This window comes from Lactuca virosa, chromosome 8 (genome assembly GCF_052849685.1).
Source record: "Lactuca virosa cultivar CGN04683 chromosome 8, Lactuca_virosa_CGN04683_v6, whole genome shotgun sequence".
Lineage (NCBI taxonomy): Eukaryota > Viridiplantae > Streptophyta > Magnoliopsida > Asterales > Asteraceae > Lactuca > Lactuca virosa.
The window spans coordinates 256,919,807-256,991,895 of NC_136433.1; the positions used below are offsets into that span (position 1 = coordinate 256,919,807).

Below are 72,089 nucleotides of genomic sequence, written 5' to 3' on the forward strand. Positions count from 1 at the left end.
GGTGAAGTGTGCAGTTTTTGTCCCACCTGCAACTGCCTCTTTCTGTTTTCTACCATTACCCATTGAATAAAGTCAATACTCTTTGTGTAAAAGCCATCAGGAGTTTGAGAGGAAATTATGCCGGAGCTTTGGGCTATCATATTCTAAATATAAAGGTTTATTGGAGAATCAAATGTACAATAAGTGAGAAAAAGGAAATTATATGACAGATGGGGACATTGCAGCAGGAAGGCAAGATCATGTGCTGTGTCTTCTAACTTGTATAAAAGTATGATCTTGAATAGCACAACCACAAAGTCACAAGCAATAATATGGCTTAAATTATGTACTTGTGTATAGAAAAGAACTAACAAAGCAGATAACTTGTATCACCAGTATTCTAAATTAAGGTGGGAATGAAAAACGGTAGAAGCATCATGGTCCCATGTAACATTAAGAGGAATGTGGTAATGGCCCCTAACAAGCACGAAATTGTGGCTCAGGTCTCTGGGGTTTTCTTGAAACATATCTGGCCCTATCATTAATAGGTGAATTAGACATTGGATCTGTCTTACAGGTTGGAAGACAAAGCCATGTGAGGTTGCCTTTTCTTCCACCAGATGTCACCATCCTCTATCATGATCTCCTTGTATCTCTGTATATAAAAACCATTCGATATGAATCACACAACCACAACTTCCTCTGAAATCCTTCACAACTTGTCACCAAGAAGATGTGCATGCTCTGAGAGTTTTCATCCGCAATCAGGCCTTTGAAGTGAACAGACACCACCCTCCTTAAAAATGGCCATCCTTTTTCCTCGGATCATTCAAGCAAAACAAATTCTCAGAAGATCATTATCCAATGGAAGCAGCACAACCAAATCTATGGACATTCCGAAAGGCTATTTAGCAATTTATGTTGGTGAGCAAGAGAAGAAGCGATTTGTGGTTCCTGTATGGTTGTTAAGACAACCTGCATTACAAGAATTACTAGATCAGGCAGAGCAAGAATTTGGGTATGTTCATCAAATGGGCGGCCTCACAATTCCATGTAGTGAATATACATTCAGTGATATTGCTTCTCAGTTGGGCGCATTATGACTTCCTTACATAATGTTTACAACCAACTAACCAGTAGGTTCTTTTTAGCATTTGTAATTAAATCGATATATTTTTCCCAGTTGTATGAAATCGGATCAAGGAACAGTTTTGAGTTCATTATAAATTTTTCATTGTATGAATGAGAAACTAATTTTACCATCGACTATATTGGAAATGTGAATTTTTGGTTCGGAGTGAAACGGAGAGTATTGTATTTAATGTTATATCTTCGCTTGTCTTATAAAACTGCATAAAGCAAACAGAGCTAACAAAGATGGTTTCTCTTTATGGTAAACCGAACTAATATGCTATCTAATCTTTCTTCTAGTTGACTTTTAAAGTGATTTAAAACAAATGATGTTAACCGGGGGATCAAATATTTGGTAATATCAATTGTTAATGTTAGGAGTTATGGTATTTTAACTCAATAAACAGTGTGGTTCTTATCAAGTTGTACAAACTTATTCAAAATGAGTGGTGAACAAGGCGTAGCAGTTGGGTCCAAGACCTTGTGATAATGATTTATCAAACATTAACTCTCACATGCTTTTGTTCCCTTACCCAAATTAAAATATAAGTTGGCAAAATATTGATACATTGTAAGACCCAATTGTGTTATACGTGAAAACAATTCTGTCCTTTGAAAAACCAACCTATTCATTTGATATACGAATAGATTTATAACAATGTTTAACTACTCTTTTCATTACCTACACACCCAAAGATCATTAAATTTATAGCGACTGAGTACTCAGATAAAGCTTTGCAATTTTCTTACCACGACCAATTTGAGAGTAATCTCAAAGTGAAAGATGTACAGGGGTGGTTGAGAGTAAAATATGCTGGTGTTTTGCCTATCTGATGTTATATATAAAGGTTTATTGGACAATCAAAGGTACCATAAGTGATAAAATAGAAATTAAATGAGAGATGGGGACATTGCGACAGGAAGGCAAGATCATGTGTTGTGTCTTTTAACTTGTATAATAGTGTGATCTTTAATAGCACAACCACCAAGTCACAAGCAATAATATGGCTTAACCATGTACTTGTGTATAGAAAAGAATTTAACAAAGAAGATAACTTGTATCGCCAGTATTCGAAACTAAGGTGGATATATAGAAGCACCATGGTCCCATGTAATATTAAGAGGAATGTGGCAATGCCTCCTAACAAGTTGGAAGACAATGCCATGTGAGGTTGCCTTTTCGTCCACTGTATGTCACCATCCTCTATCAAGATCTCCTTGTATCTCTGTATATAAAAACTAATCGATATGAATCACACAACCACAACTTCCTCTGAAATCTAACAAGACGTGCTTTGAGAGTTTCCATCTGCAATCAGTCCTTTGAAGTGAACAGACACCACCCTCCTTAAAAATGGCCATCTTTTTTCCTCGGATCATTCAAGCAAAACAAATTCTCAGAAGATCATTATCCAATGGAAGCAGCACAACCAAATGTATGGACATTCCGAAAGGCTATTTAGCAATTTATGTTGGTGAGCAAGAGAAGAAGCGATTTGTGGTTCCTGTATGGTTGTTAAGCCAACCTGCATTTCAAGAATTACTAGATCAGGCAGAGCAAGAATTTGGGTATGTTCATCAAATGGGCGGCCTCACAATTCCATGCAGTGAATATACATTCAGTGATATTGCTTCTCAGTTGGGCGCATTATGACTTCTATGCAGCATTCTTACAACCAATTAACCACTAGCTAGGTGTTTAATTTTGTCATTTGTATTTAAACCGAGACAATTTTCCCACTTGTATGAAATCAGATCAAGGAACAGTTTTGAGTTCACTATAATTTGTTTAGTGTATGAATGAGAAACTAATTTCACATTTGATTATTTAGGTAATGTGAATATTGGGAGTGGAATGGAATTAACAAAGATAGTTGCTTTTGTTCATGACCTATCATCAAAAATATAATTGCTAAACAATATGTACCACTTGGGTCCATGACCTTGTGATGGTGATATATCAACCATTAAGTCTCACATGCTTTTGTTCTTTAACCAAAGTAACGTACAAGTTGGCTAAACATTGATGAGTTACAAGACAAATTGGGTCCCACTTGAAAACAATTCCATGGTATGAAAAAAGGACCTTGTGATTAGATATAAGAAGAGAGTTATAGCAATGTTTAACTATTCTTTTGATTACTTGTACACCCAAAGATCATGTAAATTAAAGCCAATAAGTCATGTTGTTAAAGCTATGCAATTTCCTAGCAATCACATCTAAGTAATATGTTAAATTTTTGCGTACGACACTAACTGAGAATCGCAGAAAATCCGTAGAAGTATTATGTTCAATCATGATTATCCACTATGAGCGTTACTTACACGACAATGAATTAAACATTGATATTTGTTTTTGGTTCCTCATATCAGGTGTAAGCATATGTTGTTATTAGCTTAGCCAACAACCCAACAAAAAAAGTATAATATGCCTATATTCACACTTCTTTTTTGAAAGAAAAAAAATATTGACAATGAATTTTGTTTCTCATTCAAGTATAAGCTTATATCGTCAAATAATTTACAGGGTACTCCAAACAAGTGAAAATTCATGTTTTATACAACAGGGACAAGTGACTCAGTACTCAGTCTCGAATGCCTGTTGCAAAAAGGTCTGTGTGATCATTGCTTAACAAAAATGTGTAAGCAAATAGACTGATATAACTTGACTTCAAAATGCTCCCACGCGACTTTCAACTTGTTAAGGTTTCGTCCCTTCTTTGTAAATTACTTAGAATTGTCCCATTTGTATCGATACACCTGTAGATTTGTTTCCACAAATCTTGTGATATTTACATACCAATTCCATGCTATCATCAAAGTTTTCCCTAGCCCATTCCTTTTTCCATCAAGTGTTGGACACTACAAGAATACCGACCTTTAGCGGCGACACTATTACCGGCGACATCGACTTTTAGCGGCGACATTTGCTAGAGTCGCCGCTAAAAGTCCCTGTCGCCCGGCAATAGTGTCGGCGCTAAAGGGTTAGCATCCGGATCCGCATTTTCCCCCTCAGTTAGACCTCAGCCGTTCGATAAAATATCTAATCCAACGGATGGGGTATCTTATCCGCACAAACCTAATACCGGCGACATATTTGTCGCCGCTAAAAGTGTAAAATTGTCGCCGCTAATAGTGACCAAAAAATGACGCGGTACCCTTCCCTCCAGATTGTCCCCGCTATTGCTATTTGTCGCCGGTAAAGCCCGAGTTGTCGCCGGTAAAAGCGTCGCCGCTAAAGGGTCTCCCAGATAAAAAAAAACGGACGCAAATTCCTCATTTCTTCATTCTGTTTGCTGTTTTTGCTGCGTTTGCTGTTGTTCGCATCTTCCAATTTCCACCGATTTTGTGTTCAACTAGCCGATTCCAACAACATATCTTCCCAACATTGTGTGAGATTAGGGGTCAAGGGTGGTTAGGGCTTCTTGGGACCGATTTCTAGCTCCATCTATTGAAGAAAGGTAACTTGAATTTCTTGTATCTCTTTGTATTTGTATGTTAATTTCGATTTCTAGCTGCATTTGATGATTAAATTGCAAGAAATTGTTCAATTTCAGTGTTTTTGGTGTTGTTGTCTTTGGGTTTACGGGTGAGGGTATTTTCGGGTGAAGACCAATTTTTCCCGCTGCATATCCGTTGATTTCCGCCACTACAGGTTCTATTATTTCAATTTTTTGTGAATTTTGTATTTGTATGTGAAAATTATGTGAAAATTGCCATATGTGAAAATTTTGTGTATATTTGATATTTGTATGAATATATGTGAATTTGGTGAAAATTGCCAATGTATGTGTGTTTGATGTATATGTGGTATATGAGTATTTGGTAGAAGTATATGAATGATGTTATTATCTATATATATGTGAAATTATATGTGTTTGATATAAGTAGGATGTTATTGTGTGTGTATGTGAATGTATGTATGTTTGTTGTAAATGTGGTATATGAATGTGAAATTTGTGTATTTGGTATAAATAGGATGTTATTATCTATATATGTGAAATTATGTGTATTTGATTTAAGTAGGATGTTATTTTGTGTGTATGTGAATGTATTTGTATTTGGTGTATATGTGGTATATGTATGTGAAAGTATGTGAATTTCATGCTCTTATGTATTATGTAAAAGTATGTGGTTTTGGTATAAGTAGGATGATACAATTGAAAAAAAAAATTATTGTATTAAAAGAAACAATTTTTGGTATAAAATTCTTTATTTAATATTTTATTCATTAAAAACTAATTGTTAAACATATTAAAAGAAACAAACAAATTTTTTTTCATGCTCTTATGTATTATGTAAAAGTATGTGGTTTTGGTATAAGTAGGATGCTATAATTGAAAAAAAAATAATAATAAATTATTGTTATAATTGGAAAAAAAACACAAAAAAAATCTTATAAAATTTTTTAAAAACTTATATACAAATACTAGAAACTTTCTTATAATGTTAACCAATAAGTTATATAGTTAACTTATAATCTTCAAATTAACTTATAATGTTATATTTCTATAGTTTCATATTTATATTTTCATGTCTTTTTTAGTTTTTAAATTTTTTATTTGCAACATATTTATATAATGTTATAAATAAAAAATATATTTTTTTTTAATCTCAACGGTAAAAAAGAACAACACGACAACATAATATGTATGTAAAAGTATATGAATTTCATGCTCTTATGTATTATGTAAAAGTATGTGGTTTTGGTATAAGTAGGATGCTATAATTGAAAAAAAAAATTATTGTTATAATTGAAAAAAAAACACAAAAAAAATGTTATAAAATTGTTTAATGTTATAAATAAAAAATATATATATTTTTTAATATCGACGGTAAAAAAGAACAACACAACAACATAATATAATTGTTGTTATAAAATTTTTTATTTTTTTAATTGTAAAAAAAATGTGGATTGGAAAAAAAAACAATGCTAATTCTATATACTAAACTCTAAACCCAAAATTATGTTTCAGCAACATCATGTCTATTGATAAAAGTTGGACTACTAATCCATATCGAAACCGTCCCGAGTTCCAAGCAGGACTTAAAGCTTTTATCGAGAAGTCCAAGTCACACCTTGATAGTAATGGTAAAATCAGATGTGCGTGTGAAAAATGTGATAACCGTTACTTCAAGTACCCGACTGCAGTTGAACGCCATATATTTATAAATGGTTTCAGTAAGTCGTACAAAATTTGGATCTATCATGGTGAATCTTTTATTCCTCCAGTCGTCTTGCCAAGTAACGAAATGGCCGATTTAATCGACGATGTGATGTGGGAGTCGAGAGAAAATGATACCAACCTTGATGAAGGAACCTCGAATACAAGGGGTAGCAGTGTGGATGATGATTTTGCACAGTTGTTGGAAGAAGTGGAAACTAAATTGTATCATGGTTGCATCTTTTCTTCCCTTGAGTTTCTAGCAAAGTTAATGCATATCAAGGTGAACAACAAATGGACTGATAGTTCATTTGATCAACTCCTTGAGTTGTTGCAATTAGCGTTTCCCAAAGGCAACAAGGTTCCCCTTTCACATTATCTAGCCAAAAAGAAACTGAAGTCTATTGGTCTGGGGTATGAGTCGATACATGTGTGCAAAAACGATTGTTGTCTCTTTTGGAAAGAACACGATTCATTGCAAGTTTGTCCTGTTTGTAAAGAGAGCCGATGGATCGATAAAAACACCAAGGGTAAGAAAGTACCTCATAAGGTGTTACGGTACTTTCCTGTGACCCCTAGACTACGACGTTTATATTGTTCGAGGCACACTGCCAAGAATATGATTTGGAATAGTACCGGACGTTCAGAAGATGGTGTGATGCTTCATCCTGTTGATGGGGAACATTGGCAAGATTTTGATAAAAAATACCCCGACTTCTCGAGTGAACCCCGTAACGTACGCCTAGGTCTTTCAGCTGACGGTTTCAATCCATTTGGAAACATGTGTAATCCACATAGCACATGGCCGGTCATACTCACCACATACAATCTGTCACCCTGGCTTTGTATGAAAGAGTTATCATTCATGTTGACTTTGTTGATTCCCGGCCCGAAAGCTCCTGGTAAGGATATGGATGTTTTCCTTAGGCCGTTCGTGGAAGACCTTAAAGATTTGTGGCACTCAGGCGTACGTATTAAAGATGCGGCGAAAAACACATTCTTCACGATGAGAGCTATGTTGTTGTGGACAATAAATGACTGGCCAGCTCGTAGTAGTCTATCAGGTTGGAGTGAGCAAGGGTATAGAGCATGTGCTACTTGCAATGAAGACACTCCTTCGTACCGTGCAACAAACAAAGTTGTATATATCGGTCATCGTCGTTTCATAGATGCTAATGATCTGTTAAGAAAGAGGTTGGACTTTAACGGGATGGAAGAGACAAGACCCGCTCCGAGACACTTTAGTAATGACTACATACAAGAGCAACTAGGTCGTCTACTAACTTGTAAACCGGGTAAACATCCTGAGCATGGAGGCGAGGAGCCAAAACGGCAAGATTACGAGTTGAACCGGTCGAAACGAAGCATTTTCTTCGAACTCGAGTATTGGTCTTCTCTACAGTTGAAACACAACATAGATTTCATGCATGTCGAGAAAAATGTGGACGAGAGTTTGTTAGGTACTCTTCTAATGAACGATAAAAGCAAAGACACATCAAATGCACGAGAGGACTTGAGAATTCTAAACATTCGGAGAAATGAATGGTTGCAAAAAAATGGTGACAAGTTTCATAGACCCCATGCAAGATACTCTTTCACGAAATCTAGTCGACAACTCTTTTGTCAATTTATAAAAGATGTTAAACTGCCGGATGGGTATGGTTCTAACATCAGTAAGAAAGTGAACGATACCAATACTAACATTATTGGGTTGAAATTGTATGACCACCACATTCTTATGCAACGTCTGATACCGATTGGAGTAAGAGGGTTGTTAGACAAACACACTTATACACCTATTGTAGACCTTTATAAGTTTTTCAAGCAACTTTGTTCCAGAACATTGAAGGTGGAGGATATGAGGAAAGCAAAAGTAGACATTATTGCAATCTTGTGCAAGTTAGAATTGATTTATCCTCCAGCGTTTTTTGACATTATGGTTCATTTACTTTTGCATTTACCTGATGAAGCGATTGCCGGAGGCCCGGTATGTATGAGATGGATGTATCCCTTCGAAAGGTATATGAAAAAGCTAAAAAACTATGTCAGAAACAAGGCGAGGCCGGAAGGTTCTATAGCTGAGGGTTATGTTGCTGAAGAAGCTTTATCATTTTGTTCGATGTACCTTCGAGATGTAAAGAATCGTCCGGAAAGAAATGAAGATGTTGTCATTGAAAAAACAAAGTTTTGGATGTTTGAGTCTAAATGTCGACCGACCAGCACAACTCAAATCAAAACTCTTAATTTAACGGAAATGCGTAACATGGAATGGTTTGTATTGAATAGCTGTGAAGAAGTCACACATTATATCAAGTAACTAATCTTATCTCTAACTTTCATCCTTAATTTTTTTTAATCTTTTTAAATCTATATCCTTTGGTCATCAACATAAGAAATTCAAATCTGAATATCCCCAAAGTGATGAAAAGAGAGAATTTCATAATTGGTTTCGTGAAAAGGTAATATAAATTAATAAACAAATTTGTTTCATTGATCTAACGAATACATAATACATATTACTTTATAATTGCTAGGTTCATCAAATGAAAATAGAAAACTCTCCAGAATTCCACAAAGAGTTGTCGGCTCTTGCAATGGGTCCGCAAATGAATGATTATTCTTACACCGCATGCATAGTCAACGGTGTTAGGTTTATGGTACATAGTCGTGACGCACAACGTACAACACAAAACTCTGGGGTTTTAACGGTGGGTGAGAAAGGTGACAAATATTATGGCCAGTTAGAAGAGATTATAGAGTTGAGGTATACACATGATTATTCAACTGTACTATTTCGTTGCAAGTGGTTTGATACTCCAACAGGAGTTATTACTAGTGATAATTTCACCAGTATCGATACACGACGCGAAGCATACAAAGATGATCAACTCATATATGCTTCACAAGCCAAACAAGTGTTCTACATCAGAGAGCCAAACAATAACCATCGGTGTGTTGTCGAGCATGTTAACCATCGAAGTATTTGGGATCTACCATCGAACGATGACCGTGTCCAAAATGATGAAAATGGCTCACACGAAAATGTAGACAATGTAGATGTACTTCAAAATATCTCTTCATCCGATGCTCCACTTTTTATCGATTTCAGCATGTACTTTCAAAACATTCCTAGAGTCATTGTTGATGTAGAAAGTGAAACTGAAGTTCCTCCGCCAACTGGTATAGTCAATGATGTTTCTGATTAGAATAGTTCTTATGTAATACGTGTTTGTAATATAAACTTTATTTGGATTTCTTGTTTAAATAGAAATGTTTAGTCCTATGTAAATGTTTATTTCTATGTAATGTGTATTTGTAATAAAAATTATATTTGTATATCTTATAATTTTTCAGGAAACGATGACAATATGGCTTTTGTTTATGTATATCATGGCTGTTGTTATGCGTCGTGGACACGGAGGTGATGGAGCAGAGGACCCACCTCTCCCAGGTGGTAGAGGTGCTGGTCATCACGAGCAGGACGATAAGTCTTATTATGAATTTTTATTTACTAATTTTGTTCGGTTATTATAAATTAAATACCGTTTCTAATAATTTTTAATTACATTTGTAGTTGAGCAAATTGCACGAAGGAAAGTTCGAGGCAAAGCGAAAAATATAAAGCTTGAAAAAGCGATCTTACGGAACAAGGGCAAACCGATTAGCATGGAATATGATAGGGATATCACATTTGATCCCGTAGGAGAGCCGAAAGACATGTTTTCCCGAGAAGTTGGAAAAACAATGTGGCAGATGGTCTCATTTGATAAATGGACTTGGAAAAAAGTTTCCCCTGCAATACAGGACACCGTATTACAACATTTAGCGGTAATTATTTATTTAAATATATTTTATATGGTTAACTATAATTTTTTTTTACTTGGTTAACTTTTTTTTTTGTGGACAAAGTTTGATTTGGATCAGATGTACCAGGATGTACAAGCTAATTTGCTGATAGAGAGTTTTCAAGCAGCTTTGTTAAAAGGTTATCGAGAACGTAAAGCTGATGCAAAAGAATATTTTATGTCAGTCGGAGGGTATGAAGATATCCCGGGAACATTAGCCAACCCTCCAGAGGGTATGGAAGTTGATAACTGGAAGAAAGCAGTTGAGTATTTCCAAACAGACGAACACAGAATTGCTTCAGAAAGGGAAAAAAATATGTGAAATGCAAACAAATGTGAATCATGGGGGGTCGAGCTCGTATAGCAGTACTTGCTATAAGAAGGTAACGTACGATACATGTAATTATTTATTTAAAATATAATCTAATTTTTAAAGTTAAACAGAACCTGAAGAGAGTGGAAACGTTTCGCAAAGCTCATACCGATAAGAATGTTGTATTTATTACTGCTGAGGCGGAACAACAATATGTAAGTATTTAATTATAATTTTATCATATAATTAAATGTTTATTTATACTTAATTGTTACTCACTTTTGGGAGTTGCAGAATCGGTTAGTTGAAGAGCTGTTAGAACAAACTCAAGGTGAAAGTGAGTTAACTCCCGCTCAAGAAAGAGTTGCGTTTGAGAAAGTATTAGGAGAGCGACGTGGCCATATTAGAGGCATTGGACGTAAACCTTCTGCTCTCCCGCCGATTCCACAGCCTTCGCAACCATCACCACAACCATCACAACCATCACAGGTAAAACAATCTACTTTGGTTTTGTGGTGATTATTTGCTAAAAAGTTTCGTAATTAGGTTTTTGTCCCAAGTGCAAAAAATAACAACGTACTTTGGTTTTTTGTCGTAGTTTAAAAATAGCAATCTACTTTAGCATCGTAAAATGCATGTTGATTTGGTAATTTTGGTTTTGTGGTGATTATTTGCTAAAAAGTTTGGTAATTAAGTTTTTGTCCCAAGTTCAAAAATAACAACGTACTTTGGTTTTTTGTCTTAGTTTAAAAATAGCAATGTGGTTTGATAGTTTTTGTTTATGTTTGATAATTTAACTTATAAGTTTATATATGTTGTTATTAATTATGTAGTTGGAAAATCTTCGCGCAATGTTGAATAACCAGGCATGTAGGGATGAGTTGTATTCGTTTTTTCAATCCCAAAATAATCGAGGAAACGATGGGAATGAAGATGATGGTATGTAGGCCAGGATGAGTTTTATTTTCATACGTTGTAACGCTTTGCTACTTGGTAGATTGTAACACATTGGTTGTTTTTTGTAATTACCGGCGACACTAATACCGGGTGACATTATTACTTTTTATATTTAATCGGATATTATGACTTTTGATATATAATTAATTATAATCGGATGTTTGTTTTGCATTTTTACATTATTACCGGCAATAAAAATCGTTAATTACAAAAAAAAAATAAAAAAAAAATGAAAATTGTAATTACCGGCGACACTATTACCGGCGACGTCTATCATTAGCGGCGACATTGTCATTACCGGCGACGTCTATCATTAGCGGCGACAGGGTCATTAGCGGCGACATCTATCATTAGCGGCGACAAGTTCATCAATAGCGACGAAGTAGTAGCGGCGACTTATTACTGGCGACGCGTCGCCGCTATTGCTATTACCGGCGACAACTGAACTTATTACTGGCGACTTTTGTCGCCGCTAATGACCATTTTCCTTGTAGTGGGAATTCACAATTCCATTCCAATTTGAATAAAGTTTTTGCCATGCAATCTTGTTTCTAAGCTCATTACAAATAGCAATTCATGAGTCCAAATCCAATTTCAACATTTATTTGAATTTTTCGAAAAATTAACTTACTAGGGTTTGGTTATTACCTTAAGAATCTGTCAAATTGAAGGACAACAGGAATTTTGGGTTACCAAATGTGAGAAATCACGCACCCCTTATATGATTTCTGTGCTCCGTTTCTTCTTCCTCTTTCTCTGGGTCGGCTCGCACTTAGCAGAATAAAAAGAGACCTTGAAGTTCTTTCCAGATTGTAGACATAACAACGCACACACAAGGAAGTAAGGAACAAGCGTTTTCCTTTCTTTTGTTAACATTCGATCGACACTCTGAAGAAAAGAAAATAAGATGCTCCCTAGTATCCACTTTAGAACCCAAACATTTAACCTATGTTTACATAAAGCCCTTTATATTCTATTCATTTTCAGAATGACCCTAAATTAATAAGTAACATATTTCCCTTCTACTTTTAAGTTCGAAATATTTCAAAATACCCTTCTACTTTATCACCTAACTATTCAACATACATGTCATTTAAAATAAATAAACAATTAATTTACTTCATTTTTCTATTAGTTTCCATTTAATAAACTTTGAGTTATTAATTTCTATTTTTGCCCACCAGCCAGCCTTAAAATTCCTATATACTTGATTGACTTGTGTTCTTCGATATTTTCAATTATAAAACTTGGGTACCGGTCTCTTCAAGAATACCACCCATCCACGACCTAAGCAAGTGTAAGCCTATGACGTTCTCTCCATGTTCAAAGACATAATTTGTAAAAGCTAGGTCATCAAGCGTAACAATCTTCTCAATTTGTTGTTGAGAATGAGATGGTGTCGTGGAAATAGGAGGAGACAAATCATGCTTCGGGAGAAAAAGAGCCATACATAAACGAATATTGTACTCAACGCATGATTCCTAAAAATAGTCGAGCAACTAAGAAAATCAAGGCAACTATAGCACGCAGTTCAGAAACTAATATCAAAACACCAATACAAATCCCTCTCAAGAGAAGCCAATCATTCAAAAAGTTGCTTCTTTGCCGTCATAAAGAAATTTGACTTTGTCAATCATCTAAAACTTTTCATTCAAGACATTAGTAAAGTCGTTACTCCTTTATGGCTTACTCAAGCTCGAGTTCTTGAATCGTGTCCACGACAACCTCCAGTTTTGATTACAAAATCTCATAAGATCATGAGCCCATTCAGCTTCCACGCTAGCTAGTTTATGGACCCCAGGTTATCAACTTGCTTCCTTTAGAATGCTACGATGAACTTATGAGCAATACACCCCTCTACAGATAGGGGTGAGTATGGTGTAGTTCGATGTGATTATTGATCAATACCAAACTACGAAACGCAAGTACGATTATTTCATTTTGTGAACCGAATGGTGCGGTTATGTGGTTTTTTTATGTGGTTTGTAGTTTGGTATTTGTCTGTGTGGATTTGGTTTGGTTTTCTTTTTGCAATATTTTGTGTTGTTATTCACCGTGTCGATTTGGGTTTTTTAATTTGTGGTATTTAAGAGTGTCAAAACTATTAGTAATTAACATCTTAAAAACGTCAGATTTCCATTACTTATTTAAACCACTAACAAACTAATAAAGTGAGTACTTAACGGTTAACATCTTAAAAACGCCAAATTTAAATATCTCACTTTAAAAAGTTAAAACACCACCAAACCATATTTTTAGAGTTCGCGACATTTAAAAGCACCATCAAATGAATAAGTTGAGTAATTAACAATTAACATCTTAAAAACACCAAATTCCACCAATTTCTGAAGTCTAAACCAAACAAAAACAAAATTTTTTTCTTCTAATATTTCCCTTTCATTCATCCTATGTAACAACTTGCTATTGAAAGTTTCTTTTCACTACATCGACTACAAGTAAACAACCAAAATCATTACATACTAAAAAATTAAAAAAAATCATTAAACATAAGAGAATATAAACAAAGATATAGCATGTTAGTTATGTGGTTGCAAAGCAATTCAATCGCTTTTTGTTGCGCATCGTTGGATTACCTTTTACCCTTTGAAAGCTTATATGCATAAAAAAATGATAATATTAATATCATAGTAAGTGTTTGTGAAATTAAGTCCAAAACTATCGAAAAAAGCTTACCAATTTTTATACTCGATAATTTCGCAATCAATTCATCTATTTATGTACTCCTCATAAGATAACCAAGTTCATGATCTACGGAAGAAAATTGTATCCTATCTTGTGCACAAATCAAAGGTTATGTGGGGCTAGTGTTAGAAATCATATACATACTGATAGCTCTACCACCACCGGTACTAAATGTCGACTCAGATTGAACTGTTGAGATCGGAATTGCCAAAACATGTGTAGCTACTTTAGACAATATGGGAAATTTGACCTAATTTTCTCTCTGCCAACCCAAATGATCAAACGTGTAACATCCGGATTTCGAGGTACGGATATCAAAACTATGTTGGAAAATATGGTTGGGCACGACGTGGTGAAGGTATCACCACAATGTGGCAAATTTTGCTTGAGGCACACATATTAAATGAGTGCCATGATGTGGCACTATGTTGGCCATGTCGTGGTAACCATTTTATGCAAAAACCTAATTCTTCGGCCTTAAGTCATATTTAAAGGAAGTGATGGCTAGGGTTTCCTCCACCCTCAACCTTCATCACCTCCGAACGAACCTTTGGTCAAACACTTCTTCTTTTGAAGTTTTTTTGCTCATTTTGCAAGCTTTTGGTGGTTTTAAAGGAAGAAGAAGAAGAGTTGGTGCCTTGTTTCAACAATCAAATCTTTCCCCACACTTACGAGCGTCTTCTAGACTCTTTGTAAGTCCTCAAGCTTCCATCTTTTGGTGTCTTCCTGTTTAGATCTAGGTTTTATTTCATGTTTTGGTCCCTTTTGACGTGGTTTGTATGGTTTGAAGAGATAACGTTTGATACTTTATGGTTTCTCTGAGTCCCTTGAGCATCATATCATATAGATCTAGAAATTGGGGGTGGTTGGAAGACTTTGCATGAGTTTTAGGTCATATTTCATCTTCTGACCTAGATTTGGGAAAGGACAAGCATGGTGCGTGCTTTTCGAAAAAGTTTGCATTTTTAGGGAACATTAGGACCCCTAAAACCCTTCTGTTTGTTTTGGACTGGAGATTGTAAGGATGAAGTGCTTAATGGGTGACTTCATGCCTTAAGTGGCCATTAAGGACCTATCTTTTGAGATCTTGGCGTATTGGGATATCTTAATGGATAAAGTTGGAAACTTTATCTGTGAAGAACTTAGGAAGAATCATATATGAGCTTTGGAGCTCTTAAGGATGAAGAAAAACAACTTATTTCATTAAGTTGTGTTGATGCAGTTCCAAGGACGTGGCCTTCTAGCCGCCACAACGTGGCGACTGAAGATCAACCGATAATTTTGTCATTTTACGACCATGACATGGACAAAGGGAGGCCACGACATGGTAGCTTGCTGATGATGGGAACAATCTTGAAGTTTAAGAAAGTGCCGGAGACGTTATGGGGAGAAGCAGCAAGACATGCAGTGTTTGTGCTTAACCGTGTGTCAACAAAGGCGTTAGAAAACACAACCCCATACAAGTGTTGGACCGGAAGAAAACCAAATATTGAACACCTATGGCTGTTTGGCTGTATTGCTCATACGAAAGTCATGAATAATCATCTCTAGAAACTCGAAGATAGGAGCAAGAAATATGTGTATCTTGGAACAGAAACCGGAATTAAAGCATACAGATTATTTGATCATTACACTGGAAAGACTTGTGTGAGCAAACATGTGTACTTTGAGGAAGACAAAGGGTGGATTTTGGAGAATTCTGAATGATTTAAAGAACATTTAGGATGTCTGTTGGTTGTGGAAGGATACAACAAGGAGGCGGATGAACACATAGAATATGATGCACCTTCAGAAACTTAGGGCTTTAGAGAAGGTGATACTCCAATGAACTTCTTCAATATATGTTAATAGGCCCATTTCGAAAATGAACAGAGCCCAACAGATCAGGCCCATAACTCTCCAATAAACACTCTTCCATCCTCACCATCTAAACCTACCTGCCAGTTCAACCGGCTTAAACACCACCGCTTCAGAATCAACAGGTGGTGGTGTACCAAAGAGATATCATCGGTTTTCGGATATCTGCAGACAAGAAGATGAACATATGCTTACGTTGGATCACAAAGAATCAACCTCATTTGAAGCAGCAAAGAGTAATGTCGAGTGGGTAAAAGCTATGAAAAACGAATTGTGTGCCATTGAGAAGAACAAGACATGGGAGTTAGTGAAGCTGTCACAGGGTTGAAACCCCATTGGTCTCAAGTGGTTGATCAAACTGAAGCGAGACCCAAAAGGAAACATCTTGAACCACAAATTCCTGTTAGAGAAGGGATATGTTCAGAAACAATGGATTGATTTTGAAGAAGTTTTAGCTCCAGTTGTCCGTCTCGAAACAGTAAGAGTACTCCTAGCTCTCACATGAAAGAATGGATGTTGGGTCCACCATCTAGATGTGAAGTCGGCATTCTTGCACGGGAAGTTGGAAGAGGAAGTGTACGTATCGTAGCCAGAGAGATTCGTGAAGAAATACTCAAACGTAATGGTGTACAAATTATCCAAGGCATTGTATGGCCTTCGACAAGCCCCTGGGCTTGGAACGCACGTCTGGACACGTAACTAAAGCAAATTGGTTTTAAAAGGTGTGTTCATGAGTATGCAGTGTACACAAGAAACTCACAAGACAATGTGTTGATAGTAGCGGTCTACATTGATGACCTCATTGTAACCGGAGGAAATGAAAATGAAGTAAACACATTCAAGAAACAAAAGAACCAAGAATTTGATGAGCGACTTAGAGTTGTTATCATACTACTTGGGTATTGAGGTGACTCAAGAAGAGAAATGAATCAGCTTAAAATAAACATCATATGCCAAGAGTTTGTTGAAAAAAATAGGCATGGAAGAATGCAATGGGGGCAGAGGGACCCATCGAGCACAAGCTGGAATTGACAAAAGATGAAGATGGTGAACCCGTAAATGCTACTGAATATAGAAGTATTGTTGGTGGTCTGAGATATTTATGCCACACTAGACGTTAAATAGCATATGCAGTGGGAATTGTAAGTCGGTTCCTTTAAAGGCGCGCTAAACTTCACCATCAAGTTGTGAAGAGAATTCTAAGATATGTACAGGGAACTCTCAATCTTGGACAGTTTTACCCTCAAAGCTCCAGAAAGAATGAAGTGATTGCATTCTCGAATAGCAATCACGCCCGAGACCTGGTTGACAGAAGAATTACAAGTGGAATGGTGTTCTACTTGAACGAAAGTCCAGTGACATGGAGTTCCCAGAAATAGAGGTGTGTTGCACTGTCATCGTGTGAAGCGGAGTTTATGGCAGAAACTATGGCAACATGTCAAGGAGTCTGGGTTCGTTGGTTGATCCAGGTAACAGGGGAAAAACTAGGTCCAGTTACAATCCACATCAACAATAAGTAAGCTATTGAACTAGTAAAGCATCCTGTCTTCCATGGGAGAAGCAAACAAAAATCATGTTCAAGGAAACGAGAGAAACGCTTGGAATAAAGACTCTGGATTAAGGGGGAATATGTTGGTTTAATCCAGAGGGTATATTGGGAAACATATGTTTATTCAGTGGTTTGACTCTATCAAAAGGCCATGTTGGTCATATTTCCTTTTCTTTAGGCGTAATCAAGAAGTGGGTTAGTTCCCCTACTGGTTTAGGAAGCATTTTCCTTTTTATAGATGTTGTCTATTTCCCTTTTGCAATTTAATGAAAAAACTCAGAAAAGTTGCTCCAATTTGGTATGTTCTCCCAAATCAAAAGTGAAGTGTGCAGTTTTTGTCCCACCTGCAAGTGCCTTTTTCTGTTTTCTACCTTTACTTATTGAATAAAGTCAATACTCTTTGTGTAAAAGCCATCAGGAGTTTCAGACGAAATTATGCCAGAGCTTTTGGCTATAATATTCTATATATAAAGGTTTATTGGAGAATCAAATGTACAATAAGTGAGAAAAAGGAAATTATATGACAGATGGGGACATTGCAGCAGGAAGGCAAGATCATGTGCTGTGTCTTCTAACTTGTATAAAAGTATGATCTTGAATACCACAACAACAAAGTCACAAGCAATAATATGGCTTAATCATGTACTTGTGTATAGAAAAGAATTAACAAAGCAGATAACTTGTATCACCGGTATTCTAAATTAAGGTGGGAATAAAATACGGTAGAAGCATCATGGTCCCATGTAATATTAAGAGGAATGTGGTAATGCCCCCTAAAAAGCACGAAATTGTGGCTCAGGTCTCTGGGGTTTTCTTGAAACATATCTGGCCCTATCATTAATAGGTGAATTAGACATTGGATCTGTCTTACAGGTTGGAAGACAAAGCCATGTGAGGTTGCCTTTTCTTCCACCAGATGTCACCATCCTCTATCAAGATCTCCTTGTATCTCTGTATATAAAAACCATTCGATATGAATAACACAACCACAACTTCCTCTGAAATCCTTCACAACTTTTCACCAAGAAGACGTGCATGCTTTGAGAGTTTCCATCCGCAATCAGGCCTTTGAAGTGAACAGACACCACCCTCCTTAAAAATGGCCATCCTTTTTCCTCGGATCATTCAAGCAAAACAAATTCTCAGAAGATCATTATCCAATGGAAGCAGCACAACCAAATGTATGGACATTCCGAAAGCTTATTTAGCAATTTATGTTGGTGAGCAAGAGAAGAAGCGATTTGTGGTTCCTGTATGGTTGTTAAGCCAACCTGCATTTCAAGAATTACTAGATCAGGCAGAGCAAGAATTTGGGTATGTTCATCAAATGGGCCGCCTCACAATTCCATGCAGTGAATATACATTCAGAGATATTGCTTCTCAGTTGGGCGCATTATGACTTCTATGCAGCATTCTTACAACCAATTAACCACTAGCTAGGTGTTTAATTTTGTCATTTGTATTTAAACCGAGACAATTTTCCCACTTGTATGAAATCAGATCAAGGAACAGTTTTGAGTTCACTATAATTTGTTTAGTGTATGAATGAGAAACTAATTTCACATTTGATTATTTAGGTAATGTGAATATTGGGAGTGGAATGGAATTAACAAAGATAGTCGCTTTTGTTCATGACTTATCATCAAAAATATAATTGCTAAACAATATGTACCACTTGGGTCCATCACCTTGTGATGGTGATATATCAACCATTTAGTCTCACATGCTTTTGTTCTTTAACCAAAGTAAAGTACAAGTTGGCTAAACATTGATGCATTCCAAGACAAATTGGGTCCCACTTGAAAACAACTCCATCGCATGAAAAATTAACATGGTGATTACAGATACCAATAGAGTTATAGCAATGTTTAACTAATCTTTTGATTACTTATACACCCAAAGATCATGTAAATTAAAGCCAATGAATCGTGTTGTTAAAGCTATGCAATTTCCTAGCTTATCATAACTAATTAATATATTAAATTGTTGCATACAACATTAACTGAGAATCGTAGAAAATCCGTATAAGTATTAGGTTCAATCCTGATTATCCACTATGAGCGTGAAGTACAGGACAATGAATAAAACATTGATATTTTATTTTGGTTCCGCATATCAGGTGTAAGCATATGCTCTTATTAGCTTAGCCAACAACCCAACAAAAAAAAGTATAATATGCCTATATACACACTTCTTTTTTGAAAAAAAAAATATTGACAATGAATTTTGTTTCTCATTCAAGTATAAGCTTATATCCTCACATAATATACGGGGTACTTCAAACAAGTGAAAATTCATGTTTTATACAACAGGGACAAGTGACTCAGTCTTGCATGCCTGTTGGAAAAAGGTCAGTGATAATACTTTACAAAAATGTGTAAGCAAATAGAATGATGTAACTTGACTTCAAAATGCTCCAGGCGACTTTCAACTTTTTAAGGTTTCGTCCCTTCTTTGTAAATTACTTAGAATTGTCCCATTTGTATCGATACACCTGTAGATTTGTTTCCACAAATCTTGTGATATTTACATACCAATTCCATGCTATCATCAAAATTTTCCCTAGCCCATTCCTTTTTCCATTAAGTGTTGGAATTCACAATTCCATTCCAATTTGAATAAAGGTTAGTAAAACTAAAATCAGTCGCATTCAAGATATTCAAGTTTTTGCCATGCAATCATGTTTCCAAGCTCATTACAAATAGCAATTCATGAGTCCAAATCCAATTTCAACATTTATTTGAATATTTCCGAAAAATCAACTTACTAGGGTTTCGTTATTACCTGAAGAATCTGTCAAATTGAAGGACAACAGAAATTTTGGGTCACCAAATGTGAGAAATCACGCACCCCTTATATGATTTCTGTTCTACGTTTCTTCTTCCTCTTTCTCTGGTTCGGTTCGCACTCAGCAGAATACAAAGAGACCTTGAAGGTCTCCCCTTCTTTCCGGATTGTAGACATAACCACACACATACAAGGAAAAGAGCGTTTTCTTTTCTGTTGTTAACATTCGATCGACACTCAGAAAGAAAAGAAAATAAGCACTTTTGATCCCAACATTTAACCTATGTTTAAATTAAGCCCTTTATACTCTTTTTATTTTCAAAATGACCCAAAATTAATAAGTAACATGTTTTCCCCTCTACTTTTAAATTCGAAATATTTAAAACTACCCTTCTACTTTATCACCTAGTTATTCAATATACATGTCATTTTAAATAAATAAATGAACAATTAATTTACTTCATTTTTCTATTTGTTTCCATTTAATAAACTTTGAGTTATTAATTTCTATTTTTACCCAACAACATGCCTTAAAATTCCTATATACTTGATTGACTTGTGTTCTTTGGTATTTTCGATTATAAAACATGGGTACCTAGTCTCTTCAAGAATACCACCCATCCACGACCTAAGCAAGTGTAAGCCTATGACGTTCTCTCCATGTTTAAAGACATAATCCGTAGAAGCTAGGTCATCAAGCACAACAATCATCTCATGTTGATGTTGAGAACGAGATGGTGTCATGGCAAACGAAAACGAACCTTATATAAACGTATATTGTACTCAACGCATGATTGCTGAAAATAGTCGAGCAACTAAGAAAATTGAGGCAACTATAGCACATATTTTTGAAACTAATATCAAAAGACCAATCCAAATCCCTCTCAAGATAAGCCAATCAATCATAAAGTAGCTTCTTTCTCTTCGTAAAGAAACTTGACTTTGTCAATCATCTAAAACATTTCACTAATGACATCAGTAAATAATTATTCCTTTATAACATATTCAAGCTCGAGTTCTTGAATCCTGTCCATGACAACCTCCGGTTTTGATTACAAAATCTCACAAGATCACGAGCCCATTCAGCTTCCAAGCTTCCTAATTGGAACCCCTCTATGGACTCCTTTAATAGTTTATCCACTTGCTTCCTGCATACTACTACGACGAAATTGATGAGCAATATACCCCTCTACGGATAGGGTGAGCACAATGTAGTTTGGTATGATTACTTATCAAAACCAAACTGCGAAACGCAACTATGATTATTTCATTTTGCGAACAGAATGGTGCGGATGTGTTTTTGATGTGGTTTGTAGTTTGGTATTTGACCGTGTAAATTGGATGTGGTTTTCTTTCGGCGGTATTTTGAATTGTTATTAACAATGTGGATTTTGGTTTTTTCTTTTGCGATTTTAATAGTTTTAAAACTATTAGTAATTATCATTTTAAAAATGTCAAATTTTAATAACTTATTTAAAGCACTAACAAACTAATAAAGTAAGTACTTAACAGTTAATATCTTAAAAACGTCAAATTTAAATAGCTTACCTTAAAAGGTTAAAACACCACCAAAACATATTTTTAGAGTTCAAAACATTTAAAAGAACAACCAAATGAATAAGTTGAGTAATTAATGATTAACATCTTAAAAACACTAAATTTCACGAATTTCTGAAGTTTAAACAAAAGAAAAACAACATTTGTGTCTTCTAATATTTCCCTTTCATTCATCCCATGTAACAACTTGCTATTGAAACTTTCTATCCACTACATAGACTAGAAGTAAACAACCAAAATCAATACATACTAAAAAAATTTAAAAATCAATAAACATAAGAGAATATAAACAAAGATATAACATGTTAGTTATGTGGTAACAAAGCAATTCAAGAATACCACCCATCCACGACCTAAGCTAGTGTAAGCCTATGACGTTCTCTCCATGTTTAAAGACATAATTCGTAGAAGCTAGGTCATCAAGCACAACAATCATCTCATCTTGATGTTGAGAACGAGATGGTGTCATGGCAAACGAAAAAGAACCTTATATAAACGTATATTGTACTCAACGCATGATTCCTCAAAATAGTCGAGCAACTAAGAATATTGAGGCAACTATAGCACATATTTTTTAAACTAATATCAAAACTCAAAAGACCAATCCAAATCCCTCTCAAGATAAGCCAATCAATCAAAAAGTAGCTTCTTTCTCTTCGTAAAGAAACTTAACTTTGTCAATCATCTAAAACATTTCACTAATGACATCAGTAAATCATTATTCCTTTATGACATATTCAAGCTCGAGTTCTTGAATCCTGTCCATGACAACCTCCGGTTTTGATTACAAAATCTCACAAGATCATGAGCCCATTCAGTTTCCAAGGTTCCTAATTGGAACCCCTCTATGGACTTCTTTAATAGTTTATCCACTTGTTTCCTGTATACTGCTACGACGAAATTGATGAGCAATATACCCCTCTACGGATAGGGTTATCACAGTGTAGTTTGGTATGATTACTGATCAAAACCAAACTGCGAAACGCAACTATGATTATTTCATTTTGCAAACAGAATGGTGCGGTTATGTGTTTTTGATGTGGTTTGTGGTTTGGTATTTGACCATGTAGATTAGATGTGGTTTTCTTTTGGCGGTATTTTGAATTGTTATTAACAATGTGGATTTGGGTTTTTTCTTTTGCGATTTTAATAGTTTTAAAACTATAAGTAATTATAATTTTAAAAATGTCAAATTTTAATAACTTATTTAAAGCACTAACAAACTAATAAAGTGAGTACTTAACAGTTAATATCTTAAAAACGTCAAATTTAAATAGCTTACTTTAAAATCTTAAAACACCACCAAAACATATTTTTAGAGTTGGAAACATTTAAAAGAACCACCAAATGAATAAGTTGAGTAATTAATGATTAACATCTTAAAAACACTAAATTTCACGAATTTCTGAAGTTTAAACAAATGAAAAACAACATTTTTGTCTTCTAATATTTCCCTTTCATTCATCCCATGTAACAACTTGCTATTGAAACTTTCTATCCACTACATAGACTAGAAGTAAACAACCAATCAATACATACTAAAAAAATTTAAAATTCATTAAACATAAGAGAATATAAACAAAGATATAACATGTTAGTTATGTGGTAACAAAGCAATTCAACCGCTTTTTGCTGAGCATCATTGGATTAACTTTTACCCTTTGAAAATGTATTTGCATAAAAAACATGATAATATTAATATCATAGTATGTGTTTGTGAAATTAAGTCCAATTATATTGAAAAAAGCTTACCAATTTTTATATATGATAATTTCAGTCAATTCATCTATGTTTATACTCCTCATAAGATAACCAAGGTCATGATCTACCGAAGAAATTTGTATCCTATCTTGTGCACAAATCAAAGGGTCTGTGGTATTAGTGTTACAAATCAGATACTTATAGATCTGCCACCGGTACTAAATATCGACTCATATGGAACCGTTGAGATCGGTATTGCCAAAATATGTCTAGCTAATTTAGAAAATATGGGAAATTTGATCTAATTTTCTTTTCTAAAACACAAAAGATCAAACGTGTAACATCCATATTTCGAGGTATGAATATCAAAAATATTTTGGAAAATATGGTTGGCCACAACATAGTAATGGTGTCACGACGATGTGGTAAAGTTTGCTTGAGACGCACACCTAAAATGAGTGACACGATGTGGCATGCCATATCATGGCAACCATTTTATGCAAACCACTATTTTTTGGGCCTTAATCCCTTGAAGTGATTGATAGGGTTTCCTCCACCCTCAGCTTCCATCACCTCCAAACGACCATTTGGTCAAACCCTTGTTCTTTTGAAGATTTTGTGCTCATTTTGCAAGATTTTGGTGGTTTTAAAGTAAGAACAAGAAGAGTTGGGGCCTTGGTTCAACAATCAAACCATCCCCTCACTTGTGTGAATCTTCTGGACTCTTTGTAAGTCCTCAAGCTTCCATCTTTTGATGTCTTCCTCTTTAGATCTAGGTTTTTTTCATGCTTTTTAGTCCTTTTTGATGTGGTTTGTATGGTTTGAAGAGATAAAGTTTGAAACTTTATGGTTTCTCTGGTCCCTTGAGCATCATATCCTATAAAGTTTGAAACTTTAGTACGGTTGCGATGATGTTTAGCGGGTTTTGGGAGTACCATTATGAGGAAGTCACTTAGAAGATTTGGGACGATTCTTGAGGAAAGTATGAGCAGGTGTGGAAGGTAGTATTGGGCCCGTACTACTGGAAACATAGGATCCATACTCGAATTGAGGAAAGTCACGAAGATTATAAGAAGCCAATAGAGGATTTATGTACGGGTCTCCAAATTGTGGATAAATTATGATGGATTAGTGATGACAGGTTGGTTATGTGATGACAATATGGTTTTGTTTAATAGGAGGTCGGTACCGGGGCGGGAAGTAGAGTCCTTCAAAATTGATACAGATGACATAGGGTTACGCAAATTGATTATCATTGACGTTTCACATATTTTTTTGGAAGAATTGTCTGGTATGGTTCGTCGAATCACTGACAGACTGATTGTCAAATTCGGGGAGCGAGCTGCAGCCTTTCGGGCTGTGGAATACACTGTTGAGACGATTAGGGAAAGAGATCTTGATATAGAAGCACATCATGGAAAGAGGAAGCGGGCACATGATTCGAAAATTTCAGCGATGGACAAAGAGCTCGATGTTGCTAACCTGAGTACCGGAGGCCAGAGGGACCACATCATGCACACTAAGGATAGAGGAACCAATGAGCCTATGTGTTGTAAGTTCAAATGTGGCAGGTGCGGATGGAAGGACCATGTTCACCAAGATTTCACCTTGGAGGTAGAGCTATGTCACGGTTGTCATCAGCCTGGTCAAAAACTGAGTACTAAATTAGCACATGTCATAGATCCAATAAACATTCTTCTGTCCTCACCATCCAACCCTACTACACCTGCCAGTTCAACCGGCTCAAACACCACCACTTCAGAATCACAGGTGGTGGTGCACCAAAGAGATATCATCGGTTATCATTATCTACAGACAGTTCATCTAGACAGTAAGATGAACGTATGCTCACTCTGGATCACGAAGAACCAACGTCATTTGAAGTAGCAAATAGTAATGTCGAGTGGGTAAAAGCCATGAAAAACGAATTGGGTGCCATTGAGAAGAACAAGACATGGGAGTTAGTGAAGCTGCCACAGGGTCAAAAACCCATTGGTCTCAAGTGGGTGATCAAACTGGAGTGAGACCCAAAAGGAAACATCTTGAAGCACAAAGCCCAGTTAGTGGCGAAGGGATATGTTCAAAAATAATGGATTTATTTTGAAGAAGTTTTTGCTCTAGTTCCCGTCTCGAAACAGTAAGAGTACTCCTAGATCTCGTAGGTAAGAATGGATTGTGGGTCCACCATCTAGATGTGAAATCGGCGTTCTTGCACTGGAAGTTGGAAGAGGATGTGTAAATATCGCAGCCGGAGGGCTTCGTGAAGAAAGACTCGACCGGAATGGTGTACAAATTATTCAAGGCATTGTATGGCCTTCGACAAACCCCTCGGGCTTGGAACGCACGTCTGGACAAGAACCGGAACCAAATTGGTTTTAAAAGGTGTGTTCATGAGTATGCAGTGTACACAAGAAAGTCACAAGACAACGTGTTAATAGTAGGGGTATATGTTGATGACCTCATTGTCACTAAGGAAACGGAAATGAAGTAAACACATTCAAGAAACAAATGAACTAGGAATTTGAGATGAGCGACTTTGGGATTTTATCATACTACTTGGGTATTGAGATGACTCAAGAAGAGAAGGGAATCAGCTTAAAACAAACATCATATGCCAAGAGTTTGTTGAAAAAAATAGGCATGGAAGAATGCAATGGGGCGGAGGTACCCATGGAGCACAGGCTGGAATTGACAAAAGATGAAGATGGTGAACCCATAAATGCTACTGAATATAGAAGTATCGTTGGTGGTCTGAGATATTTATGCCACACTAGACTTGACATAGCATATGCAGTGGGAATTGTAATTTGGTTCCTTGAAAGGTCAACTAAACTTCACCATCAAGCTGTGAAGAGAATTCTAAAATCTAAGATATGTACAAGGAACTCTCAATCTTGGACTGTTTTGCCCTCAAAGCTCCAGAAAGAATGAAGAGCTTGCATTCTCGGATAGCAATCATGCCCGAGACCTGGTTAATAGAAGAAGTACAAGTGGAATGATGTTCTACTTGAACGAAAGTCCAATGACATGGAGTTCCCAAAAACAGAGGTGTGTTTTACTGGCATCGTGTGAAGCAGAGTTTATGGCAGCAACTATGGCAACATGTCAAGGAGTCTGGCTTTGTTGGTTGATCCAGGAGGTAAGGTAACAACAGGGGAAAAGCTAGGTCCAGTTACAATCCACATCGACAATAAGTAAGCTATTGAACTAGTAAAGCATCCCATCTTCCATGGGAGAAGCAGGCATATAGATATCCGGTTCCATTTTATTAGAGAATGCATTGAAAGGGCGGATGTTTTTGTAAGGCATGTTGTAAGTCATGAACAGAAGGATGATATCCTCACCAAACCGTTGGCAAGAATCATGTTCAAGGAAATGAGAGAAAAGCTTGGAATGAAGACTCTGGATTAACTGGGGATATGTTGGTTTAATCCGGAGTGTATATTGGGAAACATATGTTTATTTAGTGGTTTGACTCTATCAAATGGCCATGTTGGTCATATTTCCTTTTCTTTAGGCGTAATCAAGAAGTGGATTAGTTCCCCCATTAGTGTAGGAGGCATTTTCCTTTTTATAGATGTAGTCTATTTCCCTTTTGCAATTTAATGAAAAAACTCAGAAAAGTTGCTCCATTAATTCGGTATGTTGTCCCAAATCAAAAGTGAAGTGTGCAGTTTTTGTCCCACCTGCAAGTGCCTTTTTTCTGTTTTCTGCCATTACTCATTGAATAAGGTCAATACTCTTTGTGTAAAAGCCATCAGGTGTTTGAGAGGAAATTATGCCGGAGCTTTTGGCTATCATATTCTATATATAAAGGTTTATTGGAGAATCAAATGTACATGTAAGTGAGAAAAAGGAAATTATATGACAGATGGGGACGTTACAGCAGGAAGGCAAGATCATGAGCTGTCTCTTCTAACTTGTATAAAAGTATGATCTTGAATAGCACAACTACAAAGTCACAAGCAATAATATGGCTTAATTAATCATGTACTTGTGTATAGAAAAGAATTAACAAAGTAGATAACTTGTATCACCAGTATTCTAAATTAAGGTGGGAATGAAAAACGGTAGAAGCATCATGGTCCCATGTAATATTAAGAGGAATGTGGTAATGCCCCCTAACAAGCACGAAATTGTGGCTCAGGTCTCTGGGGTTTTCTTGAAACATATCTGGCTTATAAGTTGGAAGACAAAGCCATGTGAGGTTGCCTTTTCTTCCACCAGATGTCACCATCCTCTATCAAGATCTCCTTGTATCTCTGTATACAAAAACCATTCGATATGAATAACACACCCACAACTTCCTCTGAAATCCTTCACAACTCTTCACCAAAAAGACGTGCATCCTTTGAGAGTTTCCATCCTCAATCAGGCTTTTGAAGTGAACAGCAACTACCATCCTTAAAAATGGCCATCCTTTTTCCTCGGATCATTCAAGCAAAACAAATTCTCCGAAGATCATTATCCAACGGAAGCAGCACAACCAAATGTATGGAAATCCCGAAAGGCCATTTAGCAATTTATGTTGGTGAGCAAGAGAAGAAGCAATTTGTTGTTCCTGTATGGTTGTTAAGCCAACCTGCATTCCAAGAATTACTAAATCAGGCAGAGCAAGAATTTGGGTATGTTCATCAAATGGGCGGCCTCACAATTCCATGTAGTGAATATACATTCAGTGATATTGCTTCTCAGTTGGGCGCATTATGATTTCCTTACAGAATTTTTACAACCAACTAACCACTAGGTTCTTTTTATCATTTGTAATTAACTCACAGACAATTTTCCCAGTTGTATGAAATCGGATCAAGGAACAGTTTTGAGTTCATTATAAATTTTTCATTGTATGAATGAGAAACTAATTTTACCATCGACTATTTTGGAAATGTGAATTTTTGGTTCGGAGCGAAACGGAGAGTATTGTATTTAATGTTATATCTTCGCTTGTCTTATAAAACTGCATAAAGCAAACAGAGCTAACAAAGATGGTTTCTCTTTATGGTAAACCGAACTAATATGCTATCTAATCTTTCTTCTAATTGACTTTTAAAGTGATTTAAAACAAATGATGTTAACCGGGGGATCAAATATTTGGTAATATCAATTGTTAATGTTAGGAGTTATGGTATTTTAACTCAATAAACAGTGTGGTTCTTATCAAGTTGTACAAACTTATTCAAAATGAGTGGTGAACAAGGCGTAGCAGTTGGGTCCAAGACCTTGTGATAATGATTTATCAAACATTAACTCTCACATGCTTTTGTTCCCTTACCCAAATTAAAATATAAGTTGGCAAAATATTGATACATTGTAAGACCCAATTGTGTTATACGTGAAAACAATTCCGTCCTTTGAAAAACCAACCTATTCATTTGATATACGAATAGATTTATAACAATGTTTAACTACTCTTTTCATTACCTACACACCCAAAGATCATTAAATTTATAGCGACTGAGTACTCAGATAAAGCTTTGCAATTTTCTTACCACGACCAATTTGAGAGTAATCTCAAAGTGAAAGATGTACAGGGGTGGTTGAGAGTAAAATATGCTGGTGTTTTGCCTATCTGATGTTATATATAAAGGTTTATTGGACAATCAAAGGTACCATAAGTGATAAAATAGAAATTAAATGACAGATGGGGACATTGCGACAGGAAGGCAAGATCATGTGTTGTGTCTTTTAACTTGTATAATAGTGTGATCTTTAATAGCACAACCACAAAGTCACAAGCAATAATATGGCTTAATCATGTACTTGTGTATAGAAAAGAATTTAACAAAGAAGTTAACTTGTATCGCCAGTATTCGAAACTAAGGTGGATATATAGAAGCACCATGGTCCCAAGTAATATTAAGAGGAATGTGGCAATGCCTCCTAACAAGCACGAAATTGTGGCTAATATCTCTGGAGATTTCATCAAACATATGTCGCCCTATCATTAATAGGTGAATTGGACATTGGATCTGTCTTACAGGTTGGAAGACAATGCCATGTGAGGTTGCCTTTTCGTCCACTGTATGTCACCATCCTCTATCAAGATCTCCTTGTATCTCTGTATATAAAAACCAATCGATATGAATCACACAACCACAACTTCCCCTGAAATCTAACAAGACGTGCTTTGAGAGTTTCCATCTGCAATCAGTCCTTTGAAGTGAACAGACACCACCCTCCTTAAAAATGGCCATCTTTTTTCCTCGGATCATTCAAGCAAAACAAATTCTCAGAAGATCATTATCCAATGGAAGCAGCACAACCAAATGTATGGACGTTCCGAAAGGCTATTTAGCAATTTATGTTGGTGAGCAAGAGAAGAAGCGTTTTGTGGTTCCTGTATGGTTGTTAAGCCAACCTGCATTTCAAGAATTACTAGATCAGGCAGAGCAAGAATTTGGGTATGTTCATCAAATGGGCGGCCTCACAATTCCATGCAGTGAATATACATTCAGTGATATTGCTACTCAGTTGGGCGCATTATGACTTCTATACAGCATTCTTACAACCAATTAACCACTAGCTAGGTTTTTTTGTCATTTGTATTTAAACCGAGACAATTTTCCCACTTGTATGAAATCAGATCAAGGAACAGTTTTGAGTTCACTATAATTTGTTTAGTGTATGAATGAGAAACTAATTTCACATTTGATTATTTAGGTAATGTGAATATTGGGAGTGGAATGGAATTAACAAAGATAGTTGCTTTTGTTCATGACCTATCATCAAAAATATAATTGCTAAACAATATGTTCCACTTGGGTCCATGACCTTGTGATGGTGATATATCAACCATTAAGTCTCACATGCTTTTGTTCTTTAGCCAAAGTAACGTACAAGTTGGTTAAACATTGATGAGTTACAAGTGAAAATTCATGTTTTATACAATAGGGACAGGTGACTCAGTCTCGAATGCCTGTTGCAAAAAGGTCTGTGATCAGTGCTTAACAAAAATGTGTATGCAAATAGACTGATATAACTTGACTTCAAAATGCTCCCAGGCGACTTTCAACTTGTTAAGGTTTCGTCCCTTCTTTGTAAATTACTTAGAATTGTCCCATTTGTATCGATACACCTGTAGATTTGTTTCCACAAATCTTGTGATATTTACATACCAATTCCATGCTATCATCAAAGTTTTCCCTAGCCCATTCCTTTTTCCATTAAGTGTTGGAATTCACAATTCCATTCCAATTTGAATAAAGGTTAGTAAAACTCAAATCTGTCGAATTCAAGATATTCAAGTTTTTGCCATGCAATCTTGTTTCTAAGCTCATAACAAATAGCAATTCATGAGTCCAAATCCAATTTCAACATTTATTTGAATTTTTCGAAAAATTAACTTACTAGGGTTTGGTTATTACCTTAAGAATCTGTCAAATTGAAGGACAACAGGAATTTTGGGTTACCAAATGTGAGAAATCACGCACCCCTTATATGATTTCTGTGCTCCGTTTCTTCTTCCTCTTTCTCTGGGTCGGCTCGCACTTAGCAGAATAAAAAGAGACCTTGAAGTTCTTTCCAGATTGTAGACATAACAACGCACACACAAGGAAGTAAGGAACAAGCGTTTTCCTTTCTTTTGTTAACATTCGATCGACACTCTGAAGAAAAGAAAATAAGATGCTCCCTAGTATCCACTTTAGAACCCAAACATTTAACCTATGTTTACATAAAGCCCTTTATATTCTATTCATTTTCAGAATGACCCTAAATTAATAAGTAACATATTTCCCTTCTACTTTTAAGTTCGAAATATTTCAAAATACCCTTCTACTTTATCACCTAACTATTCAACATACATGTCATTTAAAATAAATAAACAATTAATTTACTTCATTTTTCTATTAGTTTCCATTTAATAAACTTTGAGTTATTAATTTCTATTTTTGCCCACCAGCCAGCCTTAAAATTCCTATATACTTGATTGACTTGTGTTCTTCGATATTTTCAATTATAAAACTTGGGTACCGGTCTCTTCAAGAATACCACCCATCCACGACCTAAGCAAGTGTAAGCCTATGACGTTCTCTCCATGTTCAAAGACATAATTTGTAAAAGCTAGGTCATCAAGCGTAACAATCTTCTCAATTTGTTGTTGAGAATGAGATGGTGTCGTGGAAATAGGAGGAGACAAATCATGCTTCGGGAGAAAAAGAGCCATACATAAACGAATATTGTACTCAACGCATGATTCCTAAAAATAGTCGAGCAACTAAGAAAATCAAGGCAACTATAGCACGCAGTTCAGAAACTAATATCAAAACACCAATACAAATCCCTCTCAAGAGAAGCCAATCATTCAAAAAGTTGCTTCTTTGCCGTCATAAAGAAATTCGACTTTGTCAATCATCTAAAACTTTTCATTCAAGACATTAGTAAAGTCGTTACTCCTTTATGGCTTACTCAAGCTCGAGTTCTTGAATCGTGTGCACGACAACCTCCGGTTTTGATTACAAAATCTCATAAGATCATGAGCCCATTCAGCTTCCACGCTAGCTAATTTATGGACCCCAGGTTATCAACTTGCTTCCTTTATAATGCTACGATGAACTTATGAGCAATACACCCCTCTAGAGATAGGGGTGAGTATGGTGTAGTTCGATGTGATTATTGATCAAAACCAAACTACGAAACGCAAGTACGATTATTTCATTTTGTGAACCGAATGGTGCGGTTATGTGGAGTTTTTATGTGGTTTGTAGTTTGGTATTTGACTGTGTGGATTTGGTTTGGTTTTCTTTTTGCAATATTTTGTGTTGTTATTCACCGTGTCGATTTGGGTTTTTTAATTTGTGGTATTTAAGAGTGTCAAAACTATTAGTAATTAACATCTTAAAAACGTCAGATTTCCATAACTTATTTAAACCACTAAGAAACTAATAAAGTGAGTACTTAACGGTTAACATCTTAAAAACGCCAAATTTAAATATCTTACTTTAAAAAGTTAAAACACCACCAAACCATATTTTTAGAGTTCGCGACATTTAAAAGCACCATCAAATGAATAAGTTGAGTAATTAACAATTAACATCTTAAAAACACCAAATTCCACCAATTTCTGAAGTTTAAACCAAACAAAAACAAAATATTTTTCTTCTAATATTTCCCTTTCATTCATCCTATGTAACAACTTGCTATTGAAACTTTCTTTTCACTACATCGACTACAAGTAAACAACCAAAATCATTACATACTAAAAAATTAAAAAAATTATTAAACATAAGAGAATATAAACAAAGATATAGCATGTTAGTTATGTGGTTGCAAAGCAATTCAATCACTTTTTGTTGCGCATCATTGGATTACCTTTTACCCTTTGAAAGCTTATATGCATAAAAAATGATAATATTAATATCATAGTAAGTGTTTGTGAAATTAAGTCCAAAACTATCGAAAAAAGCTTACCAATTTTTATACTCGATAATTTCGCAATCAATTCATCTATTTATTTACTCCTCATAAGATAACCAAGTTCATGATCTACGGAAGAAAATTGTATCCTATCTTGTGCACAAATAAAAGGTTATGTGGGGCTAGTGTTAGAAATCATATACTTACTGATAGCTCTACCACCACCGGTACTAAATGTCGACTCAGATTGAACTGTTGAGATCGGAATTGCCAAAACATGTCTAGCTACTTTAGACAATATGGGAAATTTGACCTAATTTTCTCTCTGCCAACCCAAAAGATCAAACGTGTAACATCCGGATTTCGAGGTACGGATATCAAAACTATGTTGGAAAATATGGTTGGGCACGACGTGGTGAAGGTATCACCACAATGTGGCAAATTTTGCTTGAGGCACACATATTAAATGAGTGCCATGATGTGGCACTATGTTGGCCATGTCGTGGTAACCATTTTATGCAAAAACCTAATTCTTCGGCCTTAAGTCATATTTAAAGGAAGTGATGGCTAGGGTTTCCTCCACCCTCAACCTTCATCACCTCCGAACGAACCTTTGGTCAAACACTTCTTCTTTTGAAGTTTTTTTGCTCATTTTGCAAGCTTTTGGTGGTTTTAAAGGAAGAAGAAGAAGAGTTGGTGCCTTGTTTCAACAATCAAATCTTTCCCCACACTTACGAGCGTCTTCTAGACTCTTTGTAAGTCCTCAAGCTTCCATCTTTTGATGTCTTCCTGTTTAGATCTAGGTTTTATTTCATGTTTTGGTCCCTTTTGACGTGGTTTGTATGGTTTGAAGAGATAACGTTTGATACTTTATGGTTTCTCTGAGTCCCTTGAGCATCATATCATATAGATCTAGAAATTGGGGGTGGTTGGAAGACTTTGCATGAGTTTTAGGTCATATTTCATCTTCTGACCTAGATTTGGGAAAGGACAAGCATGGTGCGTGCTTTTCGAAAAAGTTTGCATTTTTAGGGAACATTAGGACCCCTAAAACCCTTCTGTTTGTTTTGGACTGGAGATTGTAAGGATGAAGTGCTTAATGGGTGACTTCATGCCTTAAGTAGCCATTAAGGACCTATCTTTTGAGATCTTGGCGTATTGGGATATCTTAATGGATAAAGTTGGAAACTTTATCTGTGAAGAACTTAGGAAGAATCATATATGAGCTTTGGAGCTCTTAAGGATGAAGAAAAACAACTTATTTCATTAAGTTGTGTTGATGCAGTTCCAAGGACGTGGCCTTCTAGCCGCCACAACGTGGCGACTGAAGATCAACCGATAATTTTGTCATTTTGCGACCATGACATGGACAAAGGGAGGCCACGACATGGTAGCTTGCTGATGATGGGAACAATCTTGAAGTTTAAGAAAGTGTCGGAGACGTTATGGGGAGAAGCAGCAAGACATGCAGTGTATGTGCTTAACCGTGTGTCAACAAAGGCGTTAGAAAACACAACCCCATACAAGTGTTGGACCGGAAGAAAACCAAATATTGAACACCTATGGGTGTTTGGCTGTATTGCTCATACGAAAGTCATGAATAATCATCTCTAGAAACTCGAAGATAGGAGCAAGAAATATGTGTATCTTGGAACAGAAACCAGAATTAAAGCATATAGATTATTTGATCATTACACTGGAAAGACTTGTGTGAGCAAACATGTGTACTTTGAGGAAGACAAAGGGTGGATTTTGGAGAATTCTGAATGATTTAAAGAACATTTAGGATGTCTGTTGGTTGGGGAAGGATACAACAAGGAGGCGGATGAACACATAGAATATGATGCACCTTCAGAAACTTAGGGCTTTAGAGAAGGTGATACTCCAATGAACTTCTTCAATATATGTTAATAGGCCCATTTCGAAAATGAACAGAGCCCAACAGATCAGGCCCATAACTCTCCAATAAACACTCTTCCATCCTCACCATCTAAACCTACCTGCCAGTTCAACCGGCTTAAACACCACCATTTCAGAATCAACAGGTGGTGGTGTACCAAAGAGATATCGTCGGTTTTCGGATATCTGCAGACAAGAAGATGAACATATGCTTACGTTGGATCACAAAGAACCAACCTCATTTGAAGCAGCAAAGAGTAATGTCGAGTGGGTAAAAGCTATGAAAAACGAATTGCGTGCCATTGAGAAGAACAAGACATGGGAGTTAGTGAAGCTGTCACAGGGTTGAAACCCCATTGGTCTCAAGTAGTTGATCAAACTGAAGCGAGACCCAAAAGGAAACATCTTGAACCACAAATTCCAATTAGAGAAGGGATATGTTCAGAAACAATGGATTGATTTTGAAGAAGTTTTAGCTCCAGTTGTCCGTCTCGAAACAGTAAGAGTACTCCTAGCTCTCACATGAAAGAATGGATGTTGGGTCCACCATCTAGATGTGAAGTCGGCATTCTTGCACGGGAAGTTGGAAGAGGAAGTGTACGTATCGTAGCCAGAGAGCTTCGTGAAGAAATACTCAAACGTAATGGTGTACAAATTATCCAAGGCATTGTATGGCCTTCGACAAGCCCCTGGGCTTGGAACGCACGTCTGGACACGTAACTAAAGCAAATTGGTTTTAAAAGGTGTGTTCATGAGTATGCAGTGTACACAAGAAACTCACAAGACAATGTGTTGATAGTAGCGGTCTACATTGATGACCTCATTGTAACCGGAGGAAATGAAAATGAAGTAAACACATTCAAGAAACAAAAGAACCAAGAATTTGATGAGCGACTGAGAGTTGTTATCATACTACTTGGGTATTGAGGTGACTCAAGAAGAGAAATGAATCAGCTTAAAATAAACATCATATGCCAAGAGTTTGTTGAAAAAAATAGGCATGGAAGAATGCAATGGGGGCAGAATGACCCATCGAGCACAAGCTGGAATTGACAAAAGATGAAGATGGTGAACCCGTAAATGCTACTGAATATAGAAGTATTGTTGGTGGTCTGAGATATTTATGCCACACTAGACGTTAAATAGCATATGCAGTGGGAATTGTAAGTCGGTTCCTTTAAAGGCCCGCTAAACTTCACCATCAAGTTGTGAAGAGAATTCTAAGATATGTACAGGGAACTCTCAATCTTGGACAGTTTTACCCTCAAAGCTCCAGAAAGAATGAAGTGATTGCATTCTCGGATAGCAATCACGCCCGAGACCTGGTTGACAGAAGAATTACAAGTGGAATGGTGTTCTACTTGAACGAAAGTCCAGTGACATGGAGTTCCCAGAAATAGAGGTGTGTTGCACTGTCATCGTGTGAAGCGGAGTTTATGGCAGAAACTATGGCAACATGTCAAGGAGTCTGGGTTCGTTGGTTGATCCAGGTAACAGGGGAAAAACTAGGTCCAGTTACAATCCACATCAACAATAAGTAAGCTATTGAACTAGTAAAGCATCCTGTCTTCCATGGGAGAAGCAAGCAAAAATCATGTTCAAGGAAACGAGAGAAACGCTTGGAATAAAGACTCTGGATTAAGGGGGAATATGTTGGTTTAATCCAGAGGGTATATTGGGAAACATATGTTTATTCAGTGGTTTGACTCTATCAAAAGGCCATGTTGGTCATATTTCCTTTTCTTTAGGCGTAATCAAGAAGTGGGTTAGTTCCCCCACTGGTTTAGGAAGCATTTTCCTTTTTATAGATGTTGTCTATTTCCCTTTTGCAATTTAATGAAAAAACTCAGAAAAGTTGCTCCAATTTGGTATGTTCTCCCAAATCAAAAGTGAAGTGTGCAGTTTTTGTCCCACCTGCAAGTGCCTTTTTCTGTTTTCTACCTTTACTTATTGAATAAAGTCAATACTCTTTGTGTAAAAGCCATCAGGAGTTTCAGACGAAATTATGCCAGAGCTTTTGGCTATAATATTCTATATATAAAGGTTTATTGGAGAATCAAATGTACAATAAGTGAGAAAAAGGAAATTATATGACAGATGGGGACATTGCAGCAGGAAGGCAAGATCATGTGCTGTCTTCTAACTTGTATAAAAGTATGATCTTGAATACCACAACAACAAAGTCACAAGCAATAATATGGCTTAATCATGTACTTGTGTATAGAAAAGAATTAACAAAGCAAATAACTTGTATCACCGGTATTCTAAATTAAGGTGGGAATAAAATACGGTAGAAGCATCATGGTCCCATGTAATATTAAGAGGAATGTGGTAATGCCCCCTAAAAAGCACGAAATTGTGGCTCAGGTCTCTGGGGTTTTCTTGAAACATATCTGGCCCTATCATTAATAGGTGAATTAGACATTGGATCTGTCTTACAGGTTGGAAGACAAAGCCATGTGAGGTTGCCTTTTCTTCCACCAGATGTCACCATCCTCTATCAAGATCTCCTTGTATCTCTGTATATAAAAACCATTCGATATGAATAACACAACCACAACTTCCTCTGAAATCCTTCACAACTTTTCACCAAGAAAACGTGCATGCTTTGAGAGTTTCCATCCACAATCAGGCCTTTGAAGTGAACAGACACCACCCTCCTTAAAAATGGCCATCCTTTTTCCTCGGATCATTCAAGCAAAACAAATTCTCAGAAGATCATTATCCAATGGAAGCAGCACAACCAAATGTATGGACATTCCGAAAGGTTATTTAGCAATTTATGTTGGTGAGCAAGAGAAGAAGCGATTTGTGGTTCCTGTATGGTTGTTAAGCCAACCTGCATTTCAAGAATTACTAGATCAGGCAGAGCAAGAATTTGGGTATGTTCATCAAATGGGCGGCCTCACAATTCCATGCAGTGAATATACATTCAGAGATATTGCTTCTCAGTTGGGCGCATTATGACTTCTATGCAGCATTCTTACAACCAATTAACCACTAGCTAGGTGTTTAATTTTGTCATTTGTATTTAAACCGAGACAATTTTCCCACTTGTATGAAATCAGATCAAGGAACAGTTTTGAGTTCACTATAATTTGTTTAGTGTATGAATGAGAAGCTAATTTCACATTTGATTATTTAGGTAATGTGAATATTGGGAGTGGAATGGAATTAACAAAGATAGTTGCTTTTGTTCATGACTTATCATCAAAAATATAATTGCTAAACAATATGTACCACTTGGGTCCATGACCTTGTGATGGTGATATATCAACCATTTAGTCTCACATGCTTTTGTTCTTTAACCAAAGTAAAGTACAAGTTGGCTAAACATTGATGCATTCCAAGACAAATTGGGTCCCACTTGAAAACAACTCCATCGCACGAAAAATTAACATGGTGATTACAGATACCAATAGAGTTATAGCAATGTTTAACTAATCTTTTGATTACTTATACACCCAAAGATCATGTAAATTAAAGCCAATGAATCGTGTTGTTAAAGCTATGCAATTTCCTAGCTTATCATAACTAATTAATATGTTAAATTGTTGCATACAACATTAACTGAGAATCGTAGAAAATCCGTATAAGTATTAGGTTCAATCATGATTATCCACTATGAGCGTGAAGTACAGGACAATGAATAAAACATTGATATTTTATTTTGGTTCCGCATATCAGGTGTAAGCATATGCTCTTATTAGCTTAGCCAACAACGCAACAAAAAAAAGTATAATATGCCTATATACACACTTCTTTTTTGAAAGAAAAAAAATATTGACAATGAATTTTGTTTCTCATTCAAGTATAAGCTTATATCCTCACATAATATACGGGGTACTTCAAACAAGTGAAAATTCATGTTTTATACAACAGGGACAAGTGACTCAGTCTTGCATGCCTGTTGGAAAAAGGTCAGTGATCAATACTTTACAAAAATGTGTAAGCAAATAGAATGATGTAACTTGACTTCAAAATGCTCCAGGCGACTTTCAACTTGTTAAGGTTTCGTCCCTTCTTTGTAAATTACTTAGAATTGTCCCATTTGTATCGATACACCTGTAGATTTGTTTCCACAAATCTTGTGATATTTACATACCAATTCCATGCTATCATCAAAATTTTCCCTAGCCCATTCCTTTTTCCATTAAGTGTTGGAATTCACAATTCCATTCCAATTTGAATAAAGATTAGTAAAACTCAAATCTGTCGCATTCAAGATATTCAAGTTTTTGCCATGCAATCATGTTTCTAAGCTCATTACAAATAGCAATTCATGAGTCCAAATCCAATTTCAACATTTATTTGAATATTTTCGAAAAATCAACTTACCAGGGTTTCGTTATTACCTGAAGAATCTGTCAAACTGAAGGACAATAGGAATTTTGGGCTACCAAATGTGAGAAATCACGCACCCCTTATATGATTTCTGCGTTCCCCTTTTTCTTACCCTTTCTCTGGTTTGGTTCGCACTCAACAGAAAACAAAGAGACCTTGAAGGTCTCCCCTTCTTTCCAGATTGTAGACGTAACCGGCCACACACAAGGAAACCAGCGTTTTCTTTTCTTTTGTTAACATTCGATCGACACTCAGAAGAAAAGAAAATAAGCACTTTTGATCCCAACATTTAACCTATGTTTAAATTAAGCCCTTTATATTCTTTTTATTTTCAAAATGACCCAAAATTAATAAGTAACATGTTTTCCCCTCTACTTTTAAATTCGAAATATTTAAAACTACCCTTCTACTTTATCACCTAGTTATTCAATATACATGTCATTTTAAATAAATGAACAATTAATTTACTTCATTTTTCTATTAGTTTCCATTTAATAAACCTTGAGTTATTAATTTCTATTTTTACCCAACAACATGCCTTAAAATTCCTATATACTTGATTGACGGGTGTTCGATATTTTCAATTATAGAACTTGGGTACCCAGTCTCTTCAAGAATACCACCCATCCACAACCTAAGCTAGTGTAAGCCTATGACGTTCTCTCCATGTTTAAAGACATAGTTCGTAGAAGCTAGGTCATCAAGCACAACAATCATCTCATCTTGATGTTGAGAACGAGACGGTGTCATGGCAAACGAAAAAGAACCTTATATAAACGTATATTGTACTCAACGCATGATTCCTGAAAATAGTCGAGCAACTAAGAAAATTGAGGCAACTATAGCACATATTTTTGAAACTAATATCAAAGACCAATCCAAATCCCTCTCAAGATAAGCCAATCAATCAATAAGTAACTTCTTTCTCTTCGTAAAGAAACTTGGCTTTGTCAATCATCTAAAACATTTCACTAATGACATCAGTAAAGCATTATTTCTTTATGACATATTCAAGCTCGAGTTCTTGAATCCTGTCCATGACAACCTCCGGTTTTGATTACAAAATCTCACAAGATCACGAGCCCATTCAGCTTCCAAGCTTCCTAATTGGAACCCCTCTATGGACTCTTTTAATAGTTTATCCACTTGCTTCCTGAATACTGCTACGGCAAAATTGATGAGCAATATACCCCTCTACGGATAGGGTGAGCACAATGTAGTTTGGTATGATTACTGATCAAAACCAAACTGCGAAATGCAACTATGATTATTTCATTTTGCGAACAGAATGGTGCGGTTATGTGTTTTTGATGTGGTTTGTAGTTTGGTATTTGACCATGTAGATTAGATGTGGTTTTCTTTTGGCGGTATTTTGAATTGTTATTAACAATGTGGATTTGGGTTTTTTCATTTGCGAGTTTAAGAGTTTTAAAACTATTAGTAATTATCATTTTAAAAATGTCAAATTTTAATAACTTATTTAAAGCACTAACAAACTAATAAAGTGAGTACTTAACAGTTAATATCTTAAAAACGTCAAATTTAAATAGCTGACTTTAAAAGGTTAAAACACCAAAAAAACATATTTTTAGAGTTCCAAACATTTAAAAGAACCACCAAATGAATGAGTTGAGTAATTAATGATTAACATCTTAAAAACACTAAATTTCACGAATTTTTTAAGTTTAAACAAAAGAAAAACAACATTTTTGTCTTCTAATATATCCCTTTCATTCATCCCATGTAACAACTTGCTATTGAAACTTTCTATCCACTACATAGACTAGAAGTAAACAACCAAAATCAATACATACTAAAAAATTTAAAATTCATTAAACATAAGAGAATATAAACAAAGATATAACATGTTAGTTATGTGGTAACAAAGCAATCCAATCGCTTTTTGCTGAGCATCATTGGATTAACTTTTACCCTTTGAAAATGTATCTACATAAAAAACATGATAATATTAATATCATAGTATGTGTTTGTGAAATTAAGTCCAATGGTATTGAAAAAAGCTTACCAATTTTTATATATGACAATTCAGTCAATTCATCTATGTTTATACTCCTCATAAGATAACCAAGGTCATGATCTACCGAAGAAAATTGTATCCTATCTTGTGCACAAATCAAAGGGTCTGTCGGATTAGTGATACAAATCATATACTTATAGATAGCTCTGCCACCGGTACTAAATATCGACTCATATGGAACCGTTCAGATCGGTATTGCCAAAACATGTCTAGCTAATTTAGAAAATATGGAAATTTGACCTAATTTTCTTTTCTACAACACAAAAGATCAAACGTGTAACATCCATATTGCGAGGTATGAATATCAAAAATATTTTGGAAAATATGGTTGGCCACGACGTAGTAATGGTGTCACGACAATGTGGTAAAGTATGCTTGAGACGCGCACCTAAAATGAGTGGCACGATGTGGCATTATGTTGGCCACACCATGGCAACCATTTTATGCAAAACCCTATTTCTTGGGCCTTAATCCCTTGTTAAAGGAAGCGATGGATAGGGTTTCCTCCACCCTCAGCTTCCATCACCTCCAAACGACCATTTGGCCAAACCCTTGTTCTTTTGAAGATTTTTTGCTCATTTTTCAAGCTTTTGGTGGTTTTAATGTAAGAACAAGAAGAGTTGGGGCCTTGGTTCAACAATCAAACCATCCCCTCACTCGTGTGAATCTTCTGGACTCTTTGTAAGTCCTCGAGCTTCCATCTTTTGATGTCTTCCTCTTTAGATCTAGGTTTTTGTCATGCTTTTAGTCCTTTTTGATGTGGTTTGTATGGTTTGAAGAGATAAAGTTTGAAACTTTATGGTTTCTTTGAGTCCCTTGAGCATCATATCTTATAAAGTTTGAAACTTTAGTACGGTTGCGACGCTGTTTAGCAGGTTTTGGGAGTACCATTATGAGGAAGTCACTTAGAAGATTCGAGACGATTCTTGAGGAAAGTATGAGTAGGTGTGGAAGGTAGTATTGCGCCCGTACTACTGGAAACATAGGATCCATACTCGAATTGAGGAAGGTCACGAAGATTATAGGAAGCCAATAAAGGATTTATGTACGGGTCTCCAAATTGTGGATAAAGTATAATGGATTAGTGATGACATTTTGGTTATGTGATGACAATATGGTTTTGTTTAATAGGAGGTCGGTGCCCGGGCGGGAAGTAGAGTGCTACAAGATTGATACAGATGACACAGCGTTACGCGAATTGATTATCATTGACGTTTCACATATTTTATTGGAAGAATTGTCTGGTGTGGTTCGTCGAATCACTGACAGGCTGATTGTCAAATTTGGGGAGCGAGCTGCAGCCTTTCGGGCTGTGGAATAGACTGTTGAGACGATTAGGGAAAAAGATCTTGATATGGAAGCACATCAAGGAAAGAGGAAGCGGGCACATGATCTGAAAATTTCAGTGATGGACAAAGAGCTCGATGTTGCTAACTTGAGTACCGGAGGCCAGAGGGACCACGTCATGCACACTAAGGATAGAGGAACCAATGAGCCTATGTGTTGTAAGTTCAAATGTGCAGGTGCGGATGGAAGGACCATGTTCACTAAGATTTCACCTTGGAGGTAGAGCTATGTCACGGTTGTCATCAGCCTGGTCAACTGAGTACTAAATTAGCACATGTCATAGATCCAAATTACCATAATTTAAAACTATGTGCATATGGTTCAATCTGTAAGATACAAGTCATTAGAGACGCGTTCTCCAGAGATAGTTATATTGGGAAAGGGGACATGCATATTGTTTCTTATACCAAAATGAAGTTTCACAATCAGTGTGTAATAGATTTGAAGAATCAAGTATGTACCTAACTATAGCATACTAGGAGTATCTCCTTGCCAAAATTCACACATAAGCAGAAAATCTATGTGGGGAAAGTAGCAATCAATAGTCGTTTCAAGAATTTTCCAAAACTCCCTTTTAACATTATAATTAGCCGTTAGGCAAGGGGGTGTAGAGGGTGGAGGGGGGGGGGGTGTTAGGAACCGGACCGGGTACACGCAGCGGAAACACACTATCACACACACACAAACTCACGAAAATAAAGCAAGAAGAACACAAGGATTTTACGTGGTTCGGATTCGGTGCAAATCCTACGTCCACGGGCTGCAACTAGAGAATTTTATTAAAACTCACAAGATTACAATTGGCTTGACACTCTACATTTGATGTTCTCTCAAGTTTTTGCACACAAAATATGCAAAACATACATGCATATATATAGGTGAGAGAGCCGCAATTTGCACATGAAATTGAGTCGTCGTAACAATAGTACTCAAATGTGAAAGCCGCAAATGTTGAGTCGTCGTGACAATAGTACTCAAATGTGAAAGCCGCAAATGTTGAGTCGTCGTGTCAATAGTACTCAAATGTGAAAGCCGCAAATGTTGACGTTGAATTTCCTTCCATTCACATTAGCCGTCCAACAATTGATTCTTTTATTTCACATGTATAGCCACATGTTTTCAACCTTTCATATTTTACCTAACAATCTCCCACTTGAAAGTTTGAACAACATGGTCCGTCTCTGTCATCCAACTCCAGTAATCTTAAAACAACCAAGTCTTCCAAGCCTCCAGTTCCTAAGAACAAGCTAAACTTAGTCTCATTTCTCTAATTGCAGCCGCCCCTCATCTTCAAGTACTAGAAGGGACAGTTGAAGCTCCCACTAGCTCCAACTCAGTCGTGGCTAATCCCACCACCGACTCATCCTCTGTCTCAACCGGTTTGGACACTCCACCAGATCCAGAGATACACCGAGGACCACTAACACTCTCCCAACTTTGCAAACTTTCAACAGGAGAGACTTTTTCAGTCTTAGTCTTCAAAACCCAACGGCTCTTTGTAATTGTACCCGAAACACACCCCGTGCTCCCACTGTCACAGAATCCCCTGAACGGTTTAGAATTTCTGACTCGTTCAGCTAACATCCCCTTGGCTCCATAATTCATGTTTGCAAAATGAACTCTCTTAGCCGTAGATTTAGCGAACCAGATTTTGTCTTGCTTAACAGGGACGGTCATACTTCCCTCAGCAGATACCTCAACCATATACAATGACCCACACTTCATACCATGAGCAATCACTAGATTATCATTGATCACCCTCCATTTACCACCACCAAACCTTACTTCCAGTCCTTGTTTATCCAGCTGACCAACAGAAATCAATTTCTTCTTCAGCTCCGGAATCACCCTGACATCCTTCAGGCTCCATGTAGTTCCCAATGAAGTAACCAAATCAATATCTCCCATGCCCGTTACCTGAAGCATCTCGTCATTTGCCAAACGTACCTTTCCAAAATCTCCTTCTTTTAGATTCACCATCGTTTCCCCGTTGTCCATGGCGTGAAACGAAGCCCCTGAATCCATGACCCAAGAGTCCACAGAAATTTCCATACTGAGTATCAATGCATCATCCTCAGACACACTCTCAGCACCGGCAATGTTCAATTCTTTCTTTGGACATTGACTCTTAACATGTCCCACCTCCTGGCAGTTCCAGCACTTCACATTCTTCTTAGTTCTAGATGAACTTCTTCCCCGACTCCCACTGCTTCCACTATTCCTGCTATTCCCTCTACCTCTTCCGACATTTAATAAATCAGAAGAGGAAGATCCACCTTGATTCTTGCGTCTGATATCCTCGCCTAGAACCAAATCTCTAACCCCTTCAAAAGTCATACCACTGGTCCCCACGGAACTCGTAACAGCAGTAACTGTTCCGGACCAGCTATCAGGTAGAGAAGCTAGTAGCAGTGATGCTTGAGTCTCGTTATCAAATTTAATTCCCACAGATGATAATCTGGACAGAATTGAATTTAGATTGTTAATGTGAACCGTAACTGAGCCTTCCTCATTCATCCTTGTAGTGAACAGCTCCTTCATCAAGAACACCTTGTTAGCCGCCGATGGTTTCTCATACATATTTGACAGAGCCTCCATCATACCACGTGCCGTGGTTTCATTCATGATGTTGAAAGCAACGCTCTTCGTCAACGACAATGTAATAACCGCCTTGGCTTTCTTGTCCTTTGAGTTCCACGCATCTTCAGCAGCTTTTTCCATTTTCTCCGGTTTGTCTCCGAGTACCACGTCCAAGTCTTTCTGACATAGCAATGCTTCTAGTTGAATTTTCCACCAGCTAAAATCAGAACCGTTGAACTTTTCGATTACAACCTTGTCTTCAGCCATTACGACAAACAAGATACAAATCAGGTACACTCGTGCGTGATAAAAAAAATGATTGTACCCTCCAAACCTCGCTAATCTGGCTCTGATACCAGTTGTTAGGAACCGGACCGGGTACACGCAGCGGAAACACACTATCACACACACACAAACTCACGAAAATAAAGCAAGAAGAACACAAGGATTTTACGTGGTTCGGATTCGGTGCAAATCCTACGTCCACGGGCTGCAACTAGAGAATTTTATTAAAACTCACAAGATTACAATTGGCTTGACACTCTACATTTGATGTTCTCTCAAGTTTTTGCACACAAAATATGCAAAACATACATGCATATATATAGGTGAGAGAGCCGCAATTTGCACATGAAATTGAGTCGTCGTAACAATAGTACTCAAATGTGAAAGCCGCAAATGTTGAGTCGTCGTGACAATAGTACTCAAATGTGAAAGCCGCAAATGTTGAGTCGTCGTGTCAATAGTACTCAAATGTGAAAGCCGCAAATGTTGACGTTGAATTTCCTTCCATTCACATTAGCCGTCCAACAATTGATTCTTTTATTTCACATGTATAGCCACATGTTTTCAACCTTTCATATTTTACCTAACAGGGGGGGGGGGGATGCACACACATAGAGATTCTACCATTTTCATATGCATTGAAAATTTATAATTTGAACCAAAAAAGTGGGCATCATGAAAAAAAAATTCTGTATTTTTGTCTGGATTTTGGCTTAAAACATGCCCCAACTCTTCATCTGATTCATTACGTAATCCTATGTAGCCTACTGCCAGCATAATTGTTCGCGATAAGAAACACTTGTATATTTGTATAACTGTGTTTCCATTTCTCCACTGATTGCCATCATATTGTACTCCTCTAATTCTATTCCAATGAAAATCTAGTTATAAATGTGTGAGCTCCTTAGGCATCAGGTTGTATTTTTTTGTATTCTTTGAACAGAAAATGCATAGTGAAATATATAAAAAGACTACACATAAAAAATTGAACATAAAAAGAAACAAAACATGTTGTGTTCTCTGTTGAAGTAAGGCAAGTGTTGTGTATTTCAAATTTAAATAATAGATTCCATAAGCTGAATAGAAATTTTTAAATATTGTATGAACTAGAGCCTCATTCTCTTATACTACTCTTTTTACTATTTATTACTTATTAAGCACAACGTGGTTTCTGGTAATTGTTTCATGATATGAGTATCTATATCATATTCGCTAAGAATATGAAAGCATAAATTTTTCACATGCATGAAAATGTATTGCCACAAAAGCTCATGATCCCTTTTGATAATTCATTGTATCATTTTGAGAAAAAAGAAACAAATATATGAGGCGATTGTGTCTTTCTAGGGACAAACTTCAAGGTATGTAAAATTCTAATTGTCGAAATAGTAGACAGGTGAAATTCGTTGCTCTTCATGTCTTATCTCTTAATGCTAAATAGAATACATTGACCTCTAAATAGTTCCATGATAAAGTTACATACAAAAATGGGACAATAGTCTCTATTTACAACTGATAATAAATATTCTAGTTGTTAGTTAGCTTTTCAAGGTAACAACGAATGTTGTATACAAGTCATAATGCGCCCAAAGGAGATGCTAGATCGGTGAATGTTTATTCACTACATGGAATTGTCGGTCCGCCCATCAGATGAATATACACAAATTCTTCCTCAGCTTGATCTCGTAGTTCTAGAAAAGTAGGTTGGCTTAACAACCATACAGGAACCACAAATCGCTCCTTGTCTTGCTCACCGACATAAACCGCTAAACAACCTTTCGGGATATTCATAGATTTTGTTGTGCTGCTTCCATTTGAGAATGACCTTCTAAAAATTCTCTTTGCTTGAGTGAAGCGGGGCATTAGGATGGCCATTTTTCAAGGAGGGTAGTATCTCTTAACTTAAAAATGAATATGGTGAATGAAAATTATCAAAACACGGCTTCCTGGTTAATAGTTGAGAATCCGTGTGTTATTCATCTGGAATGGTTTATATATCCAAAATATATAAGGAAATTTAGAAGGGGGATAGTGACATATGGTGAAGTGCAAGCAAGATCACATGCCTTTGTCTTTCCAGCTGTAACAAGGAAGAAAAAACATATAATTTTTTTATGAATTTAAACTTCACGACTTGTTGGATAAATTTTTTGCTCCGACAAAAGTCCGTCATGATGCACATCAAAAAAATGGTTTGTTATGTCATTTTTATAAAAATACTTTTGAAATAAATTAAGTACATCATTTATTTAAACAGGCAAACGTCGTCATGACTTGGACTTTCCATTGTTTAAGGCAACATCAATATCCCTCATGATGCTTATGAAACAAATGGTTTATTATTTTATTTTTCATAAAACTAGTTTTGATAAACAAAAACATGTGATCAAGCATATAAAATGGATTGCTAATCGCTGCAATGAGTTATTTCCATATAGATAATACATCATTGGCCAATTATGTTATAAGAAAACTCCATAGATTTTAGCCAGAATTTTGGGTTTCATAGGAAGCAGAGCCACACTACCATTAATATCACTTGGACCCATGATGTTTGTAGTGTTCTTCACTGCATACGTTGTATACAATGCTGGCCATACATGTTATCCTCTATGTTTAATTCTTTTGGTTTACAAGTACAAGTTTAAGCCATAATATTATCTCTGAATATATGGTTGTGATATGCAAGATAATGTCTTTTTGCAAGTTGAGAAACAGAGCACATGATATTGTCTTTCTGTCACAATGTCGCTATTTGTAATTTAATTGCCCTTTTAACAGCTATTGTACATTTGAACCTTTAACAAACCATTATATAAAGCATGTGATATGCAAAGCACCATCACACATTCCTCTACAATTCCTCCAAAACATCTTTTAACATTGAAAATATTCTCACATAGATTTAATTACTTGATTCATCAACCTTCAGAAAAATGGGTATCCGTATGCCACTAATCATTCTAGCAAAACAAATTCTCCAACGGTCTTTGTCAAATGGAACGTCTCGCACGTCAACAATGGATCTACCAAAAGGGTATTTTGCAGTTTATGTTGGGGAACAGGAAAAGAAGCGCTTTGTGATTCCTGTATCCTTGTTAAGCCAACCTTCATTTCAAGAGTTATTACATCAGGCTGAGGAAGAGTTTGGATATAACCATCCAATGGGTGGCCTCACAATCCCCTGTAGTGAGCACACATTCTTTGATCTCGCAAATCGTCTGGGTGCATTATGAACTCGAGTTATAGCATTGTAGTTGGAAACAATTTTTTTGTAAAGCACTCACTGATCACTAACCTTTTTTGCAACACGTGACAACTCTCGGTTGTCCAGGTTGTTTAGGATTCGAATTCAGATTTGTTTCGAAACCAGTTTGTGTTGTTAAACGATATAAGCTAGACTTCAATGAAAAACAAAATTCACTATATAATGTTTTTTCAAGAGAAGTTTTCATTTGATTTGAAGGCTGTGTGTAGACTGATATGAGTATCTTATACGTATTATCTCCTTAGGTTCCTAATCTACAAACAGCTTATGTTTTGACCGATATGAGCAACCAAAAGCTTAAGTAATGGTGTTATTTTTTCTTTCTGGTACGTAAAACTAAGAGCGTAATGCAGAATAATACACTAATTCTACCACTGTATTTGCATGCTCGGTCGGTAATACTATTATGTAAGAATTACACCATGATGCTGGCACACTGCATAGATCTCTCTATAGAACTCACAATTGTAATTAAAAAGATTTTGGGTATAAAGAGTAAGTTCTTCTTAAGTGTCTTAATAAAAGTCTTGTTGTTTCCCATATAAAGAGTCGTGTTCAACAATCTGGTATCAGAGGAAGGTTTCTTGATAGTGAGAACAAGTGATTCTCTTTGTATCGTTAGTAGTCTGTGACTCCGCAAGTTTGGTGTCGACACTAGCTTGTTTGGTATTACCGAGGTACTGCCAACACGATGGGTGATCTCCAAGTTGTCGGAGGAATCAAGAAACTCAACAACCACAACTACAAAACGTGGGAAACATGTATGAAGTCCTACTTACAAGGACAAGATCTATGGGAGATCGTTGGTGGAAGCGAAACTACGCCACCAGAGGAAGATGTTAATGGCGCTTTGAGCAAATGGAAAATCAAAGTAGGCAAAGCAATGTTTGCCTTGAAGACCACAATCGAAGAAGAGATGTTGGAGCATACTCGGGACGAGAACACACCGAAAGAAGCTTGGGACACGTTCGTGACGCATTTCTCAAAGAAGAATAATACGAGACTACAACTTTTGGAGAACGAGCTATTATCAATCTCACAACGCGACATGACGATTGCTCAATATTTCCACAAGGCCAGGTCAATATGTCGGGAGATTACTGAACTAGATCTGCAATCCGTCATTACAGAAGCTCGAATGAAGAGGATCATCATCCATGGATTGAGGCCGGAATATAGAAGCTTCATAACTGTTGTACAAGGATGGCCCGTTCAACCATCACTTGTAAAGTTTGAGAATTTATTGGCCAGCCAAGAAGCTATGGCTAAGCAAATGGGAGGCATCACGCTGAAGAGTTAAGAGGAGGCGCTCTACACAAGTAAAAGTCAAAGGAATTCCAAGTTACCTTCTAAAGAAGGATACAAAAATGCTGACAAAGTGAAGAGTCAGCAAGGAACCTCGCAACCATGGAGATCTCAAAATACCGATAATAAGAGTTCTCGGGGGAGGAGGTTCGAAGGCAACTGCAATAATTGTGGAAAGTGGGGCCACATGTCCAATGATTGTTGGTCAAAGAAAATGTCCGTGGAAAGCAATGTCTTAACTTCCAAAAAGGAAATAGAGGATGAATGGGATGCTGAGGCATTATGTGCCATAGAAGAAAACGAGTTGGCACTCATGGCAATGGTGGGAGAGCGTATCAACTATGAGAATGACTGGATCATTGATTCAGGATGCTCCAATCACATGACTGGTGATCAGAACAAACTACAAGACGTGAATGAGTACAAAGGGAGTCGCATGGTACTTACAGCCAACAATGCACGACTTCCAATTGCTCATATTGGCAAAACAACGATTATGCCCGGTAATAAATCGTACATGGTGTCACTACATAATGTCTATCACGTTCCAGGTATGAAGAAGAACTTGTCAGTATCGTAACTGACATCTTCAGGCAACTACGTCTTGTTTGGCCCACAAGATGTGAAGGTCTATCGAGATCTTAAAATATCAGAAAAGCACAATGAAAGGACGGAGAGTGGAGTCCGTCTATGTGCTCTCCGCAGAGTCTGCCTATGTAGATAAGACTCGGAAGAACGAGACAGCAGATCTATGGCATGCACGGCTGGGACATGATGGTTATCACAAGTTAAAGGTAATAATGGAGAAATCCATGCTTAAAGGCTTACCTCAACTTGAAGTCAAAACGGATGTCGTTTGTGCTGGATGTCAGTATGGTAAATGTCACACCCCCGAACCAGATGGCGGAAACGTCCGGGGGCTTGGTGTGACTTCATCCTTGTTGTATCATCACATAGTATATAATTGAAAATTAACATCATCGTCATCACACATGTAATATAACAACATACATTGTTTACATCGAGTACTGTGTTTGAATATTACATGCCAAAATAGTTAAAATATGATGAAAGAAAATATAATAAAATATCCATTAGTTTGTTCTGCCCAACCTGATTCAACGGTTTCCTAAGAATACAAGTTAATTTAAAAAGGTCAACATAAAAATGTTGGTGGGTTCATAAGCATGTTTGAGAAAATGATTTGTATAACTTTGCAATCACAAGAAAATCCTATATTTTCTTAAAATAGTTTAGTATGTTTGTGTCCGATCTTGTATTAATGCATGTGTGTTGTTGTTTAATAGAATGCTAAAAGTGAATGAAACGAATGTAAAGAGAATGTAAAGAGAATGTAAGGAGAATCCCCCCAGACAACCCTATGTTGTCTGTAAAAGAGAATGCTGGTATATCAACCCCCGAGGTTGAGTACCGGCGCAAGTATGTTCCCTAGTAATCCAAAGAGAAAAGAGAATGGTCTCCCGTAAATTTCATAATGTTAATTCCTCTAAGTGAGTCGTTATAACCATACTAGATAATGACAAATTCGCATGTCTTGGCGTTTATGGACGCCGACGGAATAGAATAAGGTTTTCGTCACCCTAGACTAGTTTAGTCTAACTGTAGCGAACAGCTCAGGTGTGGGGTGTCTTCCCCGTATAGATCTATACACAAACCCCTGCTCTCCCTCCAAGAGACTCTGGTTATAACTATAGGCTACGATTGTACACTCAATAGGTGTCAACCGACACGTCTCACTAAATCCTTAATCGAATTTACGCGAAGAGAAACATATAAAGCACATTCCAGACCCAATGACCATGTAGGTGAACGACTAAGGTCCACTAAACATGTACGTCATTTTTGGGCCCATAAGGAACGGGATTATATAACCTGGGCCCAAAATATATGTAAAAGGACAACTAAGACCCATTTCACAGGTAAGATATTTATAGGCCCAAATAGCCCGTAAAGAGTATCCAAGGTCCGTCGAGCATGTAGATGGGTCAACAAGGCCCAATAAACATGTAAAGAGTATTCAGGACCTATCAAGCATATAAATGGGTCACTAAGGCCCAATAACATGAGAATGACAATATTAGCCCATTTGTTACCTTATTGCTTGTTTTCATTCAATTAGTTACCAAAATGGCATAAAATGCCCACTTTTCGTAAAAATAACATTTTTAACTCGCTTTTGTCAAAAATATCATTTTTGGCTTGATCTTTGTAAAAATGTTCGGCCTAATTATAGATAATTTCATCTTTTTGGCCCAATTTTTAATAACATCACATTTTTAGTCCCTCTTATCAAAAATTTGCATTTGTGGCACAACTTTGTTGAAAATTACATTTAAGCCCATAAAAGTCCACAAGTACATATTTTTGGCCCAAAGCCGTGAGAAGTCCAAAAATGGCCCATCTATGAAAATGTTTACATTTTTAGTCCTTGTAGGCTCTCAATTATTGCAACTAACCGTGTTTAGCAAAATAAATCCTTTTTGACCCCTAATAACTGTGTGTTGCATAATTAAGACTCATCTTTTGTGAAAATTGGCATATTTGGCCCATTAAAACCGTGAAGGCCCATATAGAAGCCCATTTGTGAAAGTTTGCACTTTTGACCCCTTTAAGACCATGAATATCAAAAAGATCCATTTTTATTTAAAAATGACTCTTTTGGTCCTCTCAAAACTGTGAGTTACATAAGAACCTCACTTTTTGGTTATTTTGTCAAAAATGGCCCTTTATACGATTTTGGTTAGTTTTCACACATTTTTAGCATATTTAATCTTTTCCACGACATAGTATGACACATAAGATGGTTTAGTTTACAAACATCACCAAATAAAGTAGATATTTCGAGTTTGGTAAAGATCTAACATGTTTTTATAACATAAACACAACATATAACATGAAAACACATATATACATGCATAAACACATAGATCTACACAAAACAACTTGTATTCTCCCCCAAAACATAGTGAAAACCGAAAATAAGGGGTATGAACTCACTTTGCTTTGAAGGTTTCGGTTTTGGAAGAGGATTGGAGAGGTTTTCGGCTTTAACAAGCTTTCTTGAAGTGATTTTCGAGATCTATGAAGTTCTAAGAGCATGGATCATGAAATGAAGTGTTAAAGAGTGAAGATTATCATAAAATGTAGTTAATCATCAAGCTTAAAGAGTAGCTTACCAAATAAGTGATGATCTTTGAAGATCTTGGTGAACACCCTAGTTCATGAATTTTTGGAAGGAGAAGTGGTGAAATTTTCCTTGGGTTCTTTGGGAGGTATGAGAGGAGTGAAGAATGTGTTCTAGGTTTGAAATGAAAAATGGTGGTGGGGAAGGCCTTATGGCCGAGAGTTAGAAGAAGAGGGAGGGAAGAGAGAAATTTGATGTGATGGTTGCATGGATGAATGGGATTTTCTTGAAACATGAGGGGTAATTACTTGGAAGTCCTCTAGTTAATAATGAGGTGGCTCTTCCCTAATATTCCCTTTATCATTATTTTTTTTGTAGACATAAGTGGGCCGAGAATGAGGGAAAGGAAAAGAAAAGGGAAAACTTTGGGCCATACTAGCTCATATTTGACATTATGAGGCCCAAGTTGAGGGTTTTCGGCCCATTGGGCTCTTCTTATAGATTTACAGCCTAAAGGTGGTGAGGGGATGGGGCTTACGACACAATGAAGTCCAATAAGTTAGTTCACGGCCCAATAGGGCTCATGAAACCACCTACGACCCAATAAGGCCCATGATTACAAGATGAGTCATTTTAGGCCTACATGATCCAAAATACTTTAGTTTCATGAATGTGGGTCCAATTAAAGCCCAATTAGGGTTCCAAGACCCAAGGTAACCAAATTGAGAGTTTATTGGCCCATTAGGCCCAATAAGAGGATCCTTGTCCATCCTGAGGTGAACCAGGATATTTAGGGTTTCAGACCCATAGTTAAGTATACGAGATGTATTGCATTAGTTTTTGGAACTTCACTCAGGAGTTTTGATTCCAATGGATGATTTTGATTGAGAATAGAGTATGATATCCACTTAGAGTACAAGTCTTACAATAGTTTATGTTTACAACGAAAACATAATTTCCTAGCTAAAAATGTTAGTTGTGACATCATCCCCCCGTTAGAGGGAATTTCGTCCCGAAATTCTTTCGAAAGGTCGGATCATGAACGAGAGAATAAGTGAGGATACTTCTGCTTCATCTGGTCTTTGCGTTCCCAGATGAATTCAGGTCCACACTTAGCGTTCAATCGAACCTTCACAATCGGAATGCGACTTTGTTTCGTATGCTTCACTTCTCTATCCATTATCTCGACTGGTTCCTCGACGAACAGGAGATTCTCGTTTATTTCGATCTCTTCTAGAGTAATGACAAGGGTTTCATCTGATAAGCACTTTTTCAAATTCGAGACGTGGAACACGGGGTGTACGCTGTTGAGCTCCGCTGGTAGCTGCAGCTTATAAGCCACTGGACCAATTCGGGTAATAATCTCGAACGGTCCGATGTATCGTGGATTTAGTTTTCCCCGTTTCCCAAAACGGATCATCCCTTTCCAGGGAGAGACCTTTAATAGTACCCGATCTCCGACTTGGAATTCCAGGGGTTTTCGTCGTTTGTCAACGTAACTCTTTTGTCGGTCACGCGACGCTTGGAGTCGGGATTTGATTTGGAGTATCTTCTCTGTAGTTCCTCGAATGATTTCGTGTCCTGTAAGGGTGTTGTCCGGTGATTTCCCTTTTGCCAGCTGGGTGTCACCCACCTCAGCCCAGAAGAGAGGCGATCTGCATTTGCGACCATATAAGGCCTCAAAAGGAGAAACCTTTATGCTTGTGTGATAGTTGTTGTTGTATGAGAATTCAATCAAGGGCAAGTGAGTATCCCATGAATTGTCGAAATCGATCACGCAGGCTCGGAGCATGAATTGACGATATCTCTTTAGTAAAGTCGGTACTCCTTTATGGCTTACTCAAGCTCGAGTTCTTGAATCGTGTCCACGACAACCTCCAGTTTTGATTACAAAATCTCATAAGATCATGAGCCCATTCAGCTTCCACGCTAGCTAATTTATGGACCCCGTGTTATCAACTTGCTTCCTTTATAATGCTACGATGAACTTATGAGCAATACACCCCTCTACAGATAGGGGTGAGTATGGTGTAGTTCGATGCGATTATTGATCAAAACCAAACTACGAAACGCAAGTACGATTATTTCATTTTGTGAACCGAATGGTGCGGTTATGTGGAGTTTTTATGTGGTTTGTAGTTTGGTATTTGATTGTGTGGATTTGGTTTGGTTTTCTTTTTGCAATATTTTGTGTTGTTATTCACCGTGTCGATTTGGGTTTTTTAATTTGTGGTATTTAAGAGTGTCAAAACTATTAGTAATTAACATCTTAAAAACGTCAGATTTCCATAACTTATTTAAAGCACTAAGAAACTAATAAAGTGAGTACTTAACGGTTAACATCTTAAAAACGCCAAATTTAAATATCTTACTTTAAAAAGTTAAAACACCACCAAACCATATTTTTAGAGTTCGCGACATTTAAAAGCACCATCAAATGAATAAGTTGAGTAATTAACAATTAACATCTTAAAAACACCAAATTCCACCAATTTCTGAAGTTTAAACCAAACAAAAACAAAATATTTTTCTTCTAATATTTCCCTTTCATTCATCCTATGTAACAACTTGCTATTGAAACTTTCTTTTCACTATATCGACTACAAGTAAACAACCAAAATCATTACATACTAAAAAATTAAAAAAATCATTAAACATAAGAGAATATAAACAAAGATATAGCATGTTAGTTATGTGGTTGCAAAGCAATTCAATCACTTTTTGTTGCGCATCATTGGATTACCTTTTACCCTTTGAAAGCTTATATGCATAAAAAATGATAATATTAATATCATAGTAAGTGTTTGTGAAATTCAGTCCAAAACTATCGAAAAAAGCTTACCAATTTTTATACTCGATAATTTCGCAAACAATTCATCTATTTATTTAATCCTCATAAGATAACCAAGTTCATGATCTACGGAAGAAAATTGTATCCTATCTTGTGCACAAATAAAAGGTTATGTGGGGCTAGTGTTAGAAATCATATACTTACTGATAGCTCTACCACCACCGGTACTAAAAGTCGACTCAGATTGAACTGTTGAGATCGGAATTGCCAAAACATGTCTAGCTACTTTAGACAATATGGGAAATTTGACCTAATTTTCTTTCTGCCAACCCAAAAGATCAAACGTGTAACATCCGGATTTCGAGGTACGGATATCAAAACTATGTTGGAAAATATGGTTGGGCACGACGTGGTGAAGGTATCACCATGAGGCACACATATTAAATGAGTGCCATGATGTGGCACTATGTTGGCCATGTCGTGGTAACCATTTTATGCAAAACCCTAATTCTTCGGCCTTAAGCCATATTTAAAGGAAGTGATGGCTAGGGTTTCTTCCACCCACAACTTTCTTCACCTACGAACGAACCACTGGTCAAACACTTCTTCTTTTGAAGTTTTTTTGCTCATTTTGCAAGCTTTTGGTGGTTTTAAAGGAAGAATAAGAAGAGTTGGTGCCTTGTTTCAACAATCAAATCTTTCCCCACACTTACGAGCGTCTTCTAGACTCTTTGTAAGTCCTCAAGCTTCCATCTTTTGATGTCTTCCTCTTTAGATCTAGGTTTTATTTCATGTTTTGGTCCCTTTTGACGTGGTTTGTATGGTTTGAAGAGATAAAGTTTGACACTTTATGGTTTCTCTGAGTCCCTTGAGCATCATGTCATATAGATCTAGAAATTGGGGATGGTTGGAAGACTTTGCATGAGTTTTAGGTCATATTTCATCTTCTGACCTAGATTTGGGAAAGGACAAGCATGGTGCGTGCTTTTCGAAAAAGTTTGCATTTTTAGGGAACATTAGGACCCCTAAAACCCTTATGTTTGTTTTGGACTGGAGATTGTAAGGATGAAGTGCTTAATGGGTGACTTCATGCCTTAAGTGGCCATTAAGGACTTATCTTTTGAGATCTTGGCGTATTGGGATATCTTAATGGATAAAGATGGAAACTTTATCTGTGAAGAACTTAGGAAGAATCATATATGAGCTTTGGAGCTCTTAAGGATGAAGAAAAACAACTTATTTCATTAAGTTGTGTTGATGCAGTTCCAAGGACGTGGCCTTCTGGCCGCCACAACGTGGCGACCGAAGATCAACCGATAATTTTGTCATTTTGCGACCATGACATGGAAAAAGGGAGGCCACGACATGGTAGCTTGCTGATGATGGGAACAATCTTGAAGTTTAAAAGTGTCGGAGACGTGATGGGGAGAAGCAGCAAGACATGCAGTGTATGTGCTTAACCGTGTGTCAACAAAGGCGTTAGAAAACACAACCCCATACAAGTGTTGGACCGGAAGAAAACCAAATATTGAACACCTACGGGTGTTTGGCTGTATTGCTCATACGAAAGTCATGAATAGTCATCTCTAGAAACTCAAAGATAGGAGCGAGAAATATGTGTATCTTGGAACAGAAACCGGAAGTAAAGCATACAGATTATTTGATCATAACACAGGAAAGACTTGTGTGAGCAAACACGTGTACTTTGAGGAAGACAAAGGGTGGATTTGGGAGAATTCTGAATGATTTAAAGAACATTTAGGATGTCCGTTGGTTGTGGAAGGATACAACAAGGAGGCGAATGAACACATAGAATATGATGCACCTTCAGAAACTTAGGGCTTTAAAGAAGGTGATACTCCAATGAACTTCTTCAATATATGTTAACAGGCCCATTTCGAAAATGAACAAAGCCCAACAGATCAGGCCCATAACTCTCCAATAAACACTCTTCCATCCTCACCATCTAAACCTACCTGCCAGTTCAACCGGCTTAAACACCACCACTTCAGAATCAACAAGTGGTGGTGTACCAAAGAGATATCGTCGGTTTTCGGATATCTGCAGACAAGAAGATGAACTTATGCTCACTTTGGATCACAAAGAACCAACCTCATTTGAAGTAGCAAATAGTAATGTCGAGTGGGTAAAAACTATGAAAAACGAATTGCGTGCCACTGAGAAGAACAAGACATGGGAGTTAGTGAAGCTGTCACATGGTCGAAAACCCATTGGTCTCAAGTGGGTGACCAAACTGAAGTGAGACCCAAAAGGATACATCTTGAACCACAAATCCCAGTTAGTGGCGAAGGGATATGTTAAAAAATAATGGATTTATTTTGAAGAAGTTTTCGCTCTAGTTGCCCGCCTCGAAACAGTAAGAGTACTCTTAGGTAAGAATGGATTGTGGGTCCACCATCTAGATGTGAAATCGGCGTTCTTGCACAAGAAGTTGGAAGTGGAAGTGTACGTATCGCAGCCGGAGGGCTTCGTGAAGAAAGACTCGACCGGAATGGTGTACAAATTATCCAAGGCATTGTATGGCCTTCGACAAATCCCTCGGGATTGGAACGCACGTCTGGACAAGAACCGGAACCAAATTGGTTCTAAAAGGTGTGTTCATGAGTATGCAGTCTACACAAGAAAGTCACACGACAACGTGTTAATAGTAGGGGTATACGTTGATAACCTCATTGTCACCGGAGGAAACGGAAATGAAGTAAACACATTCAAGAAACAAATGAACTAGGAATTTGAGATGAGCGACTTTGGGATTTTATCATACTACTTGGGTATTGAGGTGACTCAAGAAGAGAAAGGAATCAGCTTAAAACAAACATCATATGCCAAGAGTTTGTTGAAAAAAATAGGCATGGAAGAATGCAATGGGGCGGAGGTACCCATGGAGCCTAGGCTGGAATTGACAAAAGATGAAGATGGTGAACCCATAAATGCTACTGAATATAGAATTATCGTTGGTGGTTTGAGATATTTATGCCACACTAGACTTGACATAGCATATGCAGTGGGAATTGTAATTTGGTTCCTTGAAAGGTCAACTAAACTTCACCATCAAGCTGTGAAGAGAATTCTAAGATCTAAGATATGTACAGGGAACTCTCAATCTTGGGACTGTTTTGCCCTCAAAGCTCCAGAAAGAATGAAGAGCTTGCATTCTCGGATAGCAATCACGCCCGAGACCTGGTTAATAGAAGAAGTACAAGTGGAATGGTGTTCTACTTGAACGAAAGTCCAATGACATGGAGTTCGCAAAAACAGAGGTGTGTTGTACTGTCATCGTGTGAAGCGGAGTTTATGGCAGCAACTATGGCAACATGTCAAGGATCCTGGCTTTGTTGGTTGATCCAGGAGGTAAGGTAACAACAGGGGAAAAGCTAGGTCCAGTTACAATCCACATCGAAAATAAGTAAGCTATTGAACTAGTAAAGCATCCCATCTTCCATGGGAGAAGCAGGCATATAGATATCCGGTTCCATTTTATTAGAGAATGCATTGAAAGGGCGGATGTTTTTGTAAGGCATGTTGTAAGTCATGAACAGAAGGATGATATCCTCACCAAACCGTTTGCAAGAATCATGTTCAAGGAAATGAGAGAAAAGCTTGGAATGAAGACTCTGGATTAACTGGGGATATGTTGGTTTAATCCGGAGTGTATATTGGGAAACATATGTTTATTTAGTGGTTTGACTCTATCAAAAGGTCATGTTAGTCATATTTCCTTTTCTTTAGGCGTAATCAAGAAGTGGATTAGTTCCCCCATTAGTGTAGGAGGCATTTTCCTTTTTATAGATGTAGTCTATTTCCCTTTTGCAATTTAATGAAAAAACTCAAAAAAGTTGCTCCATTAATTCGGTATGTTGTCCCAAATCAAAAGTGAAGTGTGCAGTTTTTGTCCCACCTGCAAGTGCCTTTTTTCTGTTTTCTGCCATTACTCATTGAATAAGGTCAATACTCTTTGTGTAAAAGCCATCAGGTGTTTGAGAGGAAATTATGCCGGAGCTTTTCGCTATCATATTCTATATATAAAGGTTTATTGGAGAATCAAATGTACAATAAGTGAGAAAAAGGAAATTATATGACAGATGGGGACGTTACAGCAGGAAGGCAAGATCATGAGCTGTCTCTTCTAACTTGTATAAAAGTATGATCTTGAATAGCACAACTACAAAGTCACAAGCAATAATATGGCTTAATTAATCATGTACTTGTGTATAGAAAAGAATTAACAAAGTAGATAACTTGTATCACCAGTATTCTAAATTAAGGTGGGAATGAAAAACGGTAGAAGCATCATGGTCCCATGTAATATTAAGAGGAATGTGGTAATGCCCCCTAACAAGCACGAAATTGTGGCTCAGGTCTCTGGGGTTTTCTTGAAACATATCTGGCCCTATCATTAATAGGTGAATTAGACATTGGATCTGTCTTATAAGTTGGAAGACAAAGCCATGTGAGGTTGCCTTTTCTTCTACCAGATGTCACCATCCTCTATCAAGATCTCCTTGTATCTCTGTATATAAAAACCATTCGATATGAATAACACACCCACAACTTCCTCTGAAATCCTTCAAAACTCTTCACCAAAAAGACGTGCATCCTTTGAGAGTTTCCATCCTCAATCAGGCTTTTGAAGTGAACAGCAACTACCATCCTTAAAAATGGCCATCCTTTTTCCTCGGATCATTCAAGCAAAACAAATTCTCCGAAGATCATTATCCAACGGAAGCAGCACAACCAAATGTATGGAAATCCCGAAAGGCCATTTAGCAATTTATGTTGGTGAGCAAGAGAAGAAGCAATTTGTTGTTCCTGTATGGTTGTTAAGCCAACCTGCATTCCAAGAATTACTAAATCAGGCAGAGCAAGAATTTGGGTATGTTCATCAAATGGGCGGCCTCACAATTCCATGTAGTGAATATACATTCAGTGATATTGCTTCTCAGTTGGGCGCATTATGATTTCCTTACAGAATTTTTACAACCAACTAACCACTAGGTTCTTTTTATCATTTGTAATTAACTCACAGACAATTTTCCCAGTTGTATGAAATCGAATCAAGGAACAGTTTTGAGTTCATTATAAATTTTTCATTGTATGAATGAGAAACTAATTTTACCATCGACTATTTTGGAAATGTGAATTTTTGGTTCGGAGTGAAACGGAGAGTATTGTATTTAATGTTATATCTTCTCTTGTCTTATAAAACTGCATAAAGCAAACAGAGCTAACAAAGATGGTTTCTCTTTATGGTAAACCGAACTAATATGCTATCTAATCTTTCTTCTAATTGACTTTTAAAGTGATTTAAAACAAATGATGTTAACCGGGGGATCAAATATTTGGTAATATCAATTGTTAATGTTAGGAGTTATGGTATTTTAACTCAATAAACAGTGTGGTTCTTATCAAGTTGTACAAACTTATTCAAAATGAGTGGTGAACAAGGCGTAGCAGTTGGGTCCAAGACCTTGTGATAATGATTTATCAAACATTAACTCTCACATGCTTTTGTTCCCTTACCCAAATGAAAATATAAGTTGGCAAAATATTGATACATTGTAAGACCCAATTGTGTTATACGTGAAAACAATTCCGTCCTTTGAAAAACCAACCTATTCATTTGATATACGAATAGATTTATAACAATGTTTAACTACTCTTTTCATTACCTACACACCCAAAGATCATTAAATTTATAGCGACTGAGTACTCAGATAAAGCTTTGCAATTTTCTTACCACGACCAATTTGAGAGTAATCTCAAAGTGAAAGATGTACAGGGGTGGTTGAGAGTAAAATATGCTGGTGTTTTGCCTATCTGATGTTATATATAAAGGTTTATTGGACAATCAAAGGTACCATAAGTGATAAAATAGAAATTAAATGACAGATGGGGACATTGCGACAGGAAGGCAAGATCATGTGTTGTGTCTTTTAACTTGTATAATAGTGTGATCTTTAATAGCACAACCACAAAGTCACAAGCAATAATATGGCTTAATCATGTACTTGTGTATAGAAAAGAATTTAACAAAGAAGATAACTTGTATCGCCAGTATTCGAAACTAAGGTGGATATATAGAAGCACCATGGTCCCAAGTAATATTAAGAGGAATGTGGCAATGCCTCCTAACAAGCACGAAATTGTGGCTAATATCTCTGGAGATTTCATCAAACATATGTCGCCCTATCATTAATAGGTGAATTGGACATTGGATCTGTCTTACAGGTTGGAAGACAATGCCATGTGAGGTTGCCTTTTCGTCCACTGTATGTCACCATCCTCTATCAAGATCTCCTTGTATCTCTGTATATAAAAACCAATCGATATGAATCACACAACCACAACTTCCCCTGAAATCTAACAAGACGTGCTTTGAGAGTTTCCATCTGCAATCAGTCCTTTGAAGTGAACAGACACCACCCTCCTTAAAAATGGCCATCTTTTTTCCTCGGATCATTCAAGCAAAACAAATTCTCAGAAGATCATTATCCAATGGAAGCAGCACAACCAAATGTATGGACATTCCGAAAGGCTATTTAGCAATTTATGTTGGTGAGCAAGAGAAGAAGCGTTTTGTGGTTCCTGTATGGTTGTTAAGCCAACCTGCATTTCAAGAATTACTAGATCAGGCAGAGCAAGAATTTGGGTATGTTCATCAAATGGGCGGCCTCACAATTCCATGCAGTGAATATACATTCAGTGATATTGCTTCTCAGTTGGGCGCATTATGACTTCTATACAGCATTCTTACAACCAATTAACCACTAGCTAGGTTTTTTTGTCATTTGTATTTAAACCGAGACAATTTTCCCACTTGTATGAAATCAGATCAAGGAACAGTTTTGAGTTCACTATAATTTGTTTAGTGTATGAATGAGAAACTAATTTCACATTTGATTATTTAGGTAATGTGAATATTGGGAGTGGAATGGAATTAACAAAGATAGTTGCTTTTGTTCATGACCTATCATCAAAAATATAATTGCTAAACAATATGTACCACTTGGGTCCATGACCTTGTGATGGTGATATATCAACCATTAAGTCTCACATGCTTTTGTTCTTTAACCAAAGTAACGTACAAGTTGGCTAAACATTGATGAGTTACAAGACAAATTGGGTCCCACTTGAAAACAATTCCATGGTATGAAAAAAGGACCTTGTGATTAGATATAAGAAGAGAGTTATAGCAATGTTTAACTATTCTTTTGATTACTTGTACACCCAAAGATCATGTAAATTAAAGCCAATAAGTCATGTTGTTAAAGCTATGCAATTTCCTAGCTATCACATCTAAGTAATATGTTAAATTTTTGCGTACGACACTAACTGAGAATCGCAGAAAATCCGTAGAAGTATTATGTTCAATCATGATTATCCACTATGAGCGTTACTTACACGACAATGAATTAAACATTGATATTTGTTTTTGGTTCCTCATATCAGGTGTAAGCATATGTTGTTATTAGCTTAGCCAACAACCCAACAAAAAAAGTATAATATGCCTATATTCACACTTCTTTTTTGAAAGAAAAAATATATTGACAATGAATTTTGTTTCTCATTCAAGTATAAGCTTATATCGTCAAATAATCTACAGGGTACTCCAAACAAGTGAAAATTCATGTTTTATACAATAGGGACAGGTGACTCAGTCTCGAATGCCTGTTGCAAAAAGGTCTGTGATCAGTGCTTAACAAAAATGTGTATGCAAATAGACTGATATAACTTGACTTCAAAATGCTCCCAGGCGACTTTCAACTTGTTAAGGTTTCGTCCCTTCTTTGTAAATTACTTAGAATTGTCCCATTTGTATCGATACACCTGTAGATTTGTTTCCACAAATCTTGTGATATTTACATACCAATTCCATGCTATCATCAAAGTTTTCCCTAGCCCATTCCTTTTTCCATTAAGTGTTGGAATTCACAATTCCATTCCAATTTGAATAAAGGTTAGTAAAACTCAAATCTGTCAAATTCAAGATATTCAAGTTTTTGCCATGCAATCATGTTTCTAAGCTCATTACAAATAGCAATTCATGAGTCCAAATCCAATTTCAACATTTATTTGAATTTTTCGAAAAATTAACTTACTAGGGTTTGGTTATTACCTTAAGAATCTGTCAAATTGAAGGACAACAGGAATTTTGGGTTACCAAATGTGAGAAATCACGCACCCCTTATATGATTTTTGTGCTCCGTTTCTTCTTCCTCTTTCTCTGGGTCGGCTCGCACTTAGAGGGTGTTTGGCTTAGCTTTTAAAGCCAAAAAGTCATTTTTGTAAAAGTTGGAAAAGTCAGGATTACGTGACTTTTCAAAAAGATGCCATTTACTCTATTGGAAAAGTTGGAAAAGTCAGGATTACCAAACATCTTTTTGACTTTTAGAAAAAGATAAAAGTGAAAAGTCACTTTAAAAGTTATGTCAAACACCCTCTTAGCAGAATAAAAAGAGACCTTGAAGTTCTTTCCAGATTGTTGACATAACAACGCACACACAAGGAAGTAAGGAACAAGCGTTTTCCTTTCTTTTGTTACCATTCGATCGACACTCTGAAGAAAAGAAAATAAGATGCTCTCTAGTATCCACTTTAGAACCCAACATTTAACCTATGTTTACATAAAGCCCTTTATATTCTATTCATTTTCAGAATGACCCTAAATTAATAAGTAACATATTTCCCTTCTACTTTTAAGTTCGAAATATTTCAAAATACCCTTCTACTTTATCACCTAACTATTCAACATACATGTCATTTAAAATAAATAAACAATTAATTTACTTCATTTTTCTATTAGTTTCCATTTAATAAACTTTGAGTTATTAATTTCTATTTTTGCCCACCAGCATGCCTTAAAATTCCTATATACTTGATTGACTTGTGTTCTTCGATATTTTCAATTATAAAACTTGGGTACCGGTCTCTTCAAGAATACCACCCATCCACGACCTAAGCAAGTGTAAGCCTACGACGTTCTCTCCATGTTCAAAGACGTAATTTGTAAAAGCTAGGTCATCAAGCGTAACAATCTTCTCAATTTGTTGTTGAGAATGAGATGGTGTCGTGGAAATAGGAGGAGACAAATCATGCTTCAGGAGAAAAAGAGCCATACATAAGCGAATATTGTACTCAACGCATGATTCCTAAAAATAGTCGAGCAACTAAGAAAATCAATGCAACTATAGCACACAGTTCAGAAACTAATATCAAAACACCAATACAAATCCCTCTCAAGAGAAGCCAATCATTCAAAAAGTCGCTTCTTTGCCGACATAAAGAAATTTGACTTTGTCAATCATCTAAAACTTTTCATTCAAGACATTAGTAAAGTCGTTACTCCTTTATGGCTTACTCAAGCTCGAGTTCTTGAATCGTGTCCACGACAACCTCCAGTTTTGATTACAAAATCTCATAAGATCATGAGCCCATTCAGCTTTCACGGTAGCTAATTTATGACCCCAGGTTATCAACTTGCTTCCTTTGAAAGCTAGCTAATTTATGACCCCAGGTTATCAACTTGCTTCCTTTATAATGCTACGATGAACTTATGAGCAATACACCCCTCTACAGATAGGGGTGAGTATGGTGTAGTTCGATGCGATTATTGATCAAAACCAAACTACGAAACGCAAGTACGATTATTTCATTTTGTGAACCGAATTGTGCGGTTATGTGGTTTTTTTATGTGGTTTGTAGTTTGGTATTTGATTGTGTGGATTTGGTTTGGTTTTCTTTTTGCAATATTTTGTGTTGTTATTCACCGTGTCGATTTGGGTTTTTTAATTTGTGGTATTTAAGAGTGTCAAAACTATTAGTAATTAACGTCTTAAAAACGAAAGATTTCCATAACTTATTTAAAGCACTAACAAACTAATAAAGTGAGTACTTAACGGTTAACATCTTAAAAACGCCAAATTTAAATATCTTACTTTAAAAAGTTAAAACACCACCAAACCATATTTTTAGAGTTCGCGACATTTAAAAGCACCATCAAATGAATAAGTTGAGTAATTAACAATTAACATCTTAAAAACACTAAATTCCACCAATTTTTGAAGTTTAAACCAAACAAAAACAAAAAAAATTTCTTCTAATATTTCCCTTTCATTCATCCTATGTAACAACTTGCTATTGAAACTTTCTTTTCACTACATCGACTACAAGTAAACAACCAAAATCATTACATACTAAAAAATTAAAAAAAATCATTAAACATAAGAGAATATAAACAAAGATATAGCATGTTAGTTATGTGGTTGCAAAGCAATTCAATCGCTTTTTGTTGCGTATCATTGGACTACCTTATACCCTTTGAAATCTTATATGCATAAAAAAATGATAATATTAATATCATAGTAAGTGTTTGTGAAATTAAGTCCAAAACTATCGAAAACAGCTTACCAATTTTTATACTCGATAATTTCGCAATCAATTCATCTATTTATTTAATCCTCATAAGATAACCAAGTTCATGATCTACAGAAGAAAATTGTATCCTATCTTGTGCACAAATAAAAGGTTATGTGGGGCTAGTGTTAGAAATCATATACTTACTGATAGCTCTACCACCACCGGTACTAAATGTCGACTCAGATTGAACTGTTGAGATCGGAATTGCCAAAACATGTCTAGCTACTTTAGACAATATGGGAAATTTGACCTAATTTTCTTTCTGCCAACCCAAAAGATCAAACGTGTAACATCCGGATTTCGAGGTACGGATATCAAAACTATGTTGGAAAATATGGTTGGGCACGACGTGGTGAAGGTATCACCACAATGTGGCAATTTTTGCTTGAGGCACACATATTAAATGAGTGCCATGATGTGGCACTATGTTGGCCATGTCGTGGTAACCATTTTATACAAAACCCTAATTCTTCGGCCTTAAGCCATATTTAAAGGAAGTGATGGCTAGGGTTTCCTCCACCCACAACCTTCTTCACCTACGAACGAACCTTTGGTCAAACACTTCTTCTTTTGAAGTTTTTTTTGCTCATTTTGCAAGCTTTTGGTGGTTTTAAAGGAAGAAGAAGAAGAGTTGGTGCTTTGTTTCAACAATCAAATCTTTCCCCACACTTACGAGCGTCTTCTAGACTCTTTGTAAGTCCTCAAGCTTCCATCTTTTGATGTCTTCCTCTTTAGATCTAGGTTTTATTTCATGTTTTGGTCCCTTTTGACGTGGTTTGTATGGTTTGAAGAGATAAAGTTTGACACTTTATGGTTTCTCTGAGTCCCTTGAGCATCATGTCATATAGATCTAGAAATTGGGGATGGTTGGAAGACTTTGCATGAGTTTTAGGTCATATTTCATCTTCTGACCTAGATTTGGGAAAGGACAAGCATGGTGCGTGCTTTTCGAAAAAGTTTGCATTTTTAGGGAACATTAGGACCCCTAAAACCCTTCTGTTTGTTTTGGATTGGAGATTGTAAGGATGAAGTGCTTAATGGGTGACTTCATGCCTTAAGTGGCCATTAAGGACTTATCTTTTGAGATCTTGGCGTATTGGGATATATTAATGGATAAAGATGGAAACTTTATCTGTGAAGAACTTAGGAAGAATCATATATGAGCTTTGGAGCTCTTAAGGATGAAGAAAAACAACTTATTTCATTAAGTTGTGTTGATGCAGTTCCAAGGACGTGGCCTTCTGGCCGCCACAACGTGGCGACCGAAGATCAACCGATAATTTTGTCATTTTGCGACCATGACATGGAAAAAGGGAGGCCACGACATGGCAGCTTGCTGATGATGGGAACAATCTTGAAGTTTAAAAGTGTCGGAGACGTTATGGGGAGAAGCAGCAAGACATGCAGTGTATGTGCTTAACCGTGTGTCAACAAAGGCGTTAGAAAACACAACCCCATACAAGTGTTGGACCGGAAGAAAACCAAATATTGAACACCTACGGGTGTTTGGCTGTATTGCTCATACGAAAGTCATGAATAGTCATCTCTAGAAACTCAAAGATAGGAGCGAGAAATATGTGTATCTTGGAACAGAAACCGGAAGTAAAGCATACAGATTATTTGATCATAACACAGGAAAGACTTGTGTGAGCAAACACGTGTACTTTGAGGAAGACAAAGGGTGGATTTGGGAGAATTCTGAATGATTTAAAGAACATTTAGGATGTCCGTTGGTTGTGGAAGGATACAACAAGGAGGCGAATGAACACATAGAATATGATGCACCTTCAGAAACTTAGGGCTTTAGAGAAGGTGATACTCCAATGAACTTCTTCAATATATGTTAACAGGCCCATTTCGAAAATGAACAAAGCCCAACAGATCAGGCCCATAACTCTCCAATAAACACTCTTCCATCCTCACCATCTAAACCTACCTGCCAGTTCAACCGGCTTAAACACCACCACTTCAGAATCAACAAGTGGTGGTGTACCAAAGAGATATCGTCGGTTTTCGGATATCTGCAGACAAGAAGATGAACTTATGCTCACTTTGGATCACAAAGAACCAACCTCATTTGAAGTAGCAAATAGTAATGTCGAGTGGGTAAAAACTATGAAAAACGAATTGCGTGCCACTGAGAAGAACAAGACATGGGAGTTAGTGAAGCTGTCACATGGTCGAAAACCCATTGGTCTCAAGTGGGTGACCAAACTGAAGTGAGACCCAAAAGGATACATCTTGAACCACAAATCCCAGTTAGTGGCGAAGGGATATGTTAAAAAATAATGGATTTATTTTGAAGAAGTTTTCGCTCTAGTTGCCCGCCTCGAAACAGTAAGAGTACTCTTAGGTAAGAATGGATTGTGGGTCCACCATCTAGATGTGAAATCGGCGTTCTTGCACAAGAAGTTGGAAGAGGAAGTGTACGTATCGCAGCCGGAGGGCTTCGTGAAGAAAGACTCGACCGGAATGGTGTACAAATTATCCAAGGCATTGTATGGCCTTCGACAAATCCCTCGGGATTGGAACGCACGTCTGGACAAGAACCGGAACCAAATTGGTTCTAAAAGGTGTGTTCATGAGTATGCAGTCTACACAAGAAAGTCACACGACAACGTGTTAATAGTAGGGGTATACGTTGATAACCTCATTGTCACCGGAGGAAACGGAAATGAAGTAAACACATTCAAGAAACAAATGAACTAGGAATTTGAGATGAGCGACTTTGGGATTTTATCATACTACTTGGGTATTGAGGTGACTCAAGAAGAGAAAGGAATCAGCTTAAAACAAACATCATATGCCAAGAGTTTGTTGAAAAAAATAGGCATGGAAGAATGCAATGGGGCGGAGGTACCCATGGAGCCTAGGCTGGAATTGACAAAAGATGAAGATGGTGAACCCATAAATGCTACTGAATATAGAATTATCGTTGGTGGTTTGAGATATTTATGCCACACTAGACTTGACATAGCATATGCAGTGGGAATTGTAATTTGGTTCCTTGAAAGGTCAACTAAACTTCACCATCAAGCTGTGAAGAGAATTCTAAGATCTAAGATATGTACAGGGAACTCTCAATCTTGGGACTGTTTTGCCCTCAAAGCTCCAGAAAGAATGAAGAGCTTGCATTCTCGGATAGCAATCACGCCCGAGACCTGGTTAATAGAAGAAGTACAAGTGGAATGGTGTTCTACTTGAACGAAAGTCCAATGACATGGAGTTCGCAAAAACAGAGGTGTGTTGTACTGTCATCGTGTGAAGCGGAGTTTATGGCAGCAACTATGGCAACATGTCAAGGATCCTGGCTTTGTTGGTTGATCCAGGAGGTAAGGTAACAACAGGGGAAAAGCTAGGTCCAGTTACAATCCACATCGAAAATAAGTAAGCTATTGAACTAGTAAAGCATCCCATCTTCCATGGGAGAAGCAGGCATATAGATATCCGGTTCCATTTTATTAGAGAATGCATTGAAAGGGCGGATGTTTTTGTAAGGCATGTTGTAAGTCATGAACAGAAGGATGATATCCTCACCAAACCGTTTGCAAGAATCATGTTCAAGGAAATGAGAGAAAAGCTTGGAATGAAGACTCTGGATTAACTGGGGATATGTTGGTTTAATCCGGAGTGTATATTGGGAAACATATGTTTATTTAGTGGTTTGACTCTATCAAAAGGTCATGTTAGTCATATTTCCTTTTCTTTAGGCGTAATCAAGAAGTGGATTAGTTCCCCCATTAGTGTAGGAGGCATTTTCCTTTTTATAGATGTAGTCTATTTCCCTTTTGCAATTTAATGAAAAAACTCAAAAAAGTTGCTCCATTAATTCGGTATGTTGTCCCAAATCAAAAGTGAAGTGTGCAGTTTTTGTCCCACCTGCAAGTGCCTTTTTTCTGTTTTCTGCCATTACTCATTGAATAAGGTCAATACTCTTTGTGTAAAAGCCATCAGGTGTTTGAGAGGAAATTATGCCGGAGCTTTTCGCTATCATATTCTATATATAAAGGTTTATTGGAGAATCAAATGTACAATAAGTGAGAAAAAGGAAATTATATGACAGATGGGGACGTTACAGCAGGAAGGCAAGATCATGAGCTGTCTCTTCTAACTTGTATAAAAGTATGATCTTGAATAGCACAACTACAAAGTCACAAGCAATAATATGGCTTAATTAATCATGTACTTGTGTATAGAAAAGAATTAACAAAGTAGATAACTTGTATCACCAGTATTCTAAATTAAGGTGGGAATGAAAAACGGTAGAAGCATCATGGTCCCATGTAATATTAAGAGGAATGTGGTAATGCCCCCTAACAAGCACGAAATTGTGGCTCAGGTCTCTGGGGTTTTCTTGAAACATATCTGGCCCTATCATTAATAGGTGAATTAGACATTGGATCTGTCTTATAAGTTGGAAGACAAAGCCATGTGAGGTTGCCTTTTCTTCTACCAGATGTCACCATCCTCTATCAAGATCTCCTTGTATCTCTGTATATAAAAACCATTCGATATGAATAACACACCCACAACTTCCTCTGAAATCCTTCAAAACTCTTCACCAAAAAGACGTGCATCCTTTGAGAGTTTCCATCCTCAATCAGGCTTTTGAAGTGAACAGCAACTACCATCCTTAAAAATGGCCATCCTTTTTCCTCGGATCATTCAAGCAAAACAAATTCTCCGAAGATCATTATCCAACGGAAGCAGCACAACCAAATGTATGGAAATCCCGAAAGGCCATTTAGCAATTTATGTTGGTGAGCAAGAGAAGAAGCAATTTGTTGTTCCTGTATGGTTGTTAAGCCAACCTGCATTCCAAGAATTACTAAATCAGGCAGAGCAAGAATTTGGGTATGTTCATCAAATGGGCGGCCTCACAATTCCATGTAGTGAATATACATTCAGTGATATTGCTTCTCAGTTGGGCGCATTATGATTTCCTTACAGAATTTTTACAACCAACTAACCACTAGGTTCTTTTTATCATTTGTAATTAACTCACAGACAATTTTCCCAGTTGTATGAAATCGAATCAAGGAACAGTTTTGAGTTCATTATAAATTTTTCATTGTATGAATGAGAAACTAATTTTACCATCGACTATTTTGGAAATGTGAATTTTTGGTTCGGAGTGAAACGGAGAGTATTGTATTTAATGTTATATCTTCTCTTGTCTTATAAAACTGCATAAAGCAAACAGAGCTAACAAAGATGGTTTCTCTTTATGGTAAACCGAACTAATATGCTATCTAATCTTTCTTCTAATTGACTTTTAAAGTGATTTAAAACAAATGATGTTAACCGGGGGATCAAATATTTGGTAATATCAATTGTTAATGTTAGGAGTTATGGTAGTTTAACTCAATAAACAGTGTGGTTCTTATCAAGTTGTACAAACTTATTCAAAATGAGTGGTGAACAAGGCGTAGCAGTTGGGTCCAAGACCTTGTGATAATGATTTATCAAACATTAACTCTCACATGCTTTTGTTCCCTTACCCAAATTAAAATATAAGTTGGCAAAATATTGATACATTGTAAGACCCAATTGTGTTATACGTGAAAACAATTCCGTCCTTTGAAAAACCAACCTATTCATTTGATATACGAATAGATTTATAACAATGTTTAACTACTCTTTTCATTACCTACACACCCAAAGATCATTAAATTTATAGCGACTGAGTACTCAGATAAAGCTTTGCAATTTTCTTACCACGACCAATTTGAGAGTAATCTCAAAGTGAAAG

The 72,089-nt window shown here is 36.7% G+C and overlaps 2 protein-coding genes and 1 long non-coding RNA gene across 3 annotated transcripts; 2 read left to right on the forward strand and 1 right to left on the reverse strand.

Moving 5' to 3' along the window:
* Positions 1–29,202: 29,202 nt before the first annotated feature.
* LOC145129080 (uncharacterized) lies at positions 29,203–31,180 on the reverse strand. The gene is made up of 2 exons (XR_013717288.1): positions 30,909–31,180; positions 29,203–29,902 (listed from the first exon to the last, which is right to left on the reverse strand). It is a non-coding gene; the product is annotated as an uncharacterized LOC145129080 (long non-coding RNA).
* A 17,147-nt stretch (positions 31,181–48,327) lies between these two features.
* On the forward strand, positions 48,328–48,627 carry LOC145131466 (auxin-responsive protein SAUR21-like). Its single transcript, XM_079066146.1, has one exon. The coding sequence runs from the start codon at positions 48,328–48,330 to the stop codon at positions 48,625–48,627; it is 300 nt and encodes a 99-aa protein (XP_078922272.1).
* Positions 48,628–49,350: 723 nt separating this feature from the next.
* Positions 49,351–49,959, forward strand: LOC145131467 (uncharacterized). The gene has a single exon (XM_079066147.1). It carries the CDS (start codon positions 49,351–49,353, stop codon positions 49,957–49,959), a length of 609 nt encoding a protein of 202 aa, XP_078922273.1.
* Positions 49,960–72,089: the final 22,130 nt, after the last annotated feature.

Excerpts from the sequence above, each read along its gene's own strand:
- LOC145131466 (XM_079066146.1), top strand. The coding sequence starts at position 48,328 with ATGGGTATCCGTATGCCACTAATCATTCTAGCAAAACAAATTCTCCAA.
- LOC145131467 (XM_079066147.1), top strand. The coding sequence starts at position 49,351 with ATGGGTGATCTCCAAGTTGTCGGAGGAATCAAGAAACTCAACAACCAC.